Below are 72,089 nucleotides of genomic sequence, written 5' to 3'. Positions count from 1 at the left end.
AGGGGCCCACCCCACATGGCGGCGCGGCCAGGGGTGGGGCCGCGCCCCCCTATGGTGTGGGAGCCCCTTGGCCCCCCTCTGGCCCTTCTCTGGCTCTCCGGGTCCGCCTCGGCAAAATATTGACTTCTGTCTTCGTGGGGTCCAATTCCGAGAATATTTCCTGTGTAGGATTTCTGAAACCAAAAATAGCAGAAAACAGGAACTGGCGCTTCGGCATCTTGTTAATAGGTTAGTACCGGAAAATGCATAAAAATGATATAAAGTATGAATAAAACATGTAGGTATTGTCATAAAACTAGCATGGAACATAAGAAATTATAGATACGTTGGAGACGTATCAAGCATCCCCAAGCTTAGTTCCTACTCGCCCTCGAGTAGGTAAACGATAAAAAGAATAATTTCTGAAAGTGACATGCTACCAACATGATCTTGATCAATATTATTGTAAAGCATATGAGATGAATGAAGTGACTCAAAGCAATGGTCTATAGTTTGCTAACAAAAAGATAATGACTAAACAACTGAATCATATAGAAAAAAAATTCATGAATAGTACTTTCAAGACAAGCATAAAAAAGTCTTGCATAAGAGTTAACTCATAAGGCAATAGATTCTTAATACAAGGTTTTGAAGCAACACAAAGGAAGATTTAAGTTTCAGCAATTGCTTTCAACTTTCAACATGTATATCTCATGGATAATTGTCAACACAAAGTAATATGATGAGTGCAATAAGCAAGCATGTAAGAATCAATGCACACAGTTGACACAAGTGTTTGCTTCTAAGATAGAAAGAAGTAGGTAAACTGACTCAACATAAAGTAAAATAAAGCCCTTCGTAGAGGGAAGCAGGGATTAAATCATGTGCTAGAGGTTTTCAAGTTTTGAAATCATATAGAGAGCATAAAAGTAAAGTTTTGAGAGGTGTTTGTTGTTGTCAACGAATGGTAGTGGGCACTCTAACCCCCTTGTCAAACGAGACTTTCAAAGAGCGGCTCCCATGAAGGACGTTATTTCTACCAGACAAGGTAGATCATCCCTCTTCTCTTTTGTTTACACATGTACTTTAGTTTTATTTATGGATGACACTCCTCCCAACCTTTTTCTTTCACAAGCCACGGCTAACCGAATCCTCGGGTGCCTTCCAACATTTCACATACCATGGAGGAGTGTCTATTTGCAAAATTAAGTTGCTTACTGATGAATCAGGGCAAAACATGTGAAGAGAATTATTAATGAAAGTTAATTAATTGGGGCTGGGAACCCCGTTGCCAGCTCTTTTTGCAAAATTATTGGATAAGCAGATGTGCCACTAGTCCATTGGTGAAAGTCTGCCCAACAAGCAGATTGAAAGATAAAACACCACATACTTCCTCATGAGCTATAAAATATTGACACAAATAAGGAGTAATAAAGTTTTGAAATTGTTTAAAGGTAGCACATGAAGTATTTACTTGGAATGGCAGAAAAAATACCACATGGTAGGTAGTTATGGTGGACACAAATGGCATAGATTTTGGCTCAAGGTTTTGGATGCACGAGAAGCATTCCCTCTCAGTACAAGGCTTTGGCTAGCAAGGCTGTTTGAAGCAATCACAAGTATAAACCGTTACAGCAAAACTTACATAAGAACATATTGCAAGCATTATAAGACTCTATACTGTCTTCCTTGTTGCTCAAACACTTTTACCAGAAAATATCTAGACCTTAGAGAGACCAATCATGCAAACCAAATTTAAACAAGCTCTACAGTAGTTCTCCACTAATAGGTTTAAACTACATGATGCAAGAGATTAAACATGATCTACTTGAGAGCTCAAAACAATTGCCAAGTATCAAATTATTCAAGACAATATACCAATTACCACATGAAGCATTTTCTCTTTCCAACCAAATAGCAAGAAACTCTCAAAACAAATATAAGTGAAGAATAGGAGTATTCAAATGAAAAAGTGGATCGTGTCTCTCTCCCAAACAAGATAGATAGGATCCAATTTATTCAGAGAACTAAGATAACAAAACGAAAATAAAAGCACACAGACCGGCAACAGTGCTAGGAAATAGCTTAGTAGTCGGAGGATGTGAATACCTTTTACCTTACCTCCCCGGCAACGGCGCCAGAAAATAGCTTGATGTCTACGCACGCTTCTATTCCTGTAGACAGTGTTGGGCCTCCAAGAGCGAGAGGTTTGTAGAACAGCAGCAAGTTTCCCTTAAGTGAATCACCCAAGGTTTATCGAACTCAGGGAGGTAGAGGTCAATGATATCCCTCTCAAGCAACCCCGCAATTAAGATACAAGAAGTCTCTTGTGTCCCCAACACACCTAATACACTTGTCGGATGTATAGGTGCACTAGTTCGGCGAAGAGATAGTGAAATACAAGTAATATGGATGATTATAAGTAGTAATTGCAATCTGAAATAAAAATGGCAGCAAGCGAACATGTAGCGGAACTTGTTGGAAACGGTGCGTTCAATGCTTAGAAACAAGGCCTAGGTATCATACTTTCACTAGTGGACACTCTCAACAATGATCACATAATTGAATAAATAAAGGCTACTCTCAAACACTCTCTTGTTAGATAACAAACACCATTCATTGTGTAGGGCTGCAAAAGCACACCTCAAGCTGGAGTAAACAAGCTCCACAACGTCATAAAGGAATCACACACGATGCGCACATTGTCACCATCACACCGTGGAGAGTAACTCCGGAGTTCATATTAAAGTAACCTCTAGAGTGCATAATAGACAAGAGTAACATCTACATATTCAACTAGATTACAAAGCTCATGATCACATAAAGATCACACCATGGGAGAGAGAGATGAACCACATAGCTACCGGTAGAGCCCTCAGCCTCGGGGGAGAACTACTCTCTCCTCATCATGGGAGACAGCAACGGCGATGAAGATGGCGGTGGTGTCGTTGGAGATGGATTCCGGGGGCACTTCCCCGTCCCGGCAGCGTGCCGGACCAGAGACTTCTGTCCCCCGAACTTGGCTTCGCGATGGCGGCGGCTACGTAACTTTTCGTGGAATATGACTGATCTCTTAGGGTTTTCGCGTCTAGGAGATTATATAGGCGGAAGGGCGGCCTCGGAGGAGTCCCGAGGGGCCCACCCCACATGGCGGCACGGCCAGGGGTGGGGCCGCGCCCCCCTATGGTGTGGGAGCCCCTTGGCCCCCCTCTGGCCCTTCTCTGGCTCTCTGGGTCCGCCTCGGAAAATATTGACTTCTGTCTTCGTGGGGTCCAATTCCGAGAATATTTCCTGTGTAGGATTTCTGAAACCAAAAACAGCAGAAAACAAGAACTGGCGCTTCGGCATCTTGTTAATAGGTTAGTACCGGAAAATGCATAAAAATGATATAAAATATGAATAAAACATGTAGGCATTGTCATAAAACTAGCATGGAACATAAGAAATTATAGATACGTTGGAGACGTATCGGTGAGTGATGACCCACAAGTATAGGGGGTGTATCATAGTACTTTCGATAAATAAGAGTGTCGAACCCAACGAGGAGCAGAAGGTGTTGATGAGCAGTTTCAATGAAGGATTCTCTGTAAACACTACCAAACAGGTTTTCAGGGGTATTTGATATTGCAAATAAATAAAATGCGAGTAAATAAAATACGACAATAATAATTGCAACAAGTGGCCCAATCCTTTTTAGCACAAAGGACAAGCCGGTTGTTCTACTTATATCGACCAAACGTTCACGAGGACACACGGGAGGTTTTATGTCAAGTGCTTTCGCATCGCATCTGTGAATAATCTCTATTGGTATGGTAAGTGTTGTGTGGGTGAACCTATGCTAATGCACTACCCTTACTAGGATAATACATACTTGTGATTAAACCCTTGCAAGCATCCACAACTATAAGAAGGTAATTAAGATAAAACCTAACCACATCCTTAAACTCTGAGATCCTACACTCCCTCATGCAATGGTTTCCTAACGGGGGTTCAGGTTTCTGTCGCTCCGGCAGCCCCACAATTAGTATCCAAATACACGATGCATTCCCCTAGGTCCATAAAGGCGAAGTATCATGTAGTCGACGTTCACATGATACCACTAGAAAAATAACACCACAACTTAAATATCATATCAATACATATTACTCACATAGCTCCACTACTAACACAAGACTTCTCCCATGTCCTCAAGCACTAAACGAACTACTCACGGGACAACATATGGAACATGATCAGTGGGTATATAATGATGAATAACAATCTGGACATAAACCTTAATCCGATGGTTTCACTCAATAGCATCAAATACAACAAGTAATCAATACCGGTAGAGTTTCTGTAAGGGTATATTGCCCCTATGTGTGGTTTTGGTAATTAATGACAACCCCTATGGACTAATGTTTTCATTGAGTTTATATGAAGGAATATTCCATAGGTACTACTTGTATTCCATGTGTTGGATTCAAGTATGGATGCCATGAAGATAAAGATACACCTTGTGTATTGGCATCAAGATCATCAATTTGAAGATATATATGTGATATGATCAAGAAGAAGAAATGAAGATGGAGTTCTTTTGTGGAACTCAATATTAGCCATACTCTATCTTATGTGATAAGCAATGGATGATCAAGATATTGAGAGCTTGATTCCAAGTGAAGAATTCTTTATATACATCTCAAGATAGTATGATAGAGTATGAGAAGATACAAGGTTGAGTCGGGCAAGTTCAAGATGAGCATCTCAAGTGAATCACATGCTTGAAGCTTGCCGTCGATTTGGTGATAATGGACATGTGAAGATGTGCATCAATAGAGCTTTCCCATCATGGTGTATGGAGGAGCATTTGTGAGTCTACACGAAGCGACGATGATCAAGTGAGGCATTCCGGCTTGAGTGGAGCGTGAAGAGCTATCATCAAGATCAAGCGGGATGCGCAAGGCAAAGGTATGACCTTGATAGGTTTTCCTTTTACCGGTCTCAAGGTGGTTGATGGGAGACCGGATTATAGGATAGATAGCCGCACTATTAAGAGGGGCTTTCGGTTGGGTAACTTGATCACATCGTCTTAGGGAGCTCAATCCTTTGCATACTTGCATATCCTTATTGCTTCTTGGTGTTTCTCTGTGTGAGGTTCTTGAGCTTGTTTCTAGCTTTACAATAAGCCCAAGTTCATCGAAAACGGAATCCGCATGCATCTTCTATTGCGTTTTCGAGTTTGGACGTCTTCACCGTTTCTTGACGGTGGGAGACTCCCTCTCTAAAATCATCTAAAATGTTCTGTGAGGAGTCTCCATATTTCAAACAAAATTGGTTTCATGTCAATCGGAGTTCGGGAGCATTAGTTATTAAAGAAAAAGGGAAAAGAGTAAAAGAAGAAAAGGAAAAGAAAAAGAAAAAGGGGGGCTGCCGGCCGGCCGACCGGCCTGACCGGCCCACACGCCGGCCCACCCGGCCGAAACCGGCCCGGGCTCTGACGCCGGCCGGGCGTGTTACTGTGGCGCCCCCGACCTGGTCCGGCCCAGAGCCCGGTCGCCGACCGGCCCACCCGGCGCCTCCCCTGGACCAGCCGGACACCCCGCCGGCCCGCGCACCTGAGCGCCCCCGCGCTATCTGCCGCCCCAGCTGGGCCTTCCCTCCCACCGCGCGGCCCACCCGCTACTTCCGGCCTGCGGTCCAGTCCGTCCGGGCTGTTGACCGGCCTGTCCGGCTCCAGCCCCGGTCGGCCGGCTGGGCCGCCGGCTGGGCCGCCGGCTGGGCACTATTCTGGCCCGATTTTCTGCGATTCTCTTTGTCTTTTTCTCCCCAACGGTTATTTCTTCCTCCTAACTATAAATAGCCTTCTCCCACCTTGAGTTGAGTCAGTTCTTTCTATTCTCTCTCCTCCATTGTTGCATTTGAAGAACTTGCTCTCTCTCTCTCTCTTGTCTCCCCCCCATGATTCTTGCTCATTCTTGAGGGATCTGAGAGAGGAGATCTAGATCTACACTTCCACCAATCCATTTCTCCTCTAAGTGAGGGGAACTCTTGGGATCTAGATCTTGGAGTCTTTTGTTGACTTTCCCCATCGTTCTTCCTCTCCAATCTCATCTTAGCATTTGTTGCTTGGGTGGGATTTGAGTGTGAAGGACTTGAACACCTCTAGTGTTCTTGCTTTGCATCATTGCATAGTATTGAGCTCTCCACCATGATTAGTTCGAGTGAGAGGCCGTGAGCTTGTTACTCTTGGAGGGAGACCTCCTAGTTGGCTTGGTTGGTGCCCCGGTGATCTCTTCGTGGAAGATTGTGAAGGGGCCCGGGCTTCTCCTTCGTGGAGCTTGTGAAGTGGTTGTGGAGCTTGCCATCTCCGGAGCGGAGGAAAAGCTAACCATAAGGAAAGGGCCATTATCCTTCGTGGGTGTGGTTCGGAGAATAGGGTGATCCTTCGTGGCACGGGGAATCCTTCGTGGGACCTCCACTCCTCCAAACGTGACGTACCTTCTTGCAAAGGAAGCGAACACGGGAATACATCCTCGTCTCCGCGTGCCTCGGTTATTTCTATACCCGAGCTCTCTTTCCTTGTGATAGCCATCGTGCTTGAAGTACATATATCTTGCTATCACTTGTGCTACATATATCTTGTGCCTATCTTGCTTAGCTCTAGTTGCTATTGTTACACTTAGTTGAGCTTAGCATATTTAGGATTTGTGCTTGTAAACTAAATGATAGTTTAATTCCGCATCCTTAAAAGACAAAATCCGTAAGAGTTTTTAATTGCCTATTCACCCCCCCTCTAGGCGACATCTCAATCTTTCAGTTTCCCCTTTGAAATATGCGAGGTACAACCCAAATACTTACAGCGGGACGAGGTGGAGACGACGGTGATGATGGTGCTGATGGTGAGGATGATGATCACGATGAAGTCCAGCTCGATGGCGGTGGCGATGGCGACGATTTCCCCCTCCGGGAGGGAATTTCCCCCGGCAGATTCCTATATGGCGGAGAGCTTTTCTCTCTCTGGTGTTTTCCGCCTCGTAGCGGCGGCGGAATATTTCCGCGAGCTGGCCCCCGATCTTAGGTTTTCGTGGGGATGATATATGCGGAAGGGCGACGCCAGATGTGGGCCAGGGCGGCCATACATGCCCCAGGCGCGGCCAGGGTAGGGCCCGCGCCTGGGCATTGTATTGCCCAATGGTGGCCCCCCACAGGTCCTCCTTCTTGCTATATCCGTCATCCGGGAAAATAAGATCTTCGTGAAAGTTTCTGGAATTTTCCGATCTTCCGAAGTATGGTACACTCATGACCACTTTTCCAGCAGAATTCCAGCTCTGGCAGCAAAACCCGTGAAAATCATCAAACATGCAAAAATAGATAAAATAACATAAGTATCATATCTAAATATTAAATATATCAATAAATAATAGTAGATTATAATACACAATAGTGATGCAAATTAGACGTATCAGTGAGCTCGACATGTTGCCGAGGCCGCCGCCCAAGCTGAGGCACGCTTCCGCAGTGGCCGCCATTTTCGCTGTGTCGCTGGCGACGATGCGGCGCCTTATGTGGTCGGCCATTATGAAGGAGTGGCATTCCATCTCCTTGTCCCACTCCTCTTGCGACATGGTCGCCGGCTTCTCCTTCGGCGCGACGGTGCGTGATACGTCTCAAACCTATCTATAATTTCTTATGTTCCATGCCAGTTTTATGACAATACTCACATGTTTTATATACACTTTATATCATTTTGATGCATTTTCCGGACTAACCTATTAACAAGATGCCGAAGCGCCAGTTCCTGTTTTTCGCTATTTTTGGTTTCGAAATCTTACACGGAAATATTCTCGGAATTGGACGAAACAAAAGCCCACGGTCTTATTTTCCACGGAGCTTTCCGAACACCGAAGGAGAGACGGAGAGGGGCCAAGGTGGCCCCACACCCAGGGCGCGCCGGCCTGTGGGGTGGGCCCCTCGGCCGCCTCCCGACTCTGCCCCTTCGCCTATTTATTCTCTCCGTCGCGAAAATCCTAGTACCGAGAGCCACGATACGAGAAAACATATTGTGACGCCGTCGCCGCCAATCCCATCTCGGGGGATTCAGGAGATCGCCTCCGGCACCCTGCCTGAGAGGGGAATCATCACCAGAGGACTCTACATCATCATACCCGCCTCCGGATTGATGCGTGAGTAGTTCATCCTTGGACTATGAGTCCATAGCAGTAGCTAGATGGTTGTCTTCTCCTCTTGTGCTATCATGTTTAGATCTTGTGAGCTGCCTATCATGATCAAGATCATCTATTTGTAATGCTACATGTTGTGTTTGTTGGGATCCGATGAATATGAAATACTATGTCAAGTTGATTATTGATCTATCATATATGTGTTGTTTATGATCTTGCATGCTCTCCGTTGCTAGTAGAGGCTCGGCCAAGTTGATATTTGTAACTCCAAGAGGGAGTATTTATGCTCGATAGTGGGTTCATGCCTCCATTGAATCCGGGACGATGTGACGTAAAGTTCTAAGATTATGGATGTGCTTGTTGCCACTAGGGATAAAACATCAATGCTTTGTCTAAGGATATTTGTGTTGATTACATTACGCACGGTACTTAATGTAATTGTCCGTTGTTTGCAACTTAATATCGGAAGGGGTGCGGATGCTAACCCGAAGGTGGACTTTTAGGCATAGATGCATGCTGGATAGCGGTCTATGTTCTTTGTCGTAATGCCCTAAGTAAATCTCATATTAGTCATCATGATATGTATGTGCATTGTTATGACCTCTCTATTTGTCAATTGTCCAACTGTAATTTGTTCACCCAACATGCTATTTATCTTATTGGAGAGACACCACTAGTGAACTGTGGACCCCGGTCCATTCTTTTACATCCGAAATACAATCTACTGCAATCTCTGTTCTCTGTTGTTTTTCACAAGCAAACATCATTCTCCACACCATACGTTTAATCCTTTGTTTACAGCAAGCCGGTGAGATTGACAACCTCACTGTTAAGTTGGGGCAAAGTATTTTGATTGTGTTGTGCAGGTTCCACGTTGGCGCCGGAATCCCTGGTGTTGCGCCGCACTACACTCCTCCACCAACAACCTTCACGTGGCCTTCATCTCCTACTGGTTCGATAACCTTGGTTTCTTACCGAGGGAAAACTTGCTGTTGTACGCATCACACCTTCCTCTTGGGTTTTCCAACGGACGTGTGCTTCACGCGTTATCAAGCTCTTTTTCTGGCGCCATTGCCGGGGAGATCAAGACACGCTGCAAGGGGAGTCTCTCACATCCAATATCTTTACTTTGTTTATTGTCTTGCTTAACTTATTTTATTTTATGTTTTGTTTGCTTTCTTTATATCAAAAACACAAAAAAAAATAGTTACTAGTTTACTTTATTTAATTCTGTTCTGCCTAGTTCATTTTTATTAATGCTAAAATGAGTAATCCTGAAGTTGAAGTTCGTTTGTTTAAGCAACAAGGGGGAGAAAGTTTTAAAGATGCTTTGTATAGAATTAGTGATGCTCATCATAGGTGCACTAAGAAACACTCCACTATTATCCTCCTTATGAACTTTTATGTTGGTATCTCTAGCTGGAATAGGTATGTTCTTGATACACTTGCGGGAGGTAATTTCCTAGGCACTCCTGCTTTATAAGCTAGTTGCATTATTGAGAGTCTAGTTGGAATACCACCTGTTAATGAAGCTAAAATTGAAATCTCTCTTGAAGATGTCATGAAAAAGTTGGAGGCCATAGAGAAAAATCTTCCAAGTGCTGAGACTAAATTGGGAATATTACTTGATAACACTGATAAACTTGATAAATCTCTAGGAGGAATCAATGAAAGAATTACTGTCTTAGAAACTTGTGCTATCCATGATAATCAAACCTATAGGATTGGTGAACTTGAAAAAGCTATGGGAACCTTGGGTTCTACTTTTTCTTCCCTTAAGTTTAAGGAGAAAGCTTATATGAGTAAGGAGCAAAAATTCATGTATGTCTCTAAGGTGCCTAAGCCAAAGAATTATTATAAGCCTAAAATTGATAAAGCCCTTAGCACCACTATGGGAAATTTAGATAATGGAGCATCTAAGATACCTACTGTGACAAGTTGTGTTTTTAAGGAAAACCATGATGTTGATGCTTCATCTCTTGATAATACTTGAGTTACACTTTCTGCGCCTAGCTGAAAGGCGTTAAAGAAAAGCGCTTATGGGAGACAACCCATTATTTTATTTCTGCAATTTTTGTTTTATATTTGTGTCTTGGAAGTTGCTACTACTGTAGCAACCTCTCCTTATCTTTACTTTATTGCATTGTTGTGCCAAGTAAAGTCTTTGATAGTAAGGTTGATACTAGATTTGGATTTCTGCGCAGAAACAGATTTCTAGCTGTCACGAATTTGAGTAGAACTATCTATAGGAAACTCAGAAAAATTTGCGAAAATTCATGAGTAATCCTCAGATATGTACGGAACTTTCATTCAATTTGAGCTTCTTCATCTGAGCACGTTAAGTGCCTCTAAAAAATTCGGCTTTACGGACTATTCTGTTTTGATAGATTCTGCCTTTTATTTCACATTGCCTCTTTTACTGTGTTGGATTTCTTTGCTCCATTAACTTTCAGTAGCTTTGGGTAATGTACATAAGTGTTAGGAATGATTGTGTCCTCTCTGAACATGTGAATGTTTGATTATGCACTAACCCTCTAATGAGTTTGTTTTGAGTTTAGTGTGAAGGAAGTTTTCAAGGGTCAAGAGAGGAGGATGATATAATATGATCAAGAAGAGTGAAAAGTCTAAGCTTGGGGATGCCCCCGTGGTTCATCCCTGCATATTTCAAGAAGACTCAAGCATCTAAGCTTGGGGTTGCCCAAGGCATCCCCTTCTTCATCGACAACTTATCAGGTCACCTCTAGTGAAACTATATTTTTATTCCGTCACATCTTATGTGCTTTATTTGGAGCGTCTGTGTGCTTTTATTTTTGTTTTTGTTTGAATAAACTCGGATCTTAGCATTCTTTGTGTGGGAGAAAGACACGCTCCGCTGTTTCATATGAACACTGGTGTTCTTAGTTTTACTTTTAATGTTCATGGCGAAGGTTGAAAGCCGCTTCGTTCATTGCTATTTGGTTGGAAACAGAAAATGCTCCATGTGGTAATTGGTATATTGTCTTGAATAATTTGATACTTGGCAATTGTTTTGAGCTCTCAATTAGATCATGTTTAAGCTCTTGCATCATGTAGATTGAACCTATTAGTGGAGAATTACTCGTAGAGCTTGTTGAAATTTGGTTTGCATGATTGGTCTCTCTAAAAGTCTAGATATTTTCCGGTAAAGGTGTTTGAACAACAAGGAGACAAGTGTAGAGTCTTATAATGCTTGCAATATGTTCTTATGTAAGTTTTGTTTGTACCGTTTCATACTTGAGTTTGCTTCAAACAACCTTGCTAGCCAAAGCCTTGTACTGAGAGGGAATGCTTCTCGTGCATCCAAAACCTTGAGCCAAAACCTATGCCATTTGTGTCCACCATAACTACCTACTATGTGGTATTTTTCTGCCATTCCAAGTAAATTGCTTGCATGCGACCTTTAAAATTTCATTCCTTGTCTTTGCAATACATAGCTCATGGGAAAATAGCTTAAAAACTATTGTGGTATTGAATATGTTACTTATGTATCTTATTTCTTATAAGTTGCTTGTTGAGCGGCAACCATGACTCTGGGAACGCCATCAACTGTTACACCTTTGTTGAATATCATGTGAGTTGCTATGCATGTTCGTCTTGTCTGAAGTAAGGGTGATTTATCATGATTAAATGGTTTGAGTATGCATATTGTTAGAGAAGAATATTGGGCCGCCAACTAAAGCCATGTATCATGGTGGAAGTTTCAGTTTGGACATTAATCCTCAATCTCTTATGAGAATATTATCTGTTGTTGAATGCTTAAGCATTAAAGAGGAGTCCATTATCTGTTTTCTATGTTTTCCCGGTATGGATGTCCTTAAGTTGAGATCTATCAAAAACGAGAAATCAAATGCGATCTATCTCCTTGGACCTTTGTACAGGTGACATAGAGGTACCCCTTTGTGACACTTGGTTAAAACATATGTAATGCAATGATAATCCATGGAAATCCGAGCTAATTAGGACAAGGTGCGAGCACTATTGGTATTCTATGCATGAGGCTTGTAACTTATAGGATGTTTTATGCATAACACATATGAATTATTAATACCGTTGACAAAATTGTTTCTATGATTCCAAAATAAAAAGCTCTAGCACAAGAGTAATCCCTGTTTCCCTCTGCGAAGGGGCCTTTCTTTTACTTTATGTTGAGTCAGTTTACCTACTTCTTTTTGTCTTAGAAGCAAACACTTGTGTCAACTGTGTGCATTGATTCTTACATACTTGCTTATTTGCATTCGTCATATTACTTTGTGTTGACAATTATCCATGAGATATACATGTTGAAGTTAAAAGCAACTGCTGAAACTTATATCTTCCTTTGTGTTGCTTCAAAACTTTCTACTAAGAATCTATTGCTTTATGAGTTAACTCCTATGCAAGACTTATTGATGCTTGTCTTGAAAGTACTATTCATGAAAAGTCTTTGCTATATGATCAGTTGTTTAGTCATTATCTTTACCATTGGTTTGAATCACTTCATTCATCTCATATGCTTTACAATAGTATTGATCAAGATTATGATAGCAGCATGTCACTTCAGAAATTATCCTTGTTATCGTTTACCTACTCGAGGGCGAGTAGGAACTAAGCTTGGGGATGCTTGATACGTCTCAAACGTATCTTTAATTTCTTATGTTCCATGCTAGTTTTATGACAATACTCACATGTTTTATATACACTTTATATCATTTTGATGCATTTTCCGGCACTAACCTATTAACAAGATACCGAAGCGCTAGTTCCTGTTTTCTGCTGTTTTTGGTTTCAGAAATCTTACACAAGAAATATTCTCGGAATTGGATGAAACAAAAGCCCACGGTCTTATTTTCCACGGAGCTTTCCAGAACACCGAAGGAGAGACGGAGAGGGGCCAAGGTGGCCCCACACCCTAGGGCGGCGCGGCCTGGAGGGGGGGCACGCCGGCCTGTGGGGTGGGCCCCTCGGCCGCCTCCTGAATCTGCCCCTTCGCCTATTTATTCTCTCCGTCGCGAAAATCCTAGTATCGAGAGCCACGATACGAGAAAACATACTGTGATGCCGTCGCCGCCAATCCATCTCGGGGGATTCAGGAGATCGCCTCCGGCACCCTGCCGGAGAGGGGAATCATCACCGGAGGACTCTACATCATCATGCCCGCCTCCGGATTGATGTGTGAGTAGTTCATCCTTGGACTATGGGTCCATAGCAGTAGCTAGATGGTTGTCTTCTCCTCTTGTGCTATCATGTTTATATCTTGTGAGCTGCCTATCATGATCAAGATCATCTATTTGTAATGCTACATGTTGTGTTTGTTGGGATCCGATGAATATGGAATACTATGTCAAGTTGATTATTGATCTATCATATATGTGTTGTTTATGATCTTGCATGCTCTCCGTTGCTAGTAGAGGCTCTGGCCAAGTTGATACTTATAACTCCAAGAGGGAGTATTTATGCTCGATAGTGGGTTCATGCCTCCATTGAATCTGGGAAAGTGACAGAAAGTTCTAAGATTATGGATGTGCTGTTGCCACTAGGGATAAAACATCAATGCTTTGTCTAAGGATATTTGTGTTGATTACATTACGCGCAATACTTAATGCAATTGTCTGTTGTTTGCAACTTAATGCTGGAAGGGGTGCGGATGCTAACCCGAAGGTGGACTTTTTAGGCATAGATGCATGTCGGATAGCGGTCTATGTTCTTTGTCGTAATGCCCTAAGTAAATCTCATATTAGTCATCATGATATGTATGTGCATTGTTATGCCCTCTCTATTTGTCAATTGCCCAACTGTAATTTGTTCACCCAACATGCTATTTATCTTATTTGAGAGACATCACTAGTGAACTGTGGACCCCGGTCCATTCTTTTACATCTGAAATACAATCTACTGCAATCTCTGTTCTCTGTTGTTCTTCACAAGCTGTTATCACCAGAATTTGACCGGATCAGAGGTGGGCCGCGAGTAAAGATGGGCTTGAAGAATATACATGAAGATATACATGAATCGGCCTTGTATACAAAGTTTGGGCTAGTTTGCCCGTGTATCTGTAATATAGTAGGATACGTGTCGGTTAGATAGAGTTTGGCTCGTGCACGGTTGGGATTATTCCCACGATAGAAAGTCTACGGACTATAAATATGTATCTAGGGTTTATGAAATAAACAACAATCACGTTCACCACAAACCAATCTAGGCGCATCGCCAACTCCCTTGTCTTGAGGGTTTCTTCCGGGTAAGCATCATGCTGCCTAGATCGCATCTTGCGATCTAGGCAGTACACGTTTATTCGCTGTTCATGCGTTGCTCGTGCTGAAGCCTTGTTGATGGCGAGCAACGTAGTTATCATAGATGTGTTAGGGTTAGCATTGTTTCATCGTATCATATGCTTTCGTACGTGCAACCCTTAGACGTCTAGCCGCCCTTATACCTATCTTAGGTGTAAGGGCGGCACCCCGCTTGATCATTATTTAGTAGATCCGATCCGTTATGATTGCTCCTTGTTCCTCAAGGATTAGTTTAATATCTGCATAGTTAGGCCTTACAAACGGGTTGAAGGATCCGAGTGGCACGTAGGGTGTAGTTTGCTAGCCCTAGACGGGATGTTCCGGGGATCAACTTCATGTTGGTTTTTAGGCCTTGTCTAGGGTCGGTTTATGATCACCGTGCGTGGCCGCCGGGCTCAATCACGCGTAGGATGTTCCGATTATGTGGTGAAAACCCTAAATCGTAGTAGGTCATTTTAGCTTTATTTTGATCAAGCGAGACCACCATCCGATCGTACACCTCGTACGAATCATGGGTGGATCGGCTCCTTGAGCCGATTCACGAGACAACCCGAGAGCCGATCGAGGCTCGTATTTAATGTTTACGTGTATGCCATGCAGGAAATTAAGCGAGGCAAATCCATCACCTTCCCGGCCGGGTATAGGTCGGGTGGCACGCCCTTGCACCGAGCATCGAACGTGCGTGCCGGAGTCTTTGCGGGCCGTCGCTCGAGGGGCCGGGGCCGGCCGCGATCCCGGGAGCCTCCCGGCTCTACTGTGTTGCCCGTCGCTGCTCGCCGGTGGGTTTCTGACCGCAATACATTCTGGCACGCCCGGTGGGACAGTCTTCAACATCAACCGCATCGCCATCTACATCTGAGATGGCGGAAGGCACTCCGGTCATGTACGAGGATCTCACCGAGGAGCTCAAGAAGAAGTATGACGAGGTCAAAGCTATCCTCGAAGCCGACCTCATCGGCTCTTTCCAGAGAACCCGCTCACACGGCATCAGGTGGAAAGGGTTCTCACCTGAAGGCGCGCTCGATGGAGTGGACCTGTCCGCCCCGTCGGAAGAACGCACCAGGTCTCTGCGTCAGGAGATTAATTTCATGGTAGCTCATTCGCTGCACCGCCATTCTGAGAGCCTGGTGAACACTTTGGAGCGTGTCGCTCTTCGGGTGATCCAGGAAATCATGAGGCATCAGTACTCTCCGTCGGGACCAGCTCTAGGGACTCACCAAGGAGAGATGCCACTCCGGTCCCGACCACCGCCGCCATTCGCGTTGGCGGCACCGGAAGTGCCGAGTTCACCGGCATACGCCGTCTACAAGATCGGTGGTGACCCTAGTGATTACCAGTTCTTGCATGAGGCGCCTAAGGAGATCCCTCACGCATACACGTGCACATACGTGCCGGACCGCGATGACTCGGGCGCTCACAAACCCGGACCGCAATGACGAGGGACTTCGGAACGAGCAGGGAGGAACGTCGGGAACGGATCTTGAGAAGCGAGACGTGGCTAGCTAAGTATGCCACTCCGATAAACCTCCGCAGCCCAACTCCTGCAGGTTGGCTCGGAGCTTGAGAAGCAAGCATGGCCGGCTAAGTATGCCACTCCGGCGAATCTTCGGAGTTCGACTCCTGCAGCCCGGCACCGCGGATCGGATCAAGTACAATCTTGAGAGACCGGTTCGGCATGGTGCCGAAAAGGAGGGCAATCGGCTATTCCAAGCCGTACCCCAACGAGTACGAGTTGATCCCACTACCACCCAAATATCGGCTCCCCGAATTCTCCAAGTTTAGTGGATCGGATGGTTCCAGCTCAATCGAGCATGTGAGCCGATATTTGGCACTAGCTGGGCACGATCTCAGCATCAGATGAGCTGCGTGTGAGGTTCTTCGCACAGTCCCTCACAGGATCGGCTTTCGGGTGGTACACATCACTGCCACCAGACTCAATCCGGACTTGGAAGCAGTTGGAGGAGTAGTTTCACATGCAATATCACTCAGAGGCTTCCGAGGCTGGCATTGCCGATCTAGCACAAGTACGACAGAAGCGCGGAGAAACAGTGTCAGAATACGTCCAGCGCTTCAGGACCGTTAGGAACCGATGCTATTCGGCTCGTGTGACTGAAAAAGAAGCAGTCGAGTTGGCGGTGGTGGGTCTCGCATCACCGATCAAGGATGTGGCCTCCCAGCGGACTACCCTTCACCGGCGCACATGGTGCGAAGCCGTCATTATATGAACAGCGCCACCCGGATGTATACCAGGATAAATTCAAGCGTGCGGTGGTCCTGGTTGAGGCAGATGAAGATGAAGGCTCTGCGGGAGATCAAGAGGTAGCAGTGGCTGAATGGACTCGGGAGGCAAGCCCCGTGTCCTGCAAGTGGGTTAAGCCACAAGGACCTCCAAGAGGGTTTGACTTCGACGTGACCAAGGCTGAGCAAATTTTCGACCTCTTACTTAAGGAGAAGCAGCTAAAGGTACCCGAAGGCCACAAGATCCCCACGGCTCAGGAGCTGAACGGAAAGCCATACCGCAAGTGGCATAACACGTTCACCCATGCCACCAACGACCGCAGGGTGTGGCGTCAGCAGATCCAAATGGCGATAGAACAAGGGCGTCTAATTTTCAGCCAGTACGCCATGAAAGTCGACACACACCCCTTCCCCGCCGTTAACATGGTGGAGTACACTTACCCTGGGAGGTGCCAGCCAGGTTTCTCGTTCGACATCAACATGGTAGGACCTGTGCACCACCCTAGCAAGGATAGAGACGAGGGCAGCTGCTCTCATGACAACGACAAAGAGGAAGCCGTTCCACGCGATCGGCTCCGTCACGATGGCAAGCGCTACATCACAGAGGGAGAAGTGAGGAATGTGAGATATCAACGACCTCTCTCTCTGATCACCTCCTCAACAAATACGTGAGTCAATACGACCAACGCCGACGATACGACAACGATCGTCTGGCTAGGGACGCCAGGAGACATCGTCGGCATGATCGCGACGAGGAGAGATATGAGCGCCACGCCAAGGAAAAGTCGAGAGAGCAAGACGACGTGGATAGGCACTGGGACTGTCCCTTCTTCGATACATCGCCGGGATTCAGGAATGAGCCGATTGCCTACAATCGGCAACCGCCTGAATGTAGACAGAAGAAGAAGGATGCAGCTAACGTGTCCGTGTTCAAACGTCTAGGACCTCTCCCGCCTCGGAACAAGCACGCTGAGTCCTCTTGGGTAGAAGATCTCGAGGAACTAGAGGACGATGAAGAAGAAGAAGATAAGTACCACCGGCCAAGGTGGTGCCCTGATGGACTCAGCCGTTCCCAAAAGCGTAGGGTTCAGCGACTACGTGGTTTGGAGGAAGCCGAAAGGTTATACCTGCACACGTTAAGGAAGGCGCGGCCTGATCCGGCCGCGAAAATTCAGCGAACCCCGGACGAAGAAGGTCGGCCACAAAGGAAAGAGTGACGCCCGGACAAAAGAAAGCCGATGATGAGACATCGGCCGGCACAAACATGGTGTTCATCCTTCCGACGGAGTTTAGTGCTCCAGTGATTAGACGAAGCACCCGTGGCACAACTTGACCGCAGCCCACGGCCGGTTATCTTTGAGAAGCCACGAGAAAGAAGCTACGGACACTTGAAGGCCCCGTACTTGCGAGGTTATATCAATGGGCAGCCTCGTCAACAAGATGCCGGTGGACACCGGAGCGGCAATCAACATTATGCCATACTCCATGCTTCGTCGTGCTGGGACGCTCTAGCTCGGACCCGATCAAGACCAACGTGACACCGAGCGATTTCAACGGCCAAGCATCCGACGCACAAGGTGTTCTCGAACGTGGATCCGACCGTAGGAAGGAAAACCATCCCTACGACGTTCTTTATTGTCGATAGCAAGAGCACCTATGCTGTCCTCGCTAGGGAGAGATTGGATCCACGCCAATCGTTGCATTCCATCCACGATGCACCAATGCTTAATACAATGGGATGGAGATGAAGTAGAGGTCGTCCATGCGGATGACTCAGCCGAGATTTCAACGGCTGGCATGAACGTTTGGGAGACGACAGGCCAAGAGACACTCTCGTGCATCACTTTGGACGACCGCGAGCGCATCGACGTGACGAAGGACGGAGTAAGGCTGGTCTTATCCACCGGCCTGACGGTGTAACAAGAGCAAAATCTATGGACAAACGTGGCGAGGCCGATCCTTGTGATCGGCCCCAAAGATCTATGGACAAACATTGCAAAACCTTCATTGATCGATTCAATCAACATGGAGGCCGATTCCAGCAATCGGCCAAAATTATCCTCACCATACGTTCTGCCTGTGTTCAACGTCGATCTAATGGGCAACGGGTTTACGTCGGCTGATGAGCTGGAAGAAGTCAACATTAGTCCTAACGGAGCCGACGTTCAAATACGAGTGCCTTGGCTAACTACAGAGCCGATATCCGCAGCTACTCGACGGATTCAGCTCGGGGCACTCTAATCGGATGAACATGTGCGATACATGTGCGATGAAATATTGGGGCCGATAGAAAAATCGCCGAAAAAAAAAATTCTCACGATGTACAGCCGATGCACGTACATCGACTTTAGAGCTAAGAAACAAAGCCGATGCACGGACATCGACTCTAGTACAAATTACACAGGATCTACCAACTGCGTGTTCAAGACGCGGATTTCGACCAAGTCGGCCTTCGCTCGGCCTTCGAGGACCTCCAACCCTTTGCGCAAGGTTGCCGGCTCGACAGCGATCGTCGGAGGTGTCGGCTTTGGCGTACAAGGCAGCCTTTTGCTCATTAAGCCGTTGGTGTTTCGTCGGCAATATCGTCTTTCAGCGGAAGAAAAGGTGATCGGCTCTGGTGCATCTACTGTCGGCTTGGCCAAGTTGGTCACCTTCTCAGCTACACTCGTGGGAATTGCTAGGACCAGAGTGGCTGACCTTTTCTTGGAGGCCGATGGTGGCAAGTCTGGCTGGCTCTGCGTGGTGGTTTTCTCAGATTTGCTCGACCTCGGGTCCATTTGTCTGAATTGTGTGTCCTCACCACTGTTCTCGCCTTGACTGAGGCTCGGGGGGCAGCTGACCTGGTAGATACTCTGTTTTTAGAAGCCGATTGGGGTGTCGTCGGCTGGCCCTGCATCATAACCTTCTTCAAAGATGGGGAGTTCTTGCAGGAGAGGATCACTGGAGCTGGTGGGAGGAATTTAAAGGGGATCCATCATCATTGACAGGCTCTGGGCCATCTTGTTGCCGCGAGAAACGAGAGCGAGGTTATAGAGCATCGCCGGAAACTATCGCGAGGAGATTTGCGAGCAAGTGGCACCTGTTCTACAGAAGTATCAGCTTCAGCGTCAAGTTGTTTCAGCAACGGTCCTAGGGCTCTCCTGAAGGCATGGGTTTTCCACATTATCCACCAGATCTCAAAGTCATCAGTCGAAGAGATAAAGGATAGATTGTGAGGGACCGATACGTTGCCGTCGGCTCATTGAGCATTGGCTAAGTTGACAATCGGCAAAGTCAGTATGAGGGGAAATCGGCTAAATTAGCATAAAGGAAATCGGCAAAATCAAATTGGAGGAAATTCTTCATTGATAAACGGGATTTCTTACATAAAGGGCTGATTGCTCTCAAAAGGAAGTACCGGGGGATACATTGCCCCATCTACTACTACCGATCCTATGCTAAGGGTCCTATCTATGGGCCGTCGCTACCCTCGTCGTCGCCGTCGTCGCCGCTATCGGCGCTACTCCCGGCGGGCTCGTCGTCCGCTCGCTGCGGCCGACCGCCGGCGAGGCCCTCGTTGTCCTCGTCTTCCTCGTCGCCGTCGTCGTTGTCGCTGTCGAAGTCGCTGAGGTTCCCCGGCCGGGGCGAAGCGCTTGGCCGGCGGTTCATCGGAGGAGGTGTCGTCCTCCTCCTCCTCCTCCTCGGAGGAGGTGAAGTCATCCCAGGAGAAGCGATCGTCATCGCTCTCCTCCTCCGTTTCCCCGTCGGCAAGGAAGCGGAGGTCACTTTCACCGTCGGTCGAGGACTTGTCGTCCTCAGACCAGACGGAGAAGTCGTGACTGGACTCGTCCCCGTCTTCGATGGCGCGACGAATGTTGGCCTCGTGGGCCTCCTCCGGGTCCCACTCCGGCGTCGGCTCGCGGGAGGGGGAGGACTGGGTGGAAAGACCCGACGAGGCAGAGGAGGAAGAAGACATGGTGGCAGAGGAGGGCTTTTGGAGTGCTAATGCGAAGGGGATGGAGAAGCGAATTGCTCGATGCGGTTAAATAAAAGGGATATGGTGGAGATTCAATGCCACAGCAGTTTCCGAGGAAGTGGTGCCCAAAGAAAAATTGGCCAGGTCACGCGGAGAGGCAAGGCATCATGATGAAGGATACTGCGACGGTTCTGCCCTGCCACGACATGACCCAACGAAGAAAAAGCAGAGTGATTTTGGAATTGTCATTTCCAAAACCAGGGGGGCATGTGTTATCACCAGAATTTGACCGGATCAGAGGTGGGCCGCGAGTAAAGATGGGCTTGAAGAATATACATGAAGATATACATGAATCGGCCTTGTATACAAAGTTTGGGCTAGTTTGCCCGTGTATCTGTAATATAGTAGGATACGTGTCGGTTAGATAGAGTTTGGCTCGTGCACGGTTGGGATTATTCCCACGATAGAAAGTCTACGGACTATAAATATGTATCTAGGGTTTATGAAATAAACAACAATCACGTTCACCACAAACCAATCTAGGCGCATCGCCAACTCCCTTGTCTTGAGGGTTTCTTCCGGTAAGCATCATGTCGCCTAGATCGCATCTTGCGATCTAGGAAGTACACGTTTATTCGCTGTTCATGCGTTGCTCGTGCCGAAGCCTTGTTGATGGCGAGCAACGTAGTTATCATAGATGTGTTAGGGTTAGCATTGTTTCATCGTATCATATGCTTTCGTCCGTGCAACCCTTAGACGTCTAGCCGCCCTTATACCTATCTTAGGTGTAAGGGCGGCACCCCGCTTGATCATTATTTAGTAGATCCGATCCGTTATGATTGCTCCTTGTTCCTCAAGAATTAGTTTAATATCTGCATAGTTAGGCCTTACAAACGGGTTGAAGGATCCGATGGCACGTAGGGTGTAGTTTGCTAGTCCTAGACAGGATGTTCCGGGATCAACTTCATGTTGGTTTTTAGGCCTTGTCTAGGGTCGGTTTATGATCACCGTGCGTGGCCGCCAGTGCTCAATCACGCGTAGGATGTTCCGATTATGTGGTGAAAACCCTAAATCGTAGTAGGTCGTTTTAGCTTTATTTTGATCAAGCAGGACCACCATTTGATCGTACACCTCGTACGAATCATGGGTGGATCGGCTCCTTGAGCCGATTCACAGGACAACCTGAGAGCCGATCGAGGCTCGTATTTAATGTTTACGTGTATGCCATGCAGGAAATTAAGCGAGGCAAATCCATCACCTTCCTGGCCAGGTATAGGTCGGTGGCACGCCCTTGCACCGAAGATCGGACGTGCGTGCCGGAGTCTTTGCGGGCCGTCGCTCGAGGGACCAGGGCCAGCCGCAGTCCTGGGAGCCTCCCGGCTCTACTGTGTTGCCCGTCGCTGCTCGCCGGTGGGTTTCTGACCGCAACACAAGCAAACATCATTCTCCACACCATACGCTTAATACTTTGTTTACAGCAAGCCGGTGAGATTGACAACCTCATTGTTAAGTTGGGGCAAAGTATTTTGATTGTGTTGTGCAGGTTCCACGTTGGCGCCGGAATCCCTGGTGTTGCGCCGCACTACACTCCTCCACCAACAACCTTCACGTGGCCTTCATCTCCTACTGGTTCGATAACCTTGGTTTCTTACTGAGGGAAAACTTGCTGCTGTACGCATCACACCTTCCTCTTGGGGTTCCCAACGGACATGTGCTTCACGCGTTATCAGTGCGCGGCTTTGGCGGCGCCTTCGTCGGCGGCTTCGTTGCCTTCGCCGGCGGCTTTATCTTCGGTGGCATGGCGCGGCGGCGAGGGTTTTTCGGGTTGGAGGCTAGATGGGAGATGGAGCAACGGGTGGGAGAAATGAGCGGCGGAGGGGACGGGGTTTTGCGGGAGAAGATGTATATTTTGGGGATGTGTGACTGACAGGCGGCTCCCACGCCCAAAATTTTCAGCCTCGCGAGGCGCCGGCGTGCCCGATTCGCACCCTTGGCGAAGGGGCCGACACGGAGTTGCCGGCGCTTCTATTGGGCTCGAAAAATCGTCGGCGCCGTTTGGGGCGCGCCGGTGCGAGCGCATTTTCGCTCCGGACCCCAAATCGCTATCGGGACCGCTATCGGGATCACCGGTGGAGATGCTCTTATCGAGCCTGGTAGACAACTATTTGGATTAACTTATACCAACAAGATAAGGGAAAATTTGCTAGAGGACACCGTTATTTTCTGGCGTTTGCCAAAATACACTGCTCGATTGTGTCTTTGCCAGGTACCATTACAATTTCGTGGCACATTTGCCAGAACACACCACCTAGTCGAAAACGGTAAGTTTTGCACTTTTACCTGGGATGACTGGTTTTGAAGACAAAATGCAAAACTTTCCGTTTTCGGCCAGGTGGTGTGTTCTGGCAAATGTGCCACAGAATTGTAATGGTACCTGGCAAAGACATAATCGAGCGGTGTGTTTTGGCAAACGCCAGAAAATAACGGTGTCCTGTAGCAAATTTTCCCATAAGATAAAGATACACTACCATCTTTTTTTTTGTTACCTTTACAATAATGCAAAGACTGTATTGATCATCAACACGAGAAAGATCCACAACTTAACACTCTTCCCGCCAGCTCATACGTAGTACATGGCAATGGTCTACTCTAGCAAGCGGTTCCTTTCATGAGCCGATAAAACTAGTATACTAGAACGAACCGGTAGCGGAACCCGAATCGGAAAACGCAACCACCGGTGGCAACATAGCGGTTGCAGGTTGCTCCACCGCGGCCGCCCCGGGCCCACCTCGCCTTCCTCGTCGGCCACCATACCATAACCCAGCCCCAGCCACAGCCAGCGCGACAACCCAACCACGCGACGCAACCGGACGCCGAAAAGAAAAAAAAGAGATAGCGAAAAAACCCAGCGGAAGCGGGCGAGCGGAAAAAAAAGAAGCAAAAAGCGAGCCCCCGATTGCCCCCCGCCGACGACCGCCGGCGATCGCCGCCGCCGCGGATGCGATGCGCTCCCCCTTCTGCGGCCGGGGCGGCGCCGTGGGCCGCGCACGGTGACGGATCCCCGCGCGTCGCCGCTGCTGCCTCCTGCGCCTCCGACCACGCTGCCGGCCGCCGCGGGCTCGCGGCCATGTGGCTGTTCTGGCGCGCCAGGAACCGCTTCTCCATCGAAGAGCTCCGGTGCGTTGCCTCCCCCTTTCCTCCTTCCCCACCCCCCGGCCTCGCTAGGTATTTCGCAGGCCGCTGCCCGCAGATCTGTGCCGCCGTGGCGGCCGGAGCCACTACACGATTCCAGCCGGTCACGTAAAGCCTCGTCTTTGCTCTGTTCGAATCCGATCGGGCTCTTCAGAAACGGGACCCAATTGCTGCCCTTCCGGGCCGGCTAATACACATTTGTGACTGCAAGAGGGTGGTTCTACCAGCACTTTTAGAGCTGTTCAGCTTTGGTTTAGTGCAAAGGCACTGGAACTCTGGAAGGATGATGCTTGCCACAGCACTCACAAAGCTGTTAACTTATTAGCCAGATGATGTCCTGACCTGTAGAATGGACGCAGTGCAGGCTTAATGTCCTTTTGATTCCTTCATGATAGTATAGGATCAGTTTGCGCTTCCTCAACTTATTTTGTGAGGACCCGCTGCAAAAAAACTAGCCACACAAGTAGAGAAACAAGTTAGCTTACCAAACAGTCAAATGGACAAAAGATTGTTCTTTTTAACAGCAATGGGCAAAAAAAGCTGGGTAGGCAAACGTGATCATTCATAGTCCACCGTAATGCTAACGCAGCCTTAAAAGATTGTACTCCTCAGATATTTTCCTTGACGGGATGAATATCTTCATTCAAGTATTGCTGCCTGCATTTGCCATTCACAAAGGAATAGGGAAAAAACAAGTAGAACATCTATGCTAACTAGTTTGGAGTTAGTCTTCTCCTTTTCTCATAGAAGTTTGAGAGACCAGACAATTAATCACAGCAAAAGATCTTTCAGTACTATGTGAACTGCAACGGAAGGAAACAGATGAACCATTTTTACCAGCAATTAGACAAATAACAATATGTGCAAACTCAAGTGCATATTTGATCAGCATTACTAGTCACTAGTCAGGCGTGGAAAGTTCATTTTGTCCCATTTTCTTTTCAATCAGCAACACTATTCCCTACATACTACGTAAAGCCCAGTTTTTGCTGTTTGCTAATACAACAATATCAAAGCCTTTTGTCCCAACCATATCATTTTGTCCTTCTTTTGCTCCCTATACTCTAACCAGAAGTTGGCGAAACAATAAAATCGCCTCCATAGTCAATCTAATTAATTATGAAACCAAATTGGTTATGTCACTTTCCTTAAGCGATGCTTGACTACTATTTCCTCACTAATTAGTAAAATTTTGAATATCCCCTTTATTCTTGAGGATAGGTGTTAGTATACTTTTCCTCCACTCTTCGGGCATTTTGTTTGACCGAAAAATGTGGTTGAATAGCTTAGTTAGCCATGCTATAGCCATGTCTCCAATACATCTACACACCTCAATTGGGACACTGTAACACCCGAGCCACCTCAGGGCTGGTGGTCGTTACCCCTAGGATCTTCAGTCTATCCCACAGACCAACACTAGTCTTTTTTCCGCACTTAGTCCTCGTGCGCACATAGGAAAGAACTTCCTGTGTGGTCACCCATACCCAAATTGCCCTTGGCCAAGCACGCTTAACCCCTGGGTTCTCTGGAGATGAGCTTCCGGAAAAGGAGACGCACCTTGTTGGTATGGGTATCCTACCAATCCTATTAAGCCGTAGGCCAAGATGTCACAAACATCATTGGTGGCAAGCCTTTCCTCCTTTGATGTTTTTTAGGTCATCCCTAACCCCAAGCTCTTGATCCTCCACATGAACCGCATGTTGGTGTCATCAAAGGAGTCGTCCAACTCGGGCATAGTGCTGCAATTCCCATTATTGAATAACTTGTGAAAGTAATCTCTCCATCTTTTTGTAATCTCTTCATCCTTCACTAGAAATCGATTAGCCTCCTCCTTGATGCATTTAACTTGGTTGAGGTCCCTTGTCTTCCTATCTCGAATTTTGCCATCTTGTATATGCCCTTTTTGCGTTCCTTTGTCCCTAGTCTCTCATAGCCCTCATCATAGGCCTGCCCCTGTTGCTTCACTCATGGACCACCTTGGCTTCTTCTGGGCTTTTTTGTACTTCACCACATTGCTTGTGCTTCTATCATGGTGCCAACTCGTGTAGCACTTCTCCTTGATAGCCTTTTGGATACCCTCATTCCACCACCATGTGTCCTTAGCTTCATGTTTCTTGCCTTTTGTCACCCCAAGCACCACCTCCCTAGCTACCTTTTGAATGCTGGTTGCCATCTTCACCCATGTGCTATCCGCACCTCTGTCTTCATCCCAAGGTCTTTCCCCGGCCATCCTTGACTTAAAGGATTGTTGCGCTTCCCCTTTCAGCTTCCACCACTTTGTTCTTGTCATTTTGGCACCTTTGTCCCGCAGAACACTGTGCGTGAAGGCGAACGTCGGCCACCACAAGCTTATGTTACGCCACAACACATTCGCCAGGGATTCACCTTACAATCCAAACAAGCCCTCCTATCCATTCTCGTGGTGAGGGCAAAGTAAATCTGGCTAGAGTGTAAATCTGGCTAGAGTGTCAGGCACTACTAAAGGTCACTAGGTGAGATCGCCTCTTCCTAATTAAGGTATTAGATATTTAGATACGAACAGGTCGTAGGCTACCGCAAAGTTTAGGATGTCTCCTTGTTTGTGTCGCCATACCCAAAATCCCCATGTACCCTCTCAAACCCTATGTTAGTTACACCCACATGGCCATTGAGATCTCCTTTGAGGAGCTTCTCGGTTACTGCTACACTAGTAACAATGTCCTCTAAGTCCTTCCAGAATTGCCTCTTAGCACTCATGGCAAGCCCAACTTGTGAAGCATAAGCACTAATACTCCCTCCGTTTCTATAGGTAGGGCGTATAAATTTTTGTGCTTTTGTCCCAAAAGCAAGGCGCAGGGTCCAGAGCAGAGCGATTTTGCCAAAGGTGCCCCTCAGTCCGTTCCTGTCCTCTTTATTAGCATGGTGCAGTTACGAAGCGTTGCTCTTTCCCTTGAATGCACTTTCAGCTAGCCAATCGTTCACCATGCACGCAACTTCAATTGGCTCTCCATATGCATGCAAGCTTAAACCGTACACGCTGGATTTAACACTCAGGGAATAACGAAGTGGCTTAGCACGCAGGACGGATGCAATTAAGTCCGGACAGCTTGCTAACTGAAGGGGCAAAGTAGTCCAGAACTTACGAACGCAAATGCTCCTTAATCCACGCGCCAGCAAATTTACGCCTTGACCATAGAAACAGAGGGAGTACCGTTTAGGTTAAGGTACCCAACAACTAGCTTGACTAGGATGATCCTATCTCCTCAGTCTCCGTACAACCACTACTCTCTTCTTAAGGCTCTAATCTGTTAAGATGCCTACGCCATTTCTACTATCAACTAAGCCAGAATACCAAAGTTTGAAACCAGTATTCTTGATTTCCCTCGCCTTTTGACCGCCCATCTAGTTTCCTGGACACAAAGTTAATTTACATGCCTCCTAATTGCAGCATCCACTAACTCCCATAGCTTCCCCGTCAAGGATCCTACATTCTAACTACCCACCCAAAACCTATTTGCCTCGGCTAGCTTCCTTAACCCTTTGCATCCGTCGGGTGAGATGCAAGACCCTTGCTCACTTTTCACTACATCCGGGCGATGATTTAGCGCGCCACTAGGTGGCAGCCCGGCCCTTGCTCACTTGACACCACACTCAGATATGGCGTGTCGCTAAGTGGGTTATGCCCCAATGTATTTCTATTGGGTCTTACATCCATAGGAACGACTGGTTTTTTATGCTGGCTCGCCAAGTTTATCACAACCCTCCTCCTTTACCTGGGCTTGGGACCGGAAGGCGGAGATTTTTTGCTGTTTACTAATAATACCTTCATTAGCTGGTGGAAAGAAAGTAAAATTTTACGCATAGATGTTTTTTACTTGTCTTATTCTGTAAGTACTTGGTTGCAGATTGTATCTCTCTATAATTTAAATTTCATATTTATTATTTGTTTATATTTGATATATTTGTTGAAGACCAACGCCGACATTTTGACTACTGTTCATAAGTAAAAAGTCCTTGCATCTTGGTTATATATTCGTGCTTCATGTAAGTGTTGTGATATTTTGATTTGTATATTTAATTAATGTAACATAGCCCCCCTGGTGCAGGTATTTAACAGATCAGCTACAAAAGGTTCATGTTGTTTATGAAGCTAATAAGGTAAGTAGATCTGGCCATTCCGTGTTACTCAGTTTGAGGAAATATTTAGCTGATCGCTCTGATGTTTTTTATGAAGGATTTTGTTGTTGAAGCATTGAGGTCAATCGCCGAACTTATGATATATGGCGACCAAAACGATCCTACGTTTTTCGAGTAAGTGTTAGGGAGAGAACACACATTACTTGATAGCACAGCCAATCAGCTATACAGTGGAAGGTGCCAGGCTAGTATCGTAGACACTTCCAAGTGGATCTATTAACTGCTCAATTGACATTTCTTTCAGTTTTTTCATGGAGAATCAGATCATGGGTGAATTTGCTCGTATTTTGAGGATTTGTAAGCTGTCCAGAGTGTCACTACAGTTGCTGCAGACAATGAGTATCATGATCCAAAATTTAAGAAATGAACATTCCATTTGTAAGTTAATCAGTATTGTAGTGTATGTATGCTATGGTTGCAATGTGAATCATCTAATCTGTGTTCATGTTTTGTGAAGACTATATTTTCAGCAATGAGCACATCAACTTCTTGATAACCTACCCATTTGATTTTCAAATTGATGAGATGCTGTCGTACTACATATCCTTTCTACGGTCTGTATCCTGTCTTGAATCATCACTTATGTAACTTATTTTTCTTGCCGCTGGTTATTATTGTGTACCGACTTACTTGATTCTCGTCTCATGAAGGGCAATAAGTGGAAAGTTGAACAAGAATACAATTTCCTTGCTTGTGGCTACAGAAAATGTACTCATCTTTTTTCCTTTTACTGCACACATACAAATTACGCAGTGCTATTTTTCCTTGTCCTTTTTTTCGATCATTAAACTAGATTTGTATTATACTCTTCCTTTTTGATTTATGTCTTGTGTAGAATAGCTGTATAGAATGTCAAAAATTTCTGGCAGTGAATTATAAACTGGCCTTCTCAAGTCAATGCTGCCCTCATCAAACTGGAATGTGAAAACTACTTATTCAAGAAAGCGTCAATATTTGACGCCTTGATTCATTAATAGAACTGGAGAAATGCAAAGCCTGCACACACGCTAACGACTACGGTAGATGCCAATTGCAGTTAGTGTGGTAGCCCAAGTGTATTTGTGTGGTGAGGTTAGTCCCATTTCGGTTGTTTAGATAGGCTTGGTCCATCATACTGCTGTGTTTCAGCGAGGACGGAAGTATAAGTGGGCTGTTATGCGTACATGGTCCCACCCCATGGGTGGGCTGGGCAATAAGCGAATTAGGGCATATAGTGTTACATTGTCGCAGAACAAGCATGGTGATACTTTGGGAAAGCAGCGGCAAGCAAGCCTTGCAAGCTAGCCTTGCAGTTAGTGTGGTAGCCCAAGTGTATTTGTGTGGTGAGGTTAGTCCCATTTCGGTTGTTTAGATAGGCTTGGTCCATCATACTGCTGTGTTTCAGCGAGGACGGAAGTATAAGTGGGCTGTTATGCGTACTTGGTCCCACCCCATGGGTGGGCTGGGCAATAAGCGAATTAGGGCATATAGTGTTACATTGTCGCAGAACAAGCATGGTGATACTTTCGGAAAGCAGCGGCAAGCAAGCTTTGCAAGCTAGCCAACTGGACATTGGACTTTGTTGGGTGCCCAAGATTCTTGGTTGGCCGCAAAGAACTGTGTTGGATCTCTTCGTTAAACATACTGCTGTATCTGGTTTTTTCCGAGCATGTGCATTGCTCGCCCATCACCAGACCAGAGGCTTGTTCGTCCATGAGCTAGGCATGGCGAAATGCTCGCGAAATTCGCTACTGCACCCAGGGCCGCTTGGATGCATGATATCTACGATCATGCATTGAATGCCTTAGCCATTGTGCAACGTTTTCATCTGCTTTTGGCACGGTGTTGAAGATGCATGTTGACATGTTGAGCCTAGGAAGTAGGAATCCTATTATGCATACACGTTTCGATAGTTACATTGAATAAATATTCCTAAAATCCAAATAACAAGCATATGCTATTTCTGAAGATATCAATTTATTTGGATCTTTGTTCACTGTTATTTGCTATGTTTGTTTGTAAGAAAGTTTGTAACGTTGAGCCTTGCAGGTTCAACATGAATTTCACATTCCTTCTTTACTAATCTTCTTTATATATGCAGGACGAGGTCATTTCCTTTCCTCTTTATGTTGAGGCCTTAAAGTTTGCTTTTCATGAGGATAGCATGATCCGAGTTGCTATACGTACCTTGACGCTTAATGTCTATCATGGTAGGTTGCTAAGGCTTCAATGTTGTAGTATACGTCCACTATGCATGCACTTAACTTGCATTTTTTGCTCTTGCTTACAACACAATTCTCTTGCTTTCAGTTGGTGATGAATCTGTTAACAGATTTGTTTCGCGAGTGCCACTGTCAGATTATTTCTCTGACATGGTCACACATTTTCAGAAGCAGTGCATTGACTTGGATAAGTTGGTCGTGCGTTCTGCAGAGTAAGCTTGTGGTATAAATAGATCGGCAGATGTATCAACTTTATAAAAGCAATTCTTATGCCTCTGTCTGTATTCTGATCTGTAGGAATGCGGGCTCTTCTGCGGCAATGGCCTCTATTGAAGATGCAGTTGTGCAAATTGAAGATGCCCTGTATTATTTCAGTGATGTTATGTCTTCTGGTATTCCTGATCTAGGGAATTTCATCACTGAAAATATCCTGCAACATTTGGTATTTCGGATTGTACTCCCCTCGTTGCAAAGGCAGCGCACTGTGAGTATAGTGAGAAACACCTTTTGCATTATCTTATATATATCTGATACCTAGTCTTTTTTTTGTTATAATTTCTTATATTCTATTTTTTCTTCCCTAGGATTTATGGATAAGTGTCAGTACTTCCTTGTATCTACTTTGCTGCATACTTCACATCTTTAAGGACAAGGATATGGCAAGCACTATTGCTGCTGCTCTTTTCCATCAGCCTGATTGCTCTGATAGGAAACAAGAGACACCTAATGGATGTATCTCTGAGCATGATCATGGCATATCTGAGAAACAAGTTAGCAGCACCTCTGTGCATGATCAGTCAAATGGAGACAAGTCAACGTCTCCGTCTTCTGCACATTTGCAATGCTTGCCTGATCATCCGTCGGCAAGTGAATTCTGCCAAGGCAACACACTGAGGTATGCTGGTGTTGCTGTATAGTACTTATGCTGAAGACTCCTTGATTTCAGTTCTTATCTGGATGGGCTTGTACCATCCATGTTAAATTGTTCTTAACATAGTATGTAACATTTGCTATATTTCATTGATGTACACAACATGGTCAAACATGTACTAAGCTGTGAAGCACTCATTGCTGTATATGCCAGGGGGTTAGCGGATGGAAAATAGTTTCTATGTTAATATTTTTTCTTACTTTTAGCAGGATGAAAAATAGTCTTTTTTTGAGAGGTACATGCCAAGGAAAGAAGAAAAATCATTGATAGTCTAGTAGAAGCGGTGACTCATAGTGGCAGTGTGTAATTTGATGTAGTTTTAATTGGTTATGCTTTGAGCCCTTCACTGTTGAATTGGTAGTTCTAACCTTAAGTTCTGAAGTCTCCGAGGTTGTAAGAATCCCCAAAAGTACTGTCTGGTCAGCTTGGGTAAGGGTCCTAAGACTGGTTAACGTGACCGTGCTCGCTTAGTTGAACTATTGATTCTTTTGATTGATATAAAAACATTACACTTTAGTGCCTTTTTATAGGACGGCAGTTTTGATCCACAGGCCGAAACTCAACTCAAACATGACAGAAGCAAGCTCTGTCTTGCTAATTTGATTGGACTCCTTATAAGTTATGTTTTCGAGATTGACATGGTCTCTGGAATGCATCTCTCGTAATCAACTGTTTACGCTATATGTATTTTAGAAGTAAATTCCTAAGACTGGTTAACGTGCTCGCTTAGTTGAACTATTGATTCTTTTGATTGATATAAAAACATTACACATAACTACCTTTTTATAGGACGTCAGTTTTGATCCACAGGCCGAAACTCAACTCAAACATGACAGAAGCAAGCTCTGTCTTGCTAATTTGATTGGACTCCTTATAAGTTATGTTTTTGACATTGACATGGTCTCCGGAATGCATCTCTCGCAATCAATTTACTACTGTTTATGCTATATGTATTTTAGAAGTAAATTCCTAACAAATCATAATATAGTGGTGAAGCATTACGAAGACAAATTTACTCATATGTTCTTAGTATGGCCTATTCTATATTCACAAATACGTTGTTCGCAAAGCTATATGTGATGTCACCTATTTGGTATTGGAAGTAGTAGTATTATCGTAGATGTTAACAATGGATAGCTTTGCTGTACCTTTCCTGTTCTGTATGTTTGCACGGAGATGCACATTTTCTTACGGTTTAGTACTTTTATAAAACTGCTTTGTTGTTTGATGTTGAAGCTAGCTCTAAGAAATTGAGATCATTGTATATGACTGTATTTCGTTATTTACAGGGAACACTTGCTATCATATATCACAGGCGGGGATGCTTTCCAAGCTTTGGGTTCTTTGTGCTTATTTGCTACATTGTTGCAGACAAAAGGTTTCTTAAAAATATACTCACCTGATTATCGTTATTACTGTGTCTTTCCCAAAAGTATAATTATTCAAGTACATGTTGGCTTTACAGAACTTGATGAATCAATGCTAGATGCACTTGGAATTTTGCCTCAAAGAAAGCAGCATAAGAAGCTTCTATTAGTGAGTACTGTTTATTCACACTCAATTGTTGTTTTGGAAAATTAAACAAGGTTGATTCTTCCAATATGGTCTCACATCGGAACCCTGGTGTGCATCCATATTTTCTGCAACATTAGGAGACTGCTGCTATAAGCACACCCAGAATTCCTATATACTTGTGTTTAGATGTCCATTTAAAACCATCATGTGTATAAGGTTAACAAGGCATGGTGGATGAATGAAGAGTGCTTTATGCGTATTTACTTAGGTTCCAGAGATTATGTGGAACTTGTCGCTATCTTGTGTAAGGGTTCTGACGTTCAACAATGCTTTCAACTAGGATTATGACTTACGCTTAGGGCATGTACAATGCAGACGCTTAGGGGAGGCTCTAGGGTGCTTATCCTGGCTGTTTCGTTGGAATCCCAGCCGATCCCAGGAACTTGGTTAGCGTCACCGCATAATTAGATGCCGAGCGCTCCCTTTTTTTCTTCTTCATGTGCGGTTTAACCGAACATCGGGCGCTAGCAGTGCGCTGCTTTCCTGGCAAAATTTACGGCCTCCATCAACTAAATCGCACGGCTGCTTTGCATGTTGGCGTTAGAGACTAGGGGGCTAGCGATTAGATAAGCGTCTGCAAAATCCAAGCAGCGATGGAGACATGACTTTTGCGCAGGCGCTAGATGCTAAATCATTTTTCCCCCTCAAGCGTCCCACGAAGCGCCTCTGCATTGTACAAGCGTCCCACTGTGCCCTTATATAGTTACTACAATCAACTAGCCAGTAGTCTGATACCACAGCATTTGTTCTGAAATAGTAAGCACCCAAATTCACCTTCATGAGGACCTGAACCTGTATGACGAGATTTTACATCCACTCCAACAGAGTACGCTAGGCTAACTTCTTTTGTTCATTATATGTAGACACACTTGATATTCTACTTTGAATTTTGATTGATTAATATATGACTACATAAATAAGTTGCAATAGTTACTTTTGGGCATCGTACTTCAGATGTATCACTTCCAGATTCCTGTTTGATTAATTACCTCACTATCTTTGCAAGCATAACATAATACAATTGTACATATAATGAATATGAATTTATATGGAAAGGGGTAAACTGATGGTATAAGAGCAGCTAATTAACTTCAAAGGTACATAAGCCTATAATGTTCACAGCGTTGTCAAAGTATAGTTTTCACAACCGCATAGTACATATCTTGTATTCTGACCACAAGCCCACAGCTAACCAGTCCACAGCCAGCTAGGATTAACTTCAGGGTTACATAGACCATAATATCCCACAATAAGCTAATGTCGTAGAGTGGACTCAGGGGTTTGGTGTAGATGTATCAGGATTGGTACAAATAGAGCATACAAATGATTCAACAGGATATTCACCGATATCTGGATAGGTATAAATAGAGCATACATGTGATTCAATAGGATATTCACCGAGATCTTAATGTGTGGTACTATATCTGTGAGTAGTTGATATGTATCGGCATCCATTCCTGGCGAGCTTGTTTTTTGAGGTATCCATGTAATGTTGGTATCAACTATGCACAGTCCACTGCAAAGACCCTTCGCTGGCCCACACTATTGACAGATTGCTTGCTGGCGTAAGCAGTTCATTACAAAATTGATATGGATTGATGTTTTGGACTTGCTTTGACAAACTCAGCTCTGACGTTCCTCATTGATTTGAGTCACCTGTGACCTGTCACCTCACAACTTTCCCTTACTTAGTCTTGGTCCTGTTAAGTGTGTGGGATTGGAGTAGCAAAACACAGCATAGATTGTATGTCGTAACTTTCTTATTGTGCTGCCTTTTAATTTAATTTTCTGACACTTGCATTCTCTTCCTGTAGCAAGCTTTGGTTGGTGAAGATATAGCGGAAAGGCGGCTATTTTCATCCAGTAGTGGTGTTGCAGATGACAGCATCTGCAGTGATTTTGATATATATATAAGGAAGCTTCAGGTACTGCTGGTTCTTTCACCAAACATGACATAGTAGATTTTTTCGCAATCTGCTACTTTCAGTTGTTTCTGATAGATTTTATGGTGCACAACCTGAGTCCTACACTTTCCTATAATAATAACATATATCTTGTGGCTTGCTAAATGACCGCAAATATCATTTTGCTCCCTCCATATCACGAATACTTGACGTTTTGGACATTGGCATGGTCTTCAAGATGTAACATTGACCACTAATTTCTATTGTAGTATATGTAGAAACCAGAAAAGTTATAACATTCCAGAAGCACCTTTCCAAAACAAGTCTGCATATATTTCATGTTTCCAATCTAAATACTCCCTCCGATTCATATTAATTGACTTCAATATGGATGTATCTAGAACTAAAATGTGTCTAGATACATCCATATTAGAGTCAATTAATATGAACCGGAGGGAGTAGTTAAAATGATATTCGTTTTCAAAGTTTTCAAATTTTGACTGAAGGCATGTCCAAACGTCAACTGTTTGTGATATGGAGGGAGTATCTCACTTATGTAAGGTAAAACACCATAGCTTTTGGCAAAAAGACCACTACTTTCCAGTTTCCGCAAAGAAAACATAGAGTGGTTAATGCCTTAATGGAATTAGGTTAACCTTTGCAATTTGAAGTTCATGCCCAGTGTTATGAGTAAAAAAGTTGAAAAGTTATCCGCACGGGCAGACAAGTGAACCTTGGCAAACAAGAAAGTCAAGGCATTATCTTTAGGAAGATGGTCCATATTTCTGGGATTTTATTTGCCTTCCGATACAGAGCCTTACATTTCACAACCGGTGACGGGACCCTCAGTGCGCATAGTGGCAAGCGTTGTTATTCTCTTTGCTCACGATACCATCTCATCCCACTTCTCTTTTGTATCTGATCCCATAGCAGCAATATTGGCCATGTTTTTCGAGGAAAAGGTGCATACTACTCACCCTAAGTTCACATTTTGTGAAGATGGCCCAGCTTTTTTTGAGCTTATTTTATGCCTCCAAGTATCAAAACCCGTTTTCATCACCCCCTTTCGACTGTTGATTTTTGCTCACACCTCCATGTCACCTTAGTTTTAGCATGATGTTAGCGCCTCATTGTCATGTCTGCCTTTCTCTATTTCTCTCCTCTTTTCTTCCATGGTAGTTTCCAGCTGCTACACGGATTTTCTCATATCCTCCTCCACCGCTGCCCATCTTCATCCTCGGTTTCATTCAGTGGCGTGGTCCCCAGCGAAGCAAGTGGTAGAGCTTCTCGGAATACACTGTCATGCTTTGTCTCGGTGAGGTGCGGTACCACTGCTGCTGACCTGAGGCCGGCAAGTGGTCAAACAAACGCAAGACAGGACAATGGTTGAAGAAGAGGAATAGGGACACAGATCTATCATACTCGGGGTAACCATCACCCCTCACCTTACCACCTCCCAGGCCCTGACCACCACATAGATGCTAAATGTGCACATGTATGCATCATCTCAGGCATCCTATTTTCGCAAGAAACAGGAAAACAAGGAGACCAATGATAGATGGACATTAGCTCCTTGAGGTTATTGGGGCCAAAGCAAGATGGTGGTCCTCATCTTTGCCTGCTACCCCCTGCTCCTGCTCCTACATATGCTTGACTCCAGAACAGGAACAGATCGATATCTCATGGTATTTCCACCGCCTCATTGCTGCTGCCACTCGAGAAACAGTAATTTTGCTGCATGTAAGAAGAGCAAGAGATCGCAAGAAGGATATGTAGATGCAATCAGGGCGAGGGAAAGGGAAGGCTGGCGACCTGGGCACCCTGGGTGCGGTGAACCACAAGTCCACAATGGAACGAGCTGCTGGGGGTGGGAGCAGAGGTAGCTCGGATCTGGAGAGAGATGGGAAGGGTAAAGAAGGTGGACTAGGAATCTTATTTGTCTGTGTGCCAAACCACTATCATAAGCTGGCCTGAGGGGTCAATTCATCCGCTAGTCATACTCGAGAGGGAGTAAAATGAGCCAAAGGTTTTATAGAGAGAGATGGGGGGTCAACGTTTTATTGCTGTCACTTCACATCATGTACCAACAGAACAAAGTCTATCATTTTTCTTAGTTACATGAGCCACCTTACATCCACTGATCCACCTGCCTAAGCTACGCGTGGACTTCATGTCCCAGAACTGAATCAGTGAGATTGTTGCAACAATCTTTCCCTAGACACAGTATCCAGAATCAATTATTAGGTTCTGTTTGTGGTGCTGAACTGTGATGTGCTGTGGTTATCTTATAATGTCCTGTAGAAAATTAGACACAAAAGTACGCAAAAGCGGGTCAACCAAACACTAAAATAGGCAAAAGTTGGTTGGGCAAACAGGATTATCATAATCCGCTTTCTTGTCTATCATGAGCATTTATATAATTACACCTTTTCTTGTCTTCTTTCTGCAGAGTAATTATGGGCTACAGTGTCATCATCCACGGCAAATGAGTTCCAAAGTTCACAGATACCAGGTTTGTTTTGTTGAGCCTTATGCGCATGACCTATTCAGTTCCTTATTTGTGAAATATAGTTCTCAAAAAGTAAAATCATGCATTTCTATTTGATCTTTCTTTCATTTACCCCTCAGCTGTCCCTTAATCCACTTTTCACCTGGCAATTCCAAAACTGGTTGCTGTTTCAGAGGCGCTTTGTGTCCACAGCAGCAGAATGGACATGTAGGTGCCGAGTAATTAAACTCCCTTCTCTTATCTTCTTTCTCACCCATGTGCAGCTTGAGCTCCACTCTGTCGGCATTCACCCCCTCCCGCCATCTACGATGCTAAGCACTACTACCATCGTATTGTAGTCTCCTCTGTTGCTCCTCCAGCTGTGTGCCATCATCTCACCTGCTCTTCTCCTCAGTCCTGACCCACCCATTCAGTATCTGTACACAATCTCCACCCCAATACCACTTCTCTCATCTTGGCTTGTTTCTTGTAGATTATTAGGTTTAATTAGTCACGGTTAGTGTGGAATACTTAAACAAATAAGATTGAAATCCACGGGGGGATGAGTTGCTGTCGCCTGTCGGTGACGTGGGGCATGGCATGCATGTGCGGAGGATGAGTTGCTGCTGAGCTTGGGTGGTAGGTTGAGCGGGGGCAGACTGATATGCTTTGCATCTTGCAATAGAGAACCCATGTGGTCTGCGCGTGCATAGAAATAGAAAAAGAGAGTCAGAGGGATAAGATAATACTTCCTCCGGTCCTAAGTATAAGCCATATAGTTTTTGGCACGGAAATTAAGGAATGCATATTTAGGAAAAAATACACCATGTTTGGCTTGGATTAACCCTAAGTAATTGCCGTGAGCTAATAGAGGACTTTGCATAAGATAAGTAAACCTAATCAAATCTCTAAAAATATTGTCCATACAAGTAGGGCAACGCAATAAACCTTATATTATGGATTTTTTCTCAAAAAACTATATGGCTTATATATAGGAACGGAGGGAGTATGACAAATAGACCATATTTTTGTTTATAAACCGAACGTCGCTTACTAATTTAAGTGGCGTCCTTGTGTTTCGTGATTAAACATTGACCATCAATTTGACCGATGATACATGAGTTACGTGTCGTAAGAGACTAAGAGTTATATCATTGGAAAGTTCATTTGAATACAAATTCAATGCTACAAATGTTAAGATATATAACCAACATTTTCTTGATCAAATTAGTGGTCAAAGTTAGACCTCTCTATACGTGGACACCACCTAAATGGGGTCGGAGGGAGTAGGTGTAACTTCAACATGTAGATGCTTAACAAGCCAAAACTGAATCAACTTGGTCGTGGGAGTTCAGGTTTGATAGTTGGAGGGTATAAAATGGACTTGCTACTTAATTCATTTGGTTTTGCATTAGTGCATGAATCAGTCTAGTTACTGTTTGTGCATATTTTATTGCATTAGACTAAAAGGTAGCATGCGTACATAATCTGATACAGCATGCTAGTCTCCTTGACATGTAATTACTATTATATCTGGTCACTCAGATTCAGCTTTATTTTATAACTGAAGGTTGATGTGATACAGTTATATGAATTTTATACCCCTATTTAAATATTCCAGTTTTAAAAAAATCATTGCATTATGTCATGCATTCCTGTTTTCTCATATTTGGATGCTAACTCTTATTTTTTTTTTATTTCTTCATTGATTGTTTTGTAGGTGCTCGATGCATTAGTTGCCCTTTTCTGCAGGTCTAATATACCAGCAGATGTTCGCTTAGTTGGTGGCTGGCTATTTAGGCAACTGCTGCCTCATGGAGAGGAAGAGTTCACCGCTTTTCATCTAAAACGGCTAAAGGTACACACATACTGCAGTATTATTCCTTGGTCACAGACTCACAGTATGTTCTGGTATGAGCTTGTGTGTTTGTGTGATACTATACTGTGATTGACATATAGTAGTTACATATATTAAGGGTGATGGGGTTGGTATACAGTACTGGTATAAGTTTGGTTCTGATAACCTAATGTCCTACTAGTAATTAGTACACGCTTTGTGGCTTAATTAAGATATATTTTGCGGTTGCTTATCTGTGTGTCCTGTGAGAGCTAGGATCGACCACAACCCATATTTTGGGAAGGAGCTGAGATAACCTCTGTGATAGCTCCAATAAGATAATCTTTTGAACTGTGACCTCCGCCCTCTCCAGCTGTACCGAAATCGCCTGGTTGCTGCACCCAACTTGACCTGCCAACAGTCTTATTTTCTTCCAACTGAACTAACGCTCCTAGCCTATTTTCTAAATTATGTTTGTTGGCATTGCCTGTTTTGAAAATTCTAATCCAGCTAAATTCTAAGTTCTGGAGAAAGTACTTTCTTGCAATGTTCAAGTCTCTCATCTACACTTCTTGCCTATCCAGATTAACATTTGAAATCTGTCCTGGGTATATGCCTTCATCAGATGTGGTTGGAATTGCAATCTTTAATGCACCATGTTATTGCTGAAACCTCGAGTATATTTGAACCAGATGGGGAAGATGTGTAGATACGTTATATGTTTTTGCATGTATCATGCTGATTATATAATTGTTCGTTTAGGATTCACACAAGGACTGCAGTGCAAAGCTTTTGGAAGAATCTGGAGGATGCTGGCGTGACTTGCTTCATCCTATCGTTAGAGAAGCTTGGAAGAATTGCAAGAGAGGTATGTTTCAGTTTCGGAGTGAGAGTTCTATGTTTTTATATGTTGTAAATGAGAATCCGTCCTCATGTTCTTTGTTTTTTCTTTGGAGATAGCAATTGAGGCATCTTCACCACCCAAAGGATCCAAGTCTATTATTTCACCCTTGGACCCGTGTTCATTTGGAGGTCAGGACTCATTATGACACTAAATTCAATTTGTATTTACAACTATAAGCGCATGATGGACTGATTTGTGAACATTTTTTATTCCAGGTGATTCTACTATTGCTATTGCAGAGAGAACCCATGAGATGGTTAAGGTATTGGCTGGATCTTCATTTGCTTGTTTTGTTGATTTTCGTTATATTATTCCTAACATAAACAGAATGCAAGTGACCCAAAAGTACCACTTGTTATGATCAACATATCCAATGTGTAACACAACTAGCAGTTAAGAGAAGCAAAACCAGATAAAAAAGTCTTATTCTCACCCATAAGGATATCCACAATTCTTTTCCTTATAGCTGAACCAGACTTACTGTTGTGTGATGCCTAACAAAAAAGTTATTAGGTTACCCATGCATGATAATTGCAGCATGATAATTGCATTATTATGCTTGTGAATGTTAAGTGTATACTGGTTCACCAGTCTGCTGATCCATGGTTCAAACTGTGAGTATTTTAATATTTTAAAATTAAATCATGTGCAATTTAAAGTTGGATGCGCTGTTGTTAGGTTGGTTTACTGCTTGTTTTGACAACTACCAGCCACCCCAACAGGTCGGATATTTTAGGCACGTGGGTACCCAGTACCCTGCAGGTCAGGTGCTTGACCCCTAAGTTTGAACTTATCTTTATTCTGCCCCTTATCTTTCTTCCACAAAAAGGAATGAATGGCTTCAGCTAGATGGAGTAACCGAGCCAGAACAGAACAAAATAAAACAGGTATAAATAAGAAAATCTTAGTTAAGAGGGTTCATGTAAAGAACAGGTTCCAAATCACGGATCGATTCCCTTTTCAAAACCTGCTGCAGCAGCTCTGGCTCTTCCTGCATGCCACAAATGGCCCACAAAAAAGAAGAATCCTAGAACAAAATGAGAAGTCGATAACCAACTTCTAGGAGAGACATAATTAACCGCATTGATCTCGGTAGCTACGCTACCCACAGAATTAAAGAGCCTAAAGGGGCGTGGGTCATATATTCTGCCGTACCCTTTTTTTTTTTTTCACAGATCAGTCTTTTCAGCAAACCAATCAGGTTCTGGTGTTAGAAACGATGCTGTAAAGTTCTTTCCCTCTAATCCTGAGATGTTCCATGCTGGATTTGTAATGGTTCTGTGGAAGGTTGTGTACCTAGCCTCGTGTTTGTGCGTGCTATATGAACAGAATATAAGTACACTACCAACATGGATAGGTGTATCTGTATCTGCATCGGGGTACGAATACAGGGATATGGCATTTTTCAAAATACCATACAGGGATACGTTTGTTTATTTTAATGAACAATTTACGTGTTAGTGGCAGCAGCAGATTGCCTTTCTGTTCTTTTCTAAGCTTAGTGAAGCATCTCCAAAGTATTGGCTGTTGCAGACACAGTCCATTCTCTTCTTATTACTAAACTTCTATTGAACAAGTCTGCAATTTGCATAAATAAACACAAAACGAGGGATTCCAATTTCCAAGTTTCCAGCAAATAGCAAACACAAAAGCCACCGCACAGGGATTGTTTTACTAGGTCAGTTTCTTGGTGCCATGGGCTCCTGTGGTTACTTTGACGAGAGTGCCTTTAAGCAATTGCTATCTGCATCCTTTGAATTGGAATAGTCTATATCAGAACTCAATTTGAGATCTACTTAAATTAAGCCATACTCTCTGAATTTCTATACGTTTTTGGGTGTCCTATTAAATTATGTCTTGTATTTGAAGTTATTGTTTTCAGTTTCTCTGATGTCACTGAAATATGTGCTATTTTTTGCAGGGTTTTGTGCTACAGCGTCAAGTTATACTCTTCTGCCTTGGAGAAACTTTCACCGACCAGCCGCCTGTGCATTCTCCAGTGGACCCGCCTGTAAATAAACGAGCAAGTGCAGCCGGTTTCGATGGTTCAGTGCCCAAGCCTGGGCTTGAAGTCAACTTAGGTCTGAGTTTTCTTGAAGCTCGTGCGTTGGCATCATGGAAATCCCAGTACATTAATTCTTCTCTGTATTTGTGATACATAAAATGTTTATCTTGCTGTTCTTGCAGTTGATGCAGTTCCTTGCCGGATAGCATTTGAGAGGGGCAAAGAACGCCACTTCTGCTTTTTAGCTCTATCTGATGGAACTACTGGGTGGATTCTTCTATTAGAAGAACTACCTCTCAAACAAGAGCGTGGAATTGTCCGTGTCTCGGCGCCCTTGGCTGGATCTGATGTAAGTATTATGTATTTATCATGATATTGAGTATCTTGTGTTTAGTTGCTCGGTCAGAGTCATACATATTTTTATTAGAGGTAAGACAGAATTTTTTTCTGTGAATAATGCATCTGATGAAGAAAATTGTGTGCTTAATTTATTTCAGCCAAGAATAGATGAAAAGCATGTGAAGTGGTTGCATTTGCGTATTCGACCTTCAACTGTTCCTTTCCTTGATCCGGAAAAATTTAAAGGGAAAACAAAGAAGTATCTTGTTGACGGGAGATGGACCCTTGCCTTTAGAGATGAGCAATCTTGCAAGGCAGCAGAGGCCATGGTTGTGGAAGAGATGAAGCTGCAGCAAGATGCTGTTAGGAAACAGTTGAGGCCATTGCTTGAACTTGGCATGCCTGAGGATGGATTGCAGCATCATCAGCCTTCCCAGGAAACCCTCTCCGATGATGACGGATCAGAGACCGATTAAAGGTTTCAACATGTGCAGTGTTGAACTTGTAAGAAAGGGCGGCAGGAGGTTCAGTTGCTTCCATCTTGGCGAGCAAGTCGTCATGCTCTGTATATTACATCGGCAGATTAGAGTTCTTGTTAACACACACACACTGTAGAGTTTCAACCCTTCCGAGGTTAAATTAGGTCCATAGGATTCTTTGTACAATAGTCTGTATCTGTCCTTTGTCCTTTGTAATGTTATGAATATCACAGTCCATTCTTTCATAAGCTTCAGGGCAGAGTTGGGCTGTCAGTGTACACTAATTGTTTGAAGAGGCCTACAAACAATAATATCTGTTGTTGAAATAAGCCTCGTTGTCTATAATAATAATATGGGAGCCTGTACATGATTTTCTTTTATCGACAACACTGTTAACTTTATCAAGCAGGATGTTTTTGACTGTTGTTGAGATGGAGATTGTTCACTGTTGTGCTGACACTTTTGTAGGGAAAGTTTGATCTTTGATGTATGTGTGACATGCTCTGCTATTGTTTTATTCTATGTGGGAGCGAGACGTTGATTGATGAGACAATGAACATCTACACCACAGTTTGCAGTCCTTGTAATAATAGAAATCAAGTGTTTTTTTTGAATCTTCTAACTATTTTTATTTTAAAGATTTGATACTTGGCTGTTGCCAAATTGTCAAAGTGGGTCATTTCTGGAATGAAAAAACAGGATGTCAAATTATGTAAATCAGCGGCCTTTTTTATCTTCTCCAGTAGAGTTGCAGTATACCTTGATCCGACACAGTCTAAACCGCACCATCCCATTCACAACCTGGCATCAGGATATAAAAAACTAATTGAGGCATGTATGAATGCTCAGAGGAGACGAAGAACTGAAATTGTATTGTATCATCAATCCAGTCATATTGCAGCATGCTAGAATGGAACAATGGAAACGGAAGGAGTCATCACGGAGGAAGTGGGCATTTTTTCTGAGTATGGGCCGTATGATTGAGTTGAGCTTTTTGACTCTCAGGCACATGAGCCCTTGCAGAGATAAAATAAGACATAACTATTCCACCCGCCGGTGTTTATCTTGAGTGATGGACTTACACGAAAGGGTGTACTTTTAAGTTTTTTAGAAAGTCATTTTTTCCAAATTTGACCATAGTTACATAAAATACACTTACATTTATGTCACTAAATTAGTATCATTAGATTCATGGTAAAATATATTTTCATAATACACTTACACTTTTTTATTAAACTTGGTCAAAGTGGAAATAGTTTGACTCTCCAAAAAGGTGCAAGTACACACTCTTTGGTGAACGAGAAGTACTGCTTAACTATTGCGATGGTAAGTTGTGTAGACTAGAACATGGCACTCTAAATTTGAGAGGTCGGAGCAGCTACACAAGCTTTGGCTCACTTTCTTTCGTAGTAAACTAGTAATAATGTGAGAGCTTGTATGCCACCCATCGGCATTTATCTTGTGTGATAGACTGGGAGCTATATAATGTGGCCACATAAAAGTTATGGCTTCTGGTCGGGTGTAATTGGTATCATCTTTATAACAATATAAAAGACTTCTCAACGAGAAGAAAACAATCAGGTTCATCAGTTCCACAAAACAATGCAACAAAGTATATACATCAGACAGAGAGTTTCAGGGCATGGCCAACGCTCCACGCTGGACAACTTCCCCAGCCTTCCACGTCGACCTGTAGCTGCCAACTAGACCAAACTTGCTTCCAGCAGACCAAAGTGGTCTCTTGCAGGAGATCTCGCTTCTCCCCTGACAAAAGCAATGAGGCGATCGTCAAGGCAACGCGATGGGGGAAGTAGTCGCTCCGGCCGACGTAGGGGTTGAGGACCGCATCACCCACCAAATCCCTCGCGCGTGCGCCCGCCAGAATCTCGCGCTTGTGCATGTGCTCCCGCCAAATCCCGCGCTCGCGCTGAAACAGAGAAGCTGCGAACGAGGGGAAGGCGCGAGCGAGCTGAGGCGAAAGACGTGCGAAGAAGGCGGCGCGCACTGGTCGTCCTCGACAGCCCGCCGGTAACAGCTTCGATCTGCTGCTCTTCTGCAAGGTACGGTTCTCCTCCTATCTCCCGTGCTTCCGCCTCCCCCCTGCCCCACCCTCGTTGATTTAGTTGAGTAGCTTCTTAGGGTTCCACTGATTCTTCTACAAATAGTACTGATTTTGTTCGATCCGGTAAATTGATTGATCAAATTAGCTTTCCTGATGCTGCAGTTTTGATTTGTATCCTCAATTTGGTTAAAATCCCTGCTTTTGGAGAAACCCCAAATCCCCCATAACTTGTCCTCTCGGAACAGTATACTAAATTCCCCATGAGTCACTGTGGTTCCGATCATGTCCTAGTTATACAAGGCTGCCTGCTGTGTTCGGCCATGGCGGCCCGCCTCTGTTTGGTCATTATGCCTCTGTCCACTTGTGGCGCGATGTAGCTTTAGATAGATAACCAAGACAAGCCACTAGTTGTTGATTAGGTCTGAGAAATTAAAAACTGTACAGGGAGCCACTAAATAAATCATAGAAGTATGGAATTAGTTTTTGTTTGAGAAAATACATGTGAGTATGTGACAGCAACCAAACATGTTCGCACCTTGTATAGTTTGCAACTTCTTTTGAGCACTGCAATCTCCAGGTGGTAAGACAAACGCAGGATTCCTACATGTGTGCCTGATCATGCTCAGTGGTATATTTATTTCCATGCGAACAAATGCAGCTCTGTAATATTTGTTTCATTACCTGTATATTCATGAAATTTTAAATGCTCCTTTGCATTGGTATTTCAGTTTTTTTACTGAATTAATCAATCACCTGCTTGTAGATGTCTGATGAGTTTGACGATGACACAATTGGCCCCACTGAAGTTTTCTCTTTAGAAGATTACCTTGCACAACAAAATAATCTGAACAAACAAGAAGGTGCAAGAAATGATGTATTACCTTGTATTTGAAGTATTAGTAATTTCTGAATTTATTAAGCATTACTTCTCTGTTTGAGTGGTTGACTCTCTTTGTTATCACCTGACACTTGACTACATTTCAGAAATTAGAAGTCAAGTGTGAGAAAGATATGGCAGGGAAGTCAACAGGAAGCCTCGATGATATGAGACATTTTTTTGTGATTCAAGTGAGAATGATATGGCAAAAAATCAGTCTGAATTTTGAGAATGGTGAACAATAGCGTATAACATGTGATAATTTTTGGTTTCTGAAGTACTTAACATATGTGATATGGTTTTCGTGGCTTGTATTCAGAATTGTGCTACCATCTCTAGACTCTCTGGTTTCTTTTTTGTATAATCTGGAGTGTGTTTGGGTCAAATTTGACATTAAATTTGGTATTTTGCTAATTCACAGAGTGAATTCATATGAAATAAACGGTTTTATTGTTTGAAATGAGTGTTTACAGTGTGCCTGAAAAGTTAGTCAGTACAAAAAGTAGGAGAATGACCTCACATGTAGTAGCTTCCATTGGAGACATATGTTCTACACTAGTAGCTTCATTCGGTTTTGTGCACGTGGATGGCTGGGGCGACCACAACATACTGCCTCCATTGTACATGCCCTCAGTCATGAAAAAACATAAGCCGTACCATGCCGTTCACTTTGATGGTAAAATGTGTAGACTACCGTCCATACCAAAGTATAAAGACGGCACTCGAAATTTCGTGATGTCGGAGTCGGAGTGGAGCTACGCAAGCTTTGGCTCGCTTTCTTGGCGAGCCGCTTTCCTGTGCTAAGGTATTTTTACCGTGTGTCAGAAAAGGCAAAGGGGGTTAAAGCCTAATCGGGTCACATAAAAAGGGAGCTTTCCGATTGGCCGTCTTTCCGCATCGGAATTGTTGCTAGCGAAGGCACGCGTTAAAATCGGGCTGCGAGAAAAGAGAAAGGCGACGGATCGATCGATCGATCGGTCGATCGCGTAGGGCTCTTTCCCGTGCCGAGCTTAGCAATGACCATGCATGGCGAGACCGATCGTCCTCAAAAGTGCCATAAAAAGAGCTTAAAAGAGACCAGCGTAGCTATCACAAGCCCGGCAGCGGCAGGGGATAAGAATCGATAGGTAGATAGAGTCCGTCAGTCTCTTCCCATGAAAAGTGTATTTACGATCGTGGTAAAATTTTGAAAGCTGATATTTGTCCAAGAAGTCATTTTCAACTCGCTTAGCATTTTCCACATGCTTAGGACGTTTTTGGGATTGGAGGATTTTCATAAGAATTTTTGGAGGATTATCGATTGCAATCCTACGCCCCCAATTTCATAGAATTTCAACATCCGCTCTAAGCTATTTTTTTTTTACAATCGAGGCACTTTTCCTGTGTTTTATATCCGAATGACAAAAATTTGCAGGTTTCCTCTTTTTTGTGCATGCAATCCTATTAAAATCCTATGTTTTTCCAAGTTCATGTGTTTTGTAATCCTATGCAAAGAAACCATTATATACGTTCTCGGTTCTTTATATAAGACCACAAACTCATATTTCAGTTACCCCTCCTTCCCAAAATAAGAAGATACTTATAGTTTTTTTTTTGTCAAAGTCATCAAATATTTCAAAATTTGATCAACTAAATAGAGAATAGTATCAAAATTTATAATTTCACATTAATATTGCTAGAAATCATGAAATGTATTTCATATCGTGTGAATTTGGTATTATAGATGTCGATAATTTTTTTCTATATAGTTGTCAAACTTTAAAAAAGCTTTAACTTTGAACAAAAATATAGACATACTCCCTTCTGCTCATTTTATGTTGCGCATAATTTTCCATGCAAGTTAAACTGTGCAAACTTCGACCAAGAATATAGATAATAATACAAAGATCTACTATGACAAATGCATATAATATAAAAATATATTTCATGACAAATCTAAAAATATTATTCTTTTGTTGTATATTTTTATATTTTTATCAATATAGATGATAAAACTTTACGAAGTTTGACTTTGACCAAACCTCAACATATTTTGGGCAGAAGAGAGCACTATTTTGGGATGGAGGGAGTACCAAGAAAACAAAACCAACTAATAAATAACATAATTAATTATGTTAAAAAATAGTCTTGTGTTCTCGGTTAATTAAATGTGTTGGATTTGGTGCCTCCTTCTCACTGCATGTGACATTCACATTAATGAGCAACATCCTACGGGAAAAAAATCTAATTATGTTTTTTCACCAGTGTTAACCTTGCATAGATGAAAATATACCTTTTTAACAGTGTCGTTGTAATAAAAAAAACTGAGGGAGTAGTTAGATTCCTGAGAAGAAGTGAAAGGAAGATATACGTTCTAATCTGTGTCACCTGCTGAAACCCACACCACAAGAGAGCGGCATGATTGTCATCAACCATCTAATCTGGAACACACGGATGTGATTCATGAGTGAATGATGGGAATCGCCGTGCCGGGAGATGTCACTTTTAATTTACTAAGCTGTTGATGGGGAGAAGGAGGAAGCCCCTTTTTACACAAGACGAAATCGCAAAAGGCAGCAGCAGCCTACGGAGGGCAAATGGTCCTCCTCTCTTTGCAGTTTCCCATCCAAGGTCGACCGGGCGGCGGCCGGCCCAAGGCGAGGGAGGCAGGCGGTCTTTTCCAGCGTGCATGCGGCCAAAGCGGCAGCAGCGGAGGAGTGAGGGAAAGCAGCCTAGTACGTACGTAAAAGGGAGGCAGCGAGTGTGAATGAATCCAAGGGCCAAAGAAAGAAAGAAAGCGAAAGAAAGCTGGGGGTCATCGGAACCAGCGATATTCTTCACGTCCCTATCATATCACCCCATCAGCTCATCATGTCCCTGTAGTTAGCTCCCAGATACAAAATGCAGGTGCTCTCTCTCGCCTCTTGCTAACCAAATCTTGCTGCGAATTATGATGCTGGCGATGGCGCGTCGGACGGCCATTGGAGTTTGGAACTCTTGGCATGATGTTGGTTCCAAGAATGCTCAACGAGAATGCAGGTTGAAACCCACCTTTTAAGTGCTTGTTTGGTTTATATGAATGTTGGAGGAAAGACATAGGAATAGGAATTTTTTTCTTTGATGACACTATTCATCCATTTAATTCAAATGAATGGAGAATAGGAAAAGTGCAGGTTTTTTTTTCATTGGTTTAAGTTTTAAAGGAAAACCAAAGCAATCCACTCAAATTTCTTTTTTTACATTCCTATGCACAAAGAAAGAGACAACTGCATAAGTTGCATGATAATAATCTACTATTACCTTTATGTTTATTTTAGCCATGATTTGATTATGATTTTGAGAATTCTTGTGTTTTTTCTATTTCACAGTCTTACAAATTTCTACGATTTTACAATCCTATGGGTTTGCACATGCATTCCTATCATATTCTCGTGTTTTTTTCTATTCCTGCATTCTTTGAATCATGTGAATCAAATATGCCCTAAAACTTAGAAATACTTCAAAGTCTTAAAATTTGGAAAAGACGCCACAACTAGATATTGCTCTGAAATTAATGGAGTATAGACTTAAGTTTCGAAAGGAGCAGATTCACATAAACACATGCATTAGCGAAGGAAGAAAATAATCTAAGGTAGGGCGAAATCCAAAAAAGATTGTGCAAAGATAATAGATATAGTCTCGAGGCTCTATTATAGTAGGGCGAAATCAATAATAGATATAGGGCGAAATCCAAAAAATAGTCTCGAGGCTCTAAAACAACCACTTAGTATAACAGATATAGAAATATGCTTGAATATAAGTAGAACCAAAAACAAACCAATAATAAAGTTTTAATGAAATATAGAAGTCCTAGTCAATGGCATTTTTTTTGGAAAATATTCATTAATTTAATTGGCTAAGATCTTTTGAATATTTCTTGCTCGATTAGAATATCATAAACACATCAAGAAGCCTTAGCGAACATCTGTTGCGCAACTCAGTCCGGTTGATCTTATCACTAAGAAAGCCCTTTAAAATGTTGTACTTGCCACCAGTAAACACAATGCCAGCTCAATGTGTCCTTTGAGTCAATATAATAGAAATTTTAAGTAAACTCCGAAAATAGCTCATTAAAGCGGTGATTAAAATTGGTGGTGATAGAGTCTATGACATCATTGAAATTGAAGGTGTCCACACCGTGAACTAATCAATAGTGAAATGGTGTCTTACTCCTTTTCTTGATTTCTCCTATTTTGCTAGCATTTCATCTTTTACACAAATTGACATCTTCCAACATGGGCTCTCAACCTATCATTTCTCCAATTGAGGAAATAGTTCCTCGCATACTTAACCAACCAAATATATTGACTAAACTAATGCAATTATACGTAGAACAATCAAATGTACAAAGCCAAAGTAAAGCCATAAAACATAATCCATCGTGGTTCGAACTCGGTTTTGCACAGTTTCACTAAAACAAGAGTAACTTTCTCGTATAGAATCTGTTTTGAATGTACGATCACTCAAATTGTTTAGAAGAAACATGTTCATCTTAAATGTTTCATCAAAAATCAAGGTAGGGCAGACTCCACCCCTGCAAATATGTTCTTTGCTATCCAACTGATGCTTAAACAGGTGTGAGAAAAACTAATTTAACTAAATCCATATTTTAATGCAATACCACTATTGATGACTGAAAAGTACTTGGATTGTTTATCAAGTTTTACTCTAGAAGTTGGGTCCGAGCACCTACAATTTTACAGAGATGAATGCTTTTGCAAAACTAAATTGGCATGAAGTCAATGAGTAGATTTAGGAGAACACAAACACAAGAATAACATTAACAAAGTTTGGATTGTTGGGACACAAAGATTACAAATACTTACAAGGTCTTAGAAAAGACCCACATATCCATCCTACACGAGGATACAAAATCCACGTGAATGGATCGTAGCGAACAAGAGGGGGGGGTGAATGGTCGCTAAACAAGCTTTATAGCTTTTTCAATCTTTTAGCGTGATGCGGAAGTAAAGGTGGTGACTTTGATGATAGGGGTGTTCCTAGTATGATCCTAGCGATGCAACGAGTAAAGGAACCGAACAAGGTAGTAAAGAGAGGGAGCGAAACAACCGGGGTAGCGGAGATGAGACGAGGTTTGTTTCCCGTAGTTCCTCGAGAAAGCCCCACGAAGGAGCTTCCCCTTCTCCACTAAGTAGCCGGTCGAGGTGGCGGTTCCTTCACAAGGTTGGGGCGAGCTCCACAAACACCGGAGGCTCCCAACACCCTATGGGGCTAGCACAACTCCAAGCTAGCCTCCATAGGAGAACTTCCTCCAAGATCCCACCATAGGAACCCTAACTCCAAGATCCACTAAGGACTAGATGATATTGGTGAAATCTCTCTTGGTAGAACTATAGATCGGGGTCTCCTCCACCACTCCTCAAAGTTTGGGCAAGATTGGTTGGGTAGGTAGGGAGATCCTCAAGGTTTGAGCTCAGCAACAATGGAGGAGAGAGAGAGAAGAGATAAAATCGAGCTGGAGAAGAAGGGGCCCTTTTATAGCCCCCTCAAATCCAACCGTTATGTGCTGATTCCGCACTACCGGTAGTACCGCTTGGGGGAGCGGTAGTACCGCTCTGGATTCGAATTCTGCCCACAGATCTGCCACGTGGGCTCGAAGCGGTAGTACCGCTGAGGTACTGGCAGGGCCTCTGCGAGCCCCGGACTCCCACCCGGTACCAGAGCGGTACCAGGGCGGTAGTGCCGTATTTCATATTTACGGTACCAAAGCGATACCTTGATGGAACTACCACTCGAGGGCGGTACTTCCGGTCGAGGTACCGTAACATGTACTGTGGGCATTTCGTCGTGCAAGTCCAGAGCGGTACCACTGACCGGTACCAATAGGGTAGTAGTACTACCACTCTTGGTACCGGTAGTACCGATCAAGCAGATACAACATTTTCCTCTTTCCCTCTCCAACCACGTCACCTCGCGACACACACACAAAACCAGAAAATCTATAACCTACGCTTGAGTCTTCTGATCCTGATGCGTTCAGCGAGGGCACCGTGCACCTGCAAATCTATCAAAAACAAACTATGCACACGGTGAAATTCATTCAAGTGTTGTTATCAAACACACAAAACCCGAGGTACATATTTTGCTCTTTCAGTCTCCCCCTTTTTGGTGTTTGATGACAACACAAGAATTTGCAATATAGCATAAGATATTATGATAAGGTTAAAGATTTGCAAAAGCTAGACGGAGCTCCCCCTAGATGTGTGCATAGTTAGAATATGTATTTGAATATAAATACACACATCCTAGATACATAACTCCCCATAGATTCTACAAACCAAGCACATATGCAACAAGGATATTTGGCATGTCTATATAGCATATGCACACTATGGAGGCAACATATGGCAATATAAGGAGTTTTGGGTGAATGAGTCATACCTTTGCCTTAAGAAAACCCAAACTTCCAATAATAATGCCTCCATAGAAATGGTGTAGCCACAATAGATGAATACCGAATACCAATATAGGCTACCACGAATAAGTATTATTACAAACCGGGAGATCCACGAATAGAGTAGCAAAGTATCAAGCATACGAATAAAGTTTCTCAAATAACTAGAGTAAAAAAAAGCGATGCCAAGGCCGAAAAGACCAAAATGAAGCACCAAGCCCTTGGCATCCCCATGCAAATACCCACCTAATAGAGAAACTTCTCCCCCTTTGGCATCGGAACACCAAAAAGGGATATGAAGCATGCTAGCGCCCCAAGAAGATCACTCGTCATCCTCGTCTGCGTCCTCCTCGTCCTCATCATCTCCATACATCTCCTCCTCCTCCTCCTCCTCATCATATTCGTCTTCGTCTTGAGCTTGACCCTTGCCATGAGGTGGTGGAGAGGGATGCACAATGCGCTCGGGAATGGAGTCCTCGGAGCTCGACCGCGTGTGCTTGGACTTCCACTCCCCGGGAGGAGTGATGTTGTTCTCGGAGCCATCGGATACGGGGAGGCCCATGTGAATCATCATGGCCTTTTGGCGTTGACGAATCTTCTTGTTGTCGATGTGGGCCTTGTACATCTTGTCTTGGAGGTCTTCCTTGAAGCAAAAGGACTTCTTGAGGCGAGCGGTGAGCTTGGCGAAGAGACCTTTGGTCTTGACGGAGTTGGGCACAAAGTCGGAGTCGTCGCTATCGGCCTCCTCCTCCTTGTCCTTGGGAGCATTCTTGCAATACCTTGGTGAAGGGTGATTCTTGACGGCGGGGATGCGCTCACGGTGAATGGTGATTGGTGAGCATTGAGAGAGGATGTCTCCACGGTTAGCTCTCTCCCACTTGAGGCAAATGAGCCTCATGATGTATGGTGCATATTGGGGAAGCTTGCGGAGGAAGGCACAATCTTGCATCTCATGCCATATGTAGTCCATGACGTCCAATTGCTTGTCATGGCCCTTGTTCGCTTGAGTACGCACAAGCAGGTTGACAAGGAAACCATGCACTTCATCGTGGTTGGTGTGCTTGGGGTTGACGGTGTTGCGGTAGATGCGGTTCATGATGTCGTAGGTTGGAAGGAGGTCATAGGCACTGCCGCAATGTGCACGCCCGGGGAGGTAGAGGTTGACCATCTTGTCCTTGCTCATTGGCTTGTTTTGGAGATGAATCCGGAAGAAATTGATGTCATTGTCGGGGAGACGATAACCAATGCCTTGTGCGAACTCCTCCCATGTGGCCTCCATCACATACTCCTTAGTCATCCACTTGAGAGAGCGGACGCCAAAATCATCTTGGAGGAACACCACAGTTGCATAGAATTGGCAAATCACCTCCTTGGAGTAGTTATGAGTGAAGGTCATCAAAGGGATAAGTCCTTGGTCCTCGCATATCTCAAGTGCCTCATCGAAGTATTCGGGCTTAGAGCGGAGCTCGTCCATAGAAATAGAGCATTGGGGGTAGCAATTGAACTCCTTCGCACCATATATCTCCTTGTATATCCTCTCTTGATTTGGATGACAGAAATAGGTGTAGCAATTGATTCTTGTCTACCAAGTACGGATTGAATTGCCGTATCTCCAAGAATTGGTTCTTGGTAAGTCCACTCATTGGCCTTTGAGGACCTGAGGCGGTTCTCTTGTTAGCTGCAGCTGCCCTTTGACGCTTAGTAGTCCTTGGAGAGACAATCTCCTCTTCCTCTTGCTCCCTATGATGACGAGGGACGGGAGGCTTGACCTTGGTGCCACCACGGGGCTTGGATGAAACTTTCAACATCATAGGTTGTAGGGGGAATAGGGGTTAAGTGCACAAGCCTAGGAATTGTAGCGCAAAAGGACACTAACAAGCAACAAAAGTGAAAATGCAATGGGTGGTAGTACCGCAACCCAACCCGGTAGTACCGGTCACAAGTGACCGGTACTACCGCTCGAGCACTGCACCACTAGATCTAGGTCGTGGTCCATGGCATTGAGGCACAAATTTCACATAGTGTTGCTAGCTAGTAACCTTCTACATGGAAAATCTTTCTTGGATGATTATCCAAGAAGAACTCCAAAAAACCCTAAACTATGCATCTAGGGAATCCAAAAAAACCCTAGAGAGAGAGCTTCGAGTTCATACCGGAGGCCATGGTGAGCAAGAGGGTGGGGAAGCTTCTCCACGGAGGACCCGGTTTTTTAAGTCCAGATGCCTATTATGCCATTCCTCGCAATCCCAGGAATATTGTTTTTGCGAGAAATAATAGATTGATATCACAACACATCATTCATTACAACACATAATCGTCTTACAAATAAAGGATCACATGATCCAGTCTTATTACAATAATAGAAGTTCTATTGATCCATTACATAACACATAGCGGAAACGAAATAGCGTAGTAGTAGTCCATCTATTCCACAGGCAACTGTTGACGTCAGGAGTGATCCTAGTTGTCGTAGACGTCCTGCTGTCCTTCTTCCGGTTCTGGTACTCCTCTTCATAGTCTGGCCATTTGAATAGCCAGGGACACAGCCATGAGTACTTTAAAGTACTCGCAAACTAATACTAATGTAAATACTATCAACTATAGTAAGGGGGTTCTAAGCTCTAGTTTCCTTTGCATAAAGCCGCTTTATTTCATAAGCATTTATAAACCAAAAACTCCTCATTTGCCTATCTTAACTCTAGTGGGAACATTAGTGTCATTCCCACAACTCGGCTTGTGATTCAAAGTCAAAATCACCTTTCAATTCAAATCACAAGTCACCATTCATATTTTTAGAAAAGTTCGATGACGGAACAAGTATGGCCTTTCCAATCGTCCATGACCGCGGACGCGGCTATTCGAATAGGTTAAACTCTGCAGAGGTTGTACACTTGTGCCACAATAATTGCAATAGTCCGTCGTGGGTAATCGGCCCCGATTTATCGTACGCGATACGCGAACTACCAATCCTAACCTTTCATTTACATACCGTAGTATAGGCACCTCTCCCCATGAGCTTGGCCTCCCAATGAAGACAGACAGTCGCACTGGGAACCGCACGAGGCTTGGGCCTGGACATTCACCTCATTTCACGTCATTTCACATCATTCCTTTTGTTGTAGAGGCAGCCTCCAAGCATAACCCCGATGACGCTCTGTTCGGAGGGAACCCATACTAAAATACATAAGTTTCCAGCTAAGCCTTACCCGGATTCGTGTATTGTGGGGGTACTTGTAAAATTGGAATGGTATCGCATCCGAACCCAACCATCAATTTTGGTAAAATTCACCAAGTCATTCACAAGTCATATTCACCTTCAAAATCTTTCAATAGAATGACTCATCATTCCAAGGTTTTCAAAGTTATTTCATTTCACAAGTTCCCAACTAGAGTAGTCACTTTTAATCTTTAGCACTAGCAACTAGTTATGAGGGGTGCTAAGTAGCTTATAGCTTTCTAGGCTAAGTGTGATGCTCTTGTACTAATCCAATACTAACCAAGTGAATCATGAATCAAAAAGTACTTTGATAAAACAAAAGTAAATAAAGCTTGTAAAGTAAAACTGGGAAATATGATCATAAGCATAAAGTAAATGGGGTAATGCCTTGCTCATGGTGAGCTTTGCACTTTGCAAGAGTATTATCTTGCCTTGGTTGAGGTGGTGGTCAAAGTTCTCTTCTCCTTCCTCTTGGTAGAAGACCTCCTCCTCCTGATAGTCTCCGGTACTAGCGTCTAAAATGCGAATACGGGGTACACAATCATCATACCAAACTTATTTACTAAACTATGCACACACATGATTCACACAACTTAAACTAGCATCACACATTACTATTAAGTTGGTGGATGTGTTTTTCTTATTTAAGAAAAATAATTTCCTCTCATACTAACTTAGGTGTTACTTTTAAATACTTAGAGAAATAATTCCTCTCATTATCTTATTAAGATTTAATTTCTCTTATGAATAATATATGGCCTAGGTTGACCAAAGTCAACCTCTTCATACTTATCATTTGAGAAAATGATTTAAATGAGGTTCCATACCTCATGCAATTTAATACTAACATGGTAGTGAATTAATGTCACCAAATAACTCAATATGAGATTATATAGACCATGGTCACTACCTCATGTTGAATTACTTGAGAACAAGATTTAAATGAGAGGAATACCTCTCATATGATTTGATACATAGTTGTCACTAATTGAAAAACTACTATTGAGGTGATTTAATATTCTCAAATAGCCAGGGATGATCCCATGTTGACCAAGGTCAATACTTCACACTTAGTATTTGAGAAAAGTGAGTTAAATGAGATTCATCATCTCATGTGATTTAATTAACCTTTGGAAAATTTAAATACTATTTAGATTTAAATTCTACAAGTGAGCAAGTATGAGCCTAAGCAATTAAAGGTCAACCCATTACTTCATATCACTTGAGAACATGATTTAAATGAGGTGCTACACCTCATAGATTCAAATTCCTAGAATTTGGATATAGTTTAAATGGGCTAGTATTGACTACATAGCCAATATTTTGGTTCTAGCCCATGATCATGTACAGAACCCATATCATCTTTTTACATAGTAAACTAGAGTTGGTTAAATGTGAATTATTTCAATTGGATTCACTTGAAAATTCAAAATGGTTGATTTTTAAGATTTATTTGAATACTGAAAAGTCTCTGTTTTGTTATTTTTGCTATACCAAAACTACAAAACATATGAGGTTGAAACCAGTGAGGTTGGCTAGATAATTTCATAATCTCTCTGGAACATTTTGATTTACTAGATTTGGATTTGTAGATTTGAAACTATTCAAAATATGGCACAGACCAGATTTGAAATATTTGCCGAATCAATTTATTTGAATTAAATCTAACTGGGCTTAGGCGGGAAACATTTGGGCCGAAACGGTTTGAATGGGGGAAACAGGCCCAGTAACGGTTCGGTGCTGGGTGGGCTGTCAGGGGTGGGGCCTACATGTCAGCGACTGTTTTACTTACCGAAACGGTACGCGCTGACGACCGTCGGATCAGGAGAGGATCGCACGGCCGTGGTTCTTCTTCTTCTCCGGCGAGAGGAGGCGTGCCGCGCGACGGAGGTAGGGGGTCGGGGAGCATCCTGAGGCCACGCGGCGATCGAGGCGAGGTGCGAGGCGTCGTTGGCGAGGGCGAAGGAGTCCCTCGGTACAGTTGGCGGAGCTTGGGGAGGCGCGGATCGATGGCGATGATCTGCGGACTCCGGCGGCTCTGAGCGTCAAATTGCGGCGGGCTAGTGGCTAATCGAGGAGGGGAGATGGTCGAGGAGCTCAAGGAGAAGGAGGGGAGCGACTTGGCTGTGGAGAAGGGAGCGGGGAAATGGTTCTATTTATAGGAACGCAGGGTGACCGCGGGGTGCTGTGGGGGTCATCGACGGCGAGGCCGTTCCAGGGAGCGAAGGGGCAAGCTATGATGCGCGGCGTGTAGGCGATGACTAGGCGGAGCTAGCGCGCGTGATGGCGCAGCAAGGGGAGGACGAGGGAGTGCTGGCGACGCTCGAGTGCTCGCAGTACGGGCACGGCAGAACGTCGATCATGGCGACGGTGATGGGGCGTGCGCGAGCTAGGGAGGGTGTCTAGGAGGTAGCCGCAGGCGTGGTGATCATGTGTGCCAAGTGGGAGAGGGAGAGGAGGACGAGAGCGTCCGGGCGAGGGCGTACTTGCGGCGTCCGGTGACACGTCGATGCACGCTCGCGGCGCGTCCAAACGTGGTGATCACGTCGTGGCCAAGGCTTGTCATGCATGGTTTGGAAGTGGGATCTTGTCCAGCATGCTCAGAAAAGTGAGAGAGGCTAGTTTGGCAAGGTTGGAGGGAGAGGTGAGGTCCAGGGTAGGGTTTGGCATGAGTGTGTCCTTGAGCTCGGCATGGTGAAGTTTTTGCTCATTGGCTTCACCTTTAGCAGGGCTGCAGGGCATAGGGTGATGCAGGGAGGGTACTAGTGTGTGATGATCACGATTAGAAAGTGGTGGAGGCTAAAAACCAGTGTGTAATAGAGTGTTTGACATAATCAGATTATTGCCTGCCAAGTGTTTGTGAAAATGGCCGCATGAAGAAAAAGTTGGAAATTTGCAATTCTTTTTGGTGGAGTTCATTTATATAATTAAAGAGGAAGAATGGTGGTGGTGGTGTCCAATTTGGAGTTGTTTTGCAAAGTTTCAAATTTGACATGATCTTCTCATAACTCCAAAGTCTCCACTTGTCAAATCTCTACTGGTCAACCTGGTCAAAGTTAGGCATGGTGGTCAACATGAAAGTTGTTCACCATCACTTGGTCTTGGATGACATGGCTTTGGTTGACCAAGGTTGGTTGAGGAATCAGAAGATAAATGGGTGCAAAGTGGTGAAGAAAATAAAAAAGGGACATATGACCATTATCACATGTAAGTTGAAATTGAGGTTTTCTTTGATTTGATTTTGGTTTCTTTGATGCAATTGTGTTTGTTTATCATATATAAACATTTTACAAGCAAGGGATCAAGCAAAGGTGGCCTTGGTTGAAGATTTGCAAATTTGGCTAAGTGTATGTGAGTAAAAATGGAATTATCTCACCATTTGAATTCTCCCCATTTGATTTGACTTTTCTTGACTCTAATGTGGTTATTATTAGTTTAGAAACATTTTAAGACCATTGAAACCATTTCAAATGGTCTTGTTCAAAGATTTGCAAGAATGGCCATAACACATAAGAGGTGATGTGTCACTTTTCATTATTCTTGTAAATTGTTGACTTTGCTTTACTTGGACATGGTTTGGGGTCAATTTAGTGTTATTTTAGGTTGAGGGATGGTTTCACATCAATTGGTCAAGGTTTAAAGTCTTAGATCAAATTTTGATGAAATGGCTATGTGTCACATATGCCTCTATGGATATGTTGCATTTGAATTTTAATTTGGCTTGGCTTGACCCAATTGGTGTTGTTGAGTGTTGAAATGGTATATAGGAGTGATCCCACCATTCACAACATATCTTAGGGTCAATTTTTCTTAAATTCACATATTTGCTATTTTACTCTCATATGCCTCTATGTCATTTTTAGTTTCTTATTAATTTCTTTGGAAACCACTTGGATTTGGTTTGATAAGTACTAGGTAAGGTGCATGAAGGTTTTCCAAACCTCTAAGAAAAGTAGAAAAGATTAGGGTAAGGTTTTATAAATATAGCCATAGGCACATATGCCTTTTTCTTATTTAAATTTCTTTTATTTTATTTTAACTAGGACAATGAAAAGAGGGGTGAGGTTTAGGGTTTAAGATTACTTCAAACTACTATAACAAGCAATCATGGCAATAGCACAAGAATTAAGCAAGATCACTATGTATCACACTTAATTTAATAAAAGTTTTTGTTAGTTCCAAAATTTGGAACTAGGGAAATTCATTTGTTTTGTTTTGAATTTTTGGGATGTTACAAACCCTTCCCCCTTAAACAAATCTCGTCCCGAGATTTTAAGAAAAGTTAGGTTCCTAAGAAAGATTGAGCATTTTATTAACAGGGAGACATACTTGGCATGGTCTGGGGTGCTTCCTGAGCTTCATTGGCAGTCATGTGGTAGAAACGGCCGTTGTTGTTGTTCTGGTTCCTTCTACCGGCGAAGCGGCGCTGTTGCTGGGCAGGTGCAGCGGTGTTGGCGGCAATCTTGGCAAGCTTCTTGGGGCACTCATTGGAGTAGTGGCCCACAACTCCACATTCATAGCAGTTCACAGTTGACTTGTCCTTCGGGGTGACGGGGATGGCATTGCTTCCAGTCCTTGGGCCAGTGTTGGTGTTGTTGTTGTTCCCATTGTTGCTGTTGCTGTTGTGGTTGTTGTTGTTGTGGTGGCTGTTGTTGTTGTTATTACCTCCGGGCTTCGGGGGTCCTCCGTTGTTGTTGTTGTTGTTGTTGTTGGGGCGATAACTCTGAGCAGGGGGCTTGTTGTGTCTTGGGGTGAATCCTCCAGAGGAGTTGTTGCGGTACTTCTGGGTATGGTGGGGTCCACTCTGGTTCATCATCCTGCGCTTGCGGTTCTCATTGGCCTGATGCAGCTTTCCTTCCATCTGTATGGCTGAGTCCACTAGGGCTTCTAAGTCAGCGAACGGAATATTTACTAACACAGTTTGCATCTCATCGTGCAATCCGTTCAGAAATCTCTCCTTCCTTTTCTCATTGGTGTCGGTCTCATCCGGGGCGTACCTTGACAGAGTAAGAAACCTGTCGCGGTATTCCACTACGGACATCCTTCCTTGCTTGAGTTCACGGAACTCGTCTCTCATCTTCTTAATCAGTCCTTGGGGCACATGATACTTGCTAAACTTCAGCTTGAAGTCTTCCCATGTCATCATCTGTCCCGCATTCATTGCACGGGCACTTGTCCACCAGGCTCTAGCAGGTCCCGACAGGTAGTGGGTGGCGAACAGTACTTTTTCTGCGGCTTCAACTCCCGCAACTTCGAGGTTATTCTCCATGGTCTGGAGCCAGTCATCAGCATCTAGGGGCTCTTCAGTCTTGTTGAACATCGGTGGGTTGGTGTTCTGAAAATTCTTCAGCTTTGACCCAGGGTGATCGTGGTTTCCGTGGCCTTGATTGTTCTGAGCTATCTGTTGCAGTGCGGCAAGGTTTGCTTGGCGTTCAGCTCTTTCGGCTTCTCGGTCCGCCATCATTGTCCGTGCAGCAGCTTGCATCATGGCATCTTGGGTGGCGTTGCGGGTTGGTGGGGCCATCTGAACATTGAGGTAGATGATAAGATAAGAGGGAAATTTTTAGGGTTTGTTTTGTTAAAGTTAACAAGTTCATAAATTGAAAACTTGAGTAGTGTTGTGGGGGTAAAAACCAACAACACTTTTTCATTCATTCCAAACATCACATATTACAAAGCTAACACACCGTTGGTTTGAAGAACCATTCATCGCTCTACGATACAAGGGGATCCTGATACAACTCACACCTACTTAAGTGCTGGGGTGATACTACTCTTCAGGGTGGAATTCTTCGTCTTCACGGGTAATGTGCTTGGCGAGAAGCGAGGGCGTTGTCCAAATCCCTGCGGGTTTTGTACATCTTGAAGTCCTGGTGTGCTACATAGGGGTTCATCTCCGTGTGCGGGGGCATGGTCATCGGTCTTCCCCTGGGGTCATGTCTTGGGTAGTAGATGAAGCGAGTGTTCTTGATCTTGTTCTCATTTTGTCCGCACAGATGGAAAATTGCTTCTTGCATAGCTCTGACTAGTCCTTCCTTCCAAGTGTTTCCCGTTACGGAAAACCGGATGGTTTCCCATACCGGGCTCCAAGCTTTCTTCGTAGATCGGTAGAAACTTCCCACCGAGGTGGTTCTCCGGAGTGGTTGTTGAGGGGTATTCCGAAGAACTCGGGATACGGGTGTCCTAGATAGTCCACTAGTTGCTTCAAATCCTTTTCGAACCTTAGGTCACCTCCGGGACCAAGCTGATAAAACTCCCATTGGTACTTCATCTGTGAGCAATGAGGATGAGTAAGTTAGAGACGTGATCAAGTGTGCAAACTTTTATGTAGAATTGCAAATAAAATTGAGCATGGATTTTCTTTCTTTGAAAAAGATCTCAAGGGTAAGAGTGAGAATAAGTTTTTATAAATATTCCCTTCATTGGTTTTTGAAACTCAGTTTTTCAGACGTCCATTCTAACTAGGGTCTCCTAAGGTCAACAATGGCTCTGATACCAACTTGTCAACACCCGGTTTTTTAAGTCCAGATGCCTATTATGCCATTCCTCGCAATCCCAGGAATATTGTTTTTGCGAGACATAATAGATTGATATCACAACAAATCATTCATTACAACACATAATCGTCTTACAAATAAAGGATCACATGATCCAGTCTTATTACAATAATAGAAGTTCTATTGATCCATTACATAACACATAGCGGAAACGAAATAGCGTAGTAGTAGTCCATCTATTCCACAGGCAACTGTTGACGTCAGGAGTGATCCTAGTTGTCGTAGACGTCCTGCTGTCCTTCTTCCGGGTTCTGGTACTCCTCTTCATAGTCTGGCCATTTGAATAGCCGGGGACACAGCCATGAGTACTTTAAAGTACTCGCAAACTAATACTAATGTAAATACTATCAACTATAGTAAGGGGGTTCTAAGCTCTAGTTTCCTTTGCATAAAGCCGTTTTATTTCATAAGCATTTATAAACCAAAAACTCCTCATTTGCCTATCTTAACTCTAGTGGGAACATTAGTGTCATTCCCACAACTCGGTTGTGATTCAAAGTCAAAATCACCTTTCAATTCAAATCACAAGTCACCATTCATATTTTTAGAAAAGTTCGATGACGGAACAAGTATGGCCTTTCCAATCTGTCCATGACCGCGGACGCGGCTATTCGAATAGGTTAAACTCCGCAGAGGTTGTACACTTGTGCCACAATAATTGCAATAGTCCGTCGGGGTAATCGGCCCTGATTTATCGTACGCGAGACGCGAACTACCAATCCTAACCTTTCATTTACATACCCTAGTATAGGCACCTCTCCCCATGAGCTTGGCCTCCCAATGAAGACAGACGATCGGCACTGGAACCGCACGGGCTTGGGCCGGACATTCACCTCATTTCACGTCATTTCACATCATTCCTTTTGTTGTAGAGGCAGCCTCCAAGCATAACCCCGATGACGCTTGTTCAGAGGGAACCCATACTAAAATACATAAGTTTCCAGCTAAGCCTTACCCGGATTCGGTATTGTGGGGGTACTTGTAAAATTGGAATGGTATCGCATCCGAACCCAACCATCAGTTTTGGTAAAATTCACCAAGTCATTCACAAGTCATATTCACCTTCAAAATCTTTCAATAGAATGACTCATCATTGATACGTCTCCAACGTATCGATAATTTCTTGTGTTCCATGCCACATTATTGATGTTATCTACATGTTTTATGCACACTTTATGTCATATTCGTGCATTTTCTGGAACTAACCTATTAACAAGATGCCGAAGTGCCGCTTGTCGTTTTCTGCTGTTTTTGGTTTCAGAAATCCTAGTAAAGAAATATTCTCGGAATTGGACGAAATAAAAGCCCGGAGGCCTATTTTCTCACGAAGCTTCCGGAAGACCGAAGACGAGACGAAGAGGGGCCACGGGGTGGCCAAACCCTAGGGCGGCGCGGCCCCACCCCCGGCCGCGCCGGCCTATGGTGCGGCCCCCCGTGCCGCCTCTCGACTTGCCCTTCCGCCCACTTAAAGCCTCCGTGACGAAACCCCCGTACCGAGAGCCACGATACGGAAAACATTACCGAGACGCCGCCGCCGCCGATCCCATCTCGGGGGATCCTCGGAGATCGCTCTCCGGCACCCCTGCCGGAGAGGGGAATCATCTCCGGAGGACTCTACACCGCCATGGTCGCCTCCGGAGTGATGAGTGAGTAGTCTACCCCCGGACTATGGGTCCATAGCAGTAGCTAGATGGTTGTCTTCTCCCCATTGTGCTATCATTGTCGGATCTTGTGAGCTGCCTATCATGATCAAGATCATCTATATGTAATTCTATATGTTGCGTTTGTTGGGATCCGATGAATAGAGAATACTTGTTATGTTTATTATCAAAGTTATGCTTATGTGTTGTTTATGATCTTGCATGCTCTCCGTTTCTAGTAGAGGCTCCGGCCAAGTTTTTACTTTTAACTCCAAGAGGGAGTACTTATGCTCGATAGTGGGTTCATGCCGCATTGACACCGGGACGAGTGACGAAAGTTCTAAGGTTGTGTTGTGCTCGTTGCCACTAGGGATAAAACATTGATGCTATGTCTAAGGATGTAGTTGTTGATTACATTACGCACCATACTTAATGCAATTGTCTCGTTGCTTTGCAACTTAATACTGGAGGGGGTTCGGATGATAACCTGAAGGTGGACTTTTTAGGCATAGATGCAGTTGGATGGCGGTCTATGTACTTTGTCGTAATGCCCAATTAAATCTCACTATACTCATCATGATATGTATGCGCATTGTCATGCTCTCTTTATTTGTCAATTGCCCAACTGTAATTTGTTCACCCAACATGCTCGTTCGTCTTATGGGAGAGACACCTCTAGTGAACTGTGGACCCCGGTCCAATTCTCTTTACCGAAATACAATCTACTGCAATACTTGTTTTTACTCGTTTTCTCTGCAAACAATCATCTTCCACACAATACGGTTAATCCTTTGTTACAAGCAAGCCGGTGAGATTGACAACCTCACTCGTTTCGTTGGGGCAAAGTACTTTGGTTGTGTTGTGCAGGTTCCACGTTGGTGCCGGAATCTCCGGTGTTGCGCCGCACTACATCCCGCCGCCATCAACCTTCAACGTGCTTCTTGGCTCCTCCTGGTTCGATAAACCTTGGTTTCTTTCCGAGGGAAAACTTGCTGCTGTGCTCATCATACCTTCCTCTTGGGGTTGCCCAACGAACGTGTGAAATACACGCCATCAAGCATATTTTCTCGGCGCCGTTGCCGGGGAGATCAAGACACGCCGCAAGGGGAGTCTCCACTTCTCAATCTCTTTACTTTGTTTTTGTCTTGCTTTATTTTATTTATTACTTTGTTTGCTGCACTAAATCAAAATACAAAAAAATTAGTTGCTAGTTTTACTTTATTTGCTATCTTGTTTGCTATATCGAAAACACAAAAAAATTAGTTTACTTGCATTTACTTTATCTAGTTCGCTTTATTTACTATTGCTAAAATGAGTAATCCTGAAGTTGAAGTTCGTTCATTTAAGCAACAAGGGGGAGAATGTTTAAAAGATGCTTGGTATAGAATTAGTGATGCCCATAATAGGTGTACTAAGAAACACTCCACCACTATCCTACTCAGGAATTTTTATGTTGGTATCTCTAGCCGGAATAGATATGTTCTTGATTGTCTCGCGGGAGGTAACTTCCTAGGCGCTCCCGCTTTAGAAGCTAGTTGCATTATTGAGAGTTTATTTGGAACACCACCTGTTAATGAAACTAAAATTGAAACCTCCCTTGAGGATGTTATGAAAAATTGGAAACCATAGAGAAAAATTGTAGTGTTGAAACTAAATTGGAAATATTACTAGATAATACTGATAAACTTGATAAAATCCTAGAAGGAATTAATAAGAGAATTGCTACTCTAGAAACTTGCGCTATCCATGATAATCAAACCCATAGAATTGGTAAACTTGAAGAAGCTATGGGAAAATTGGGTTCAACTTTTTCTTCCTTTAAATTTAATGAGAAAGCTTATGTGGGTAAGGAGCAAAAATTCATGTATGTCTCTAAGGTGCCTAAACCAAAGAATTACTATAGGCCTAAAATTGATAAAACTCCCAACACCTCTGGTAATGATGTTGATGCTTCATCTCTCGATGTTACTTGATACACACTTTTCGCGCCTAGCTGAAAGGCGTTAAAGAAAAGCGCTTATGGGAGACAACCCATGTTTTTACCTACAGTACTTTGTTTTTATTTTGTGTCTTGGAAGTTGTTTACTACTGTAGCAACCTCTCCTTATCTTAGTTTTGAGTTTTGTTGTGCCAAGTTAAGCCGTTGATAGAAAAGTAAGTACTAGATTTGGATTACTGCGCAGTTCCAGATTTCTTTGCTGTCACGAATCTGAGCCCACTGCCCTGCAGGAAGCTCAGAAAATTATGCCAATTTACGTGCATGATACTCAGATATGTACGCAACTTTCATTCAATTTGAGCATTTTCATTTGAGCAAGTCTGGTGCCATTTTAAAATTCGTCAATACGAACTGTTCTGTTTTGACAGATTCTGCCTTTTATTTCGCATTGCCTCTTTCGCTATGTTGGATGAATTTCTTTGATCCACTAATGTCCAGTAGCATTATGCAATGTCCAGAAGTGTTAAGAATGATTGTGTCACCTCTGAATATGTCAATTTATATTGTGCACTAACCCTCTAATGAGTTGTTTCGAGTATGGTGTGGAGGAAGTTTTCAAGGGTCAAGAGAGGAGTATGATGCAACATGATCAAGAAGAGTGAAAGCTCTAAGCTTGGGGATGCACCCGGTGGTTCACCCCTGCATATATCAAGAAGACTCAAGCGTCTAAGCTTGGGGATGCCCAAGGCATCCCCTTCTTCATCGACAAATTATCGGGTTCCTCCCCGAAACTATATTTTTATTCGGCCACATCTTATGTGCTTTTTCTTGGAGCATCGGTTTGTTTTTGTTTTTGTTTTGTTTGAATAAAATGGATCCTAGCATTCACTTTATGGGAGAGATACACGCTCCGCTGTAGCATATGGACAAATATGTCCTTGGTTTCTACTCATAGTATTCATGGCGAAGTTTCTCCTTCGTTAAATTGTTATATGGTTGGAATTGGAAAATGATACATGTAGTAATTGCTATAAATGTCTTGGGTAATGTGATACTTGGCAATTGTTGTGCTCATGTTTAAGCTCTTGCATCATATGCTTTGCACCCATTAATGAAGAAATACATAGAGCATGCTAAAATTTGGTTTGCATATTTGGTTTCTCTAAGGTCTAGATAATTTCTAGTATTGAGTTTGAACAACAAGGAAGACGGTGTAGAGTCTTATAATGCTTTCAATATGTCTTTTATGTGAGTTTTGCTGTACCGTTCATCCTTGTGTTTGTTTCAAATAAGCCTTGCTAGCCTAAACCTTGTATCGAGAGGGAATACTTCTCATGCATCCAAAATACTTGAGCCAACCACTATGCCATTTGTGTCCACCATACCTACCTACTACATGGTATTTACCCGCCATTCCAAAGTAAATTGCTTGAGTGCTACCTTTAAAATTCCATCATTCACCTTTGCAATATATAGCTCATGGGACAAAATAGCCTTAAAAACTATTGTAGTATTGAATATGTAATTATGCACTTTATCTCTTATTAAGTTGCTTGTTGTGCGATAACCATGTTTATCGGGGAACGCCATCAACTCTTTGTTTAATTTCATGTGAGTTGCTATGCATGTTCGTCTTGTCTGAAGTAAGGGCGATCTACACTGAGTTGAATGGTTTGAGCATGCATATTGTGAGAGAAGAACATTGGGCCGCTAACTAAAGCCATGATTCATGGTGGAAGTTTCAGTTTGGGACAAATATCCTCAAATCTCTAATAAGAAAAGAATTAATTGTTGTCAAATGCTTAAAGCATTAAAAGAGGAGTCCATTATCTCGTTGTCTATGTTGTCCCGGTATGGATGTCTAAATTGAGAATAATCAAAAGCGAGAAATCCAAATGCGAGCTTTCTCCTTAGACCTTTGTACGAGCGGCATAGAGGTACCCCTTTGTGAAACTTGGTTAAAGCATATGTATTGCGGTGATAATCCAGGTAGTCCAAGCTAATTAGGACAAGGTGCGAGCACTATTAGTACACTATGCATGAGGCTTGCAACTTATAAGATATAATTTACATGATGCATATGCTATATTACTACCGTTGACAAAATTGTTTCATGTTTTCAAAATCAAAGCTCTAGCACAAATATAGCAATCGATGTTTTTCCTCTATGAGGACCATTCTTTTACTTTCAATGTTGAGTCAGTTCACCTATTTCTCTCCACCTCAAGAAGCAAACACTTGTGTGAACTGTGCATTGATTCCTACATACTTGCTTATTGCACTTATTATATTACTCTATGTTGACAATATCCATGAGATATACATGTTACAAGTTGAAAGCAACCGCTGAAACTTAATCTTCTTTTGTGTTGCTTCAATACCTTTACTTTGAATTATTGCTTTATGAGTTAACTCTTATGCAAGACTTATTGATGCTTGTCTTGAAGTGCTATTCATGAAAAGTCTTTGCTTTATGATTCACTTGTTTACTCATGTCATACACATTGTTTTGATCGCTGCATTCTCTACATATGCTTTACAAATAGTATGATCAAGTTTATGATGGCATGTCACTCCGTAAATTATCTTTGTTATCGTTTTACCTCGCTCGGGACGAGCGTAACTAAGCTTGGGGATGCTGATACGTCTCCAACGTATCGATAATTTCTTGTGTTCCATGCCACATTATTGATGTTATCTACATGTTTTATGCACACTTTATGTCATATTCGTGCATTTTTCTGGAACTAACCTATTAACAAGATGCCGAAGTGCCGCTTGTCGTTTTCTGCTGTTTTTGGTTTCAGAAATCCTAGTAAAGAAATATTCTCGAATTGGACGAAATAAAAGCCCGCGAGGCCTATTTTCTCACGAAGCTTCCGGAAGACCGAAGACGAGACGAAGAGGGGCCACGGGGTGGCCAAACCCTAGGGCGGCGCGGCCCCACCCTCGGCCGCGCCGGCCTATGGTGCGGGCCCCCGTGCCGCCTCTCGACTTGCCCTTCCGCCTACTTAAAGCCTCCGTGACGAAACCCCCAGCACCGAGAGCCACGATACGGAAAACATTACCGAGACGCCGTCGCCGCCGATCCCATCTCGGGGGATCCCGGAGATCGCCTCCGGCACCCTCGCCGGAGAGGGGAATCATCTCCCGGAGGACTCTACACCGCCATGGTCGCCTCCGGAGTGATGAGTGAGTAGTCTACCCCTGGACTATGGGTCCATAGCAGTAGCTAGATGGTTGTCTTCTCCCCATTGTGCTATCATTGTCGGATCTTGTGAGCTGCCTATCATGATCAAGATCATCTATATGTAATTCTATATGTTGCGTTTGTTGGGATCCGATGAATAGAGAATACTTGTTATGTTGATTATCAAAGTTATGCTTATGTGTTGTTTATGATCTTGCATGCTCTCCGTTTCTAGTAGAGGCTCGGCCAAGTTTTTACTTTTAACTCCAAGAGGGAGTACTTATGCTCGATAGTGGGTTCATGCCCGCATTGACACCGGGACAAGTGATGTAAAGTTCTAAGGTTGTGTTGTGCTCGTTGCCACTAGGGATAAAACATTGATGCTATGTCTAAGGATGTAGTTGTTGATTACATTACGCACCATACTTAATGCAATTGTCCGTTGCTTTGCAACTTAATACTGGAGGGGTTCGGATGATAACCTCGAAGGTGGACTTTTTAGGCATAGATGCAGATTGGATGGCGGTCTATGTACTTTGTCGTAATGCCCAATTAAATCTCACTATACTCATCATGATATGTATGCGCATTGTCATGCTCTCTTTATTTGTCAATTGCACAACCGTAATTTGTTCACCCAACATGCTGTTCGTCTTATGGGAGAGACACCTCTAGTGAACTCGTGGACCCCGGTCCAATTCTCTTTACTCGAAATACAATCTACCGCAATACTTGTTTTTACCGTTTTCTCTGCAAACAATCATCTTCCACACAATACGGTTAATCCTTTGTTACAGCAAGCCGGTGAGATTGACAACCTCACCGTTTCGTTGGGGCAAAGTACTTTGGTTGTGTTGTGCAGGTTCCACGTTGGCGCCGGAATCTCCGGTGTTGCGCCGCACTACATCCCGCCGCCATCAACCTTCAACGTGCTTCTTGGCTCCTCCTGGTTCGATAAACCTTGGTTTCTTTCTGAGGGAAAACTTGCTGTTGTGCTCATCATACCTTCCTCTTGGGGTTGCCCAACGAACGTGTGAAATACACGCCATCAATCATTCCAAGGTTTTCAAAGTTATTTCATTTCACAAGTTCCCAACTAGAGTAGTCACTTTTAATCTTTAGCACTAGCAACTAGTTATGAGGGGTGCTAAGTAGCTTATAGCTTTCTAGGCTAAGTGTGATGCTCTTGTACTAATCCAATACTAACCAAGTGAATCATGAATCAAAAAGTATTTTGATAAAACAAAAGTAAATAAAGCTTGTAAAGTAAAACTGGAAAATAGGATCATAAGCATAAAGTAAATGGGGTAATGCCTTGCTCATGGTGAGCTTTGCACTTTGCAAGAGTATTATCTTGCCTTGGTTGAGGTGGTGGTCAAAGTTCTCTTCTCCTTCCTCTTGGTAGAATACCTCCTCCTCCTGATAGTCTCCGGTACTAGCGTCTAAAATGCGAATACGGGGTACACAATCATCATACCAAACTTATTTACTAAACTAAGCACACACATGATTCACACAACTTAAACTAGCATCACACATTACTATTAAGTTGGTGGATGTGTTTTTCTTATTTAAGAAAAATAATTTCCTCTCATACTAACTTAGGTGTTACTTTTAAATACTTAGAGAAATAATTTCCTCTCATTATCTTATTAAGATTTAATTTCTCTTATGAATAATATATGGCCTAGGTTGACCAAAGTCAACCTCTTCATACTTATCATTTGAGAAAATGATTTAAATGAGGTTCCATACCTCATGCAATTTAATACTAACATGGTAGTGAATTAATGTCACCAAATAACTCAATATGAGATTATATAGACCATGGTCACTACCTCATGTTGAATTACTTGAGAACAAGATTTAAATGAGAGGAATACCTCTCATATGATTTGATACATAGTTGTCACTAATTGAAAAACTACTATTGAGGTGATTTAATATTCTCAAATAGCCAGGGATGATCCCATGTTGACCAAGGTCAATACTTGAAGGCTTCCAAGAGGTGTCTAGATGTTTAGGAGACTCTCACCATCCAAGTGTAACGATTATTCGGGGTGCTTTCACTTGGATCTTGAACTCTTGCTAAGTTTCACAAACATCCTTGAATATGTCTCAAATGATAGAATGGAAATGGAGAGAACTATAACTCAAGGGGTGGGGCACCATATAGGTAGACCAAAAAATATGGCATCTTGGCGAAAATGTATGCCCCCTAAAGAATCCTGATATCAAGCTCCCATGTTTTGAACAAATTCAACATTTGAACTATTTGTTGGGAAAACATTGTTCGTGAAGCACCGAAAAGTACTTGGACATCCAAACATACCTTGAGAACAACCAATACCTTGGAGGTGCGCAGCGTGAATAACCATAGGATTCTGGACCATAACTACATGTTCATATTCCTAGCAAAGTTGCAACACCTCGTAGTTCTGGTCAAATGTCACTCACAAGTTTTGAACCCAAGAGAGAGAGAGAGAATTGTACCCGAACTGCTCTGACTAACATAGCACCCTCTAGAAAAATGGAGTTAAGTGGTTCTCTAAGCCAAGGTCAGCAGTTCAGATCATACTTACACAAAATCTAGATCCCATCTCACACATAGGGTTAGAAGTAGCAAGTAATTAGTCGAGAGTTTGAGGCTTAATAGATAGTCGAGGACAAGAGGCTTGGTTCAATTTCAGGGGAATTTTTATTTCATAGCAATATTATCAACTTCTTATTTAGGTCATGTGACCCTCCTTCTAGCCTGTTTTTTTCCTACAACTCGATACGAAACATTTCTACAAAAAGAGATCAATTAAATAGTCACTAACTCATCTTTAAGGTCAACATTGACTCCCTTCCACGGTAATAAGGGACTAAAACATCAGTAAACTCATTAATTTATTGATTATTTTCTCATGAATCATTCAAAACGAATCTCCTTTTCATAAATTAATGATAATACTGAAAGATTGTGATGTTGACTAGAGATGGGGTGGAGACAAGTGATTGGAATTAACTTAATTAGTGGAAGTTGGTAAATTTGAGCAAATTGTTTTTGTTGAGTTGCCTATGAACACCCTAGCATGCAATCTAAAGATATAAGCCCACATAAAATTATATTGAAGAAAGGAATTGAGTTGACAAGATGATTTAGACCCAAGGTTTGGACTATTGGCACAATCACACCCCATCTTATAACAACCCAAATGTGTGGCTAACCAAAGGAGTTTTATCTCATTTTGGTGGTTGCACAAGAATTACAAGAGCTGGGTGCTAAGTTTAGTCCTACATGGAAATTTGTGAGGAAGTTAAACCACCTGATAATGGAGGTTATTCCACCACTTGGCAACTAGTCGGTTCGGGTCTACTCTAACCAACCCAGACATGCAGCGTGGCTGTGGCCACACTGCCTAGGGTTTCTTGAGCTGCTCAATATAAAGTCATGCATGGCCGCCACCGCACACACACCTTCCACAGAAGATAGGGTTTCTCCATCGCTCCCTGCTTGCGCCGCCACCATAGTCTACTCTA

At 43.4% G+C, this 72,089-nt stretch overlaps 1 protein-coding gene across 1 annotated transcript; it reads left to right on the top strand.

The window, feature by feature from the left end:
• The first annotated feature begins 23,694 nt into the window (after positions 1-23,694).
• On the top strand, positions 23,695-43,029 carry LOC124678386 (protein TRANSPARENT TESTA 9). Its single transcript, XM_047214288.1, has 21 exons — positions 23,695-23,795; positions 27,896-27,947; positions 28,024-28,100; positions 28,231-28,364; positions 28,444-28,540; positions 28,637-28,694; positions 30,067-30,175; positions 30,276-30,399; positions 30,485-30,671; positions 30,772-31,082; positions 32,408-32,496; positions 32,584-32,654; positions 34,508-34,618; positions 37,047-37,109; positions 38,806-38,943; positions 39,685-39,790; positions 39,883-39,954; positions 40,042-40,088; positions 41,748-41,907; positions 42,014-42,180; positions 42,329-43,029. The coding sequence occupies exons 1-21, from the start codon at positions 23,746-23,748 to the stop codon at positions 42,644-42,646; spliced, it is 2,541 nt and encodes an 846-aa protein (XP_047070244.1). The 5' UTR covers positions 23,695-23,745; the 3' UTR covers positions 42,647-43,029.
• Positions 43,030-72,089: the final 29,060 nt, after the last annotated feature.

The sequence above is a fragment of the Lolium rigidum genome, chromosome 7 (assembly GCF_022539505.1).
Source record: "Lolium rigidum isolate FL_2022 chromosome 7, APGP_CSIRO_Lrig_0.1, whole genome shotgun sequence".
NCBI classification, from domain to species: domain Eukaryota; kingdom Viridiplantae; phylum Streptophyta; class Magnoliopsida; order Poales; family Poaceae; genus Lolium; species Lolium rigidum.
Note: the sequence above shows the minus strand (reverse complement) of the source record. Positions and strands in the feature narration are given on the sequence as shown.

Coding starts and splice junctions, on each gene's coding strand:
- LOC124678386 (XM_047214288.1), top strand. CDS start 23,746: ATGTGGCTGTTCTGGCGCGCCAGGAACCGCTTCTCCATCGAAGAGCTC. Junction 28,101..28,230: donor AACGATCCTACGTTTTTCGA/GTAAGTGTTAGG, acceptor CATTTCTTTCAG/TTTTTTCATGGAGAATCAGA. Junction 42,181..42,328: donor CGCCCTTGGCTGGATCTGAT/GTAAGTATTATG, acceptor AATTTATTTCAG/CCAAGAATAGATGAAAAGCA.